At 43.9% G+C, this 72,089-nt stretch overlaps 1 protein-coding gene across 1 annotated transcript; it reads left to right on the plus strand.

Annotated features, from left to right (window-relative positions):
• The first annotated feature begins 30,038 nt into the window (after nt 1–30,038).
• On the plus strand, nt 30,039–54,350 carry LOC142212803 (transmembrane protein 151B). The gene is made up of 2 exons (XM_075280853.1): nt 30,039–30,137; nt 52,917–54,350. Exons 1-2 carry the CDS (start codon nt 30,039–30,041, stop codon nt 54,348–54,350), a joined length of 1,533 nt encoding a protein of 510 aa, XP_075136954.1.
• Nucleotides 54,351–72,089: the final 17,739 nt, after the last annotated feature.

The following is a 72,089-nucleotide window of genomic DNA, read 5'->3' on the forward strand; positions in this document are numbered from 1 at the left end:
GAGGTCAGAGCCAGAAGAAGTATGAGATGTCAGAGCCAGAAGCAGTCTGAAAGGTCAGAGCCAGAATCAGTATGAGAGGTCAGAGCCAGAATCTGACTGAGAGGTCAGAGCCGGAATCAGACTGAAAGATCAGAGCCAGAATCAGTCTGAGAGGTCAGAGCCAGAATCAGATTGAAAGATCAGAGCCAGAATCAGTCTGAGAGGTCAGAGCCAGAAGCAGTATGAGACGTCAGAGCCAGGATCAGTCTGAGAGGTCAGAGCCAGAATCAGTATGAGAAGTCAGAGCCAGAATCAGTCTGAGAGGTCAGAGCCAGAATCAGTATGAGAAGTAAGAGCCAGAATCAGTCTGAGAGGTCAGAGGCAGAATTAGTATGAGGTCAGAGCCAGAATCAGTCTGAGAGGTCAGAGCCAGAATCAGTATGAGAGGTCAGAGCCAGAAGCAGTATGAGAGATCAGAGCCAGAATCAGTATGAGAGGTCAGAGCCAGAATCAGTATGAGAGGTCAGAGCCAGAATCAGTATGAGAGGTCAGAGCCAGAATCAGTATGAGAGGTCTGAGCCAGAATCAGTATGAGAGGTCAAAGCCAGAATCAGTGAGAGAGTCAGAGCCAGAATCAGTAATAGAGGTCAGAGCCAGAATCAGTATGAGAGGTCAGAGCCAGAATCAGTCTGAGAGGTAAGAGCCAGAAGTAGTCTGAGAAGTCAGAGCCAAAATCAGTCTGAGAGGTCAGAGCCAGAAGAAGTATGAGATGTCAGAGCCAGAAGCAGTCTGAAAGGTCAGAGCCAGAATCAGTATGAGAGGTCAGAGCCAGAATCAGACTGAGAGGTCAGAGCCGGAATCAGACTGAGAGATCAGAGCCAGAATCAGTCTGAGAGGTCAGAGCCAGAAGCAGTATGAGATGTCAGAGCCAGAATCAGTCTGAGAGGTCAGAGCCAGAATTAGTATGGGAGGTTAGAGCCAGGATCAGTCTGAGAGGTCAGAGCCAGAATCAGTATGAGAAGTCAGAGCCAGAATCAGTCTGAGAGGTCAGAGCCAGAATCAGTATGAGAAGTCAGAGCCAGAATCAGTCTGAGAGGTCAGAGGCAGAATAAGTATGAGGTCAGAGCCAGAATCAGTCTGAGAGGTCAGAGCCAGAATCAGTATGAGAGGTCAGAGCCAGAATCAGTATGAGAGATCAGAGCAAGAATCAATCTGAGAGGTCAGAACCAGAATCTATATGAGAGATCAGAGCCAGAATCAATATCAGAGATCAGAGCCAGAATCAGTATGAGAGGTCAGAGCCGGAATCAATATGAGAGTTCAGAGCCGGAATCAGACTGAGAGGTCAGAGCCGGAATCAGACTGAGAGGTCAGAGCCAGAAGCAGTATGAGACGTCAGAGGCAGAATCAGTCTGAAAGGTCAGAGTCAGAATTAGTATGAGAGGTCAGAGCCAGGATCAGTCTGAGAGGTCAGAGCCAGAATCAGTATGAGAGGTAAGAGCCAGAATCAGTATGAGAGATCAGAGCAAGAATCAGTCTGAGAGGTCAGAGCCAGAATCAGTATGAGAGGTAAGAGCCAGAATCAGTATGAGAGATCAGAGCAAGAATCAGTATGAGAGGTCAGAGCCAGAATCAGTATGAGAGGTCAGAGCCAGAATCAGTCAGAGAGTCAGAGCCAGAATCAGTCTTAGAGGTCAGAGCTAGAATCAGTATGAGAGGTCAGAGCCAGAAGCAGTCTGAGAGGTCAGAGCCAAAATCAGTCTGAGAGGTCAGAGCCAGAAGAAGTATGAGATGTCAGAGCCAGAAGCAGTCTGAGAGGTCAGAGCCAGAATCAGTATGAGAGATCAGAGCAAGAATCAGTCTGAGAGGTCAGAGCCAGAATCAGTATGAGAGGTCAGAGCCAGGATCAGTCTGAGAGGTCAGAGCCAGAATCAGTCTGAGAGGTCAGAGCCAGAATCAGTCTGAGAGGTCAGAGCCAGAATCAGTATGAGAGGTCAGAGCCAGAATTAGTATGAGAGGTCAGAGCCAGAATCAGTATGAGAGGTCAGATCCAGAATCAGTCAGAGAGTCAGAGCCAGAAGAAGTATGAGACGTCAGAGCCAAAATCAGTCTGAGAGTTCAGAGCCAGAATTAGTATGGGAGGTTAGAGCCAGGATCAGTCTGAGAGGTCAGAGCCAGAATCAGTATGAGAAGTCAGAGCAAGAATCAGTCTGAGAGGTCAGAGGCAGAATTAGTATGAGGTCAGAGCCAGAATCTGTCTGAGAGGTCAGAGCCAGAATCAGTATGAGAGATCAGAGCAAGAATCAGTCTGAGAGGTCAGAACCAGAATCTATATGAGAGATCAGAGCCAGAATCAATATCAGAGATCAGAGCCAGAATCAGTATGAGAGGTCAGAGCCGGAATCAATATGAGAGTTCAGAGCCGGAATCAGACTGAGAGGTCAGAGCCGGAATCAGACTGAGAGGTCAGAGCCGGAATCAGACTGAGAGGTCAGAGCCAGAAGCAGTATGAGACGTCAGAGGCAGAATCAGTCTGAGAGGTCAGAGTCAGAATTAGTATGAGAGGTCAGAGCCAGGATCAGTCTGAGGAGGTCAGAGCCAGAATCAGTATGAGAGGTCAGAGCAAGAATCAGTCTGAGAGATCAGAGCCAGAATCAGTATGAGAGGTCAGAGCCAGAATCAGTATGAGAGATCAGAGCAAGAATCAGTCTGAGAGGTCAGAGCCAGAATCAATATGAGAGGTCAGAGCCAGAATCAGTCTGAGAGATCAGAGCCAGAATCAGTATGAGAGGTCAGAGCCAGAATCAGTCAGAGAGTCAGAGCCAGAATCAGTCTTAGAGGTCAGAACCAGAATCAGTATGAGAGGTCAGAGCCAGAATCAGTCTGAGAGGTCAGAGCCAGAAGCAGTCTGAGAGGTCAGAGCCAAAATCAGTCTGAGAGGTCAGAGCCAGAAGAAGTATGAGATGTCAGAGCCAGAAGCAGTCTGAGAGGTCAGAGCCAGAATCAGTATGAGAGATCAGAGCAAGAATCAGTCTGAGAGGTCAGAGCCAGAATCAGTATGAGAGATCAGAGCCAGGATCAGTCTGAGAGGTCAGAGCCACAATCAGTCTGAGAGGTCAGAGCCAGAATCAGTCTGAGAGGTCAGAGCCAGAATCAGTATGAGAGGTCAGAGCCAGAATCAGTATGAGAGGTCAGAGCCAGAATCAGTCAGAGAATCAGAGCCAGAAGAAGTATGAGATGTCAGAGCCAGAAGCAGTCTGAGAGGTCAGAGCCAGAATCAGTATGAGAGGTCAGAGCCAGAATCAGTCTGAGAGGTCAGAGCCAGAATCAGTCTGAGAGGTCGGAGCCAGAAGCAGTCTGAGAGGTCAGAGCCAGAATCAGTCTGAGAGGTCAGAGCCAGAAGCAGTATGAGACGTCAGAGCCAGAATCAGTATGAGAGGTCAGAGCCAGAAATAGTATGACAGGTTAGAGCCAGGATCAGTCTGAGAGGTCAGAGCCAGAATCAGTATGAGAGGTCAGAGCAAGAATCAGTCTGAGAAGTCAGAGCCAGAATTAGTATGAGAGGTCAGAGCCAGAATCTGAGAGGTCAGAGCCAGAATCTGTCTGAGAGGTCAGAGCCAGAATTAGTCTGAGAGGTCAGAGCCAGAATCAGTATGAGAGGTCAGAGCCTGGATCAGTCTGAGAGGTCAGAGCCAGAATCAGTATGAGAGGTCAGAGCAAGAATCAGTCTGAGAGATCAGAGCCAGAATCAGTATGAGAGGTCAGAGCCAGAATCAGTATGAGAGATCAGAGCAAGAATCAGTCTGAGAGGTCAGAGCCAGAATCAGTATGAGAGGTCAGAGCCAGAATCAGTCAGAGAGTCAGAGCCAGAATCAGTCTTAGAGGTCAGAACCAGAATCAGTATGAGAGGTCAGAGCCAGAATCAGTCTGAGAGGTCAGAGCCAGAAGCAGTCTGAGAGGTCAGAGCCAAAATCAGTCTGAGAGGTCAGAGCCAGAAGAAGTATGAGATGTCAGAGCCAGAAGCAGTCTGAGAGGTCAGAGCCAGAATCAGTATGAGAGATCAGAGCAAGAATCAGTCTGAGAGGTCAGAGCCAGAATCAGTATGAGAGGTCAGAGCCAGGATCAGTCTGAGAGGTCAGAGCCACAATCAGTCTGAGAGGTCAGAGCCAGAATCAGTCTGAGAGGTCAGAGCCAGAATCAGTATGAGAGGTCAGAGCCAGAATCAGTATGAGAGGTCAGAGCCAGAATCAGTCAGAGAGTCAGAGCCAGAAGAAGTATGAGATGTCAGAGCCAGAAGCAGTCTGAGAGGTCAGAGCCAGAATCAGTATGAGAGGTCAGAGCCAGAATCAGTCTGAGAGGTCAGAGCCAGAATCAGTCTGAGAGGTCGGAGCCAGAAGCAGTCTGAGAGGTCAGAGCCAGAATCAGTCTGAGAGGTCAGAGCCAGAAGCAGTATGAGACGTCAGAGCCAGAATCAGTATGAGAGGTCAGAGCCAGAAATAGTATGACAGGTTAGAGCCAGGATCAGTCTGAGAGGTCAGAGCCAGAATCAGTATGAGAGGTCAGAGCAAGAATCAGTCTGAGAAGTCAGAGCCAGAATTAGTATGAGAGGTCAGAGCCAGAATCTGTCTGAGAGGTCAGAGCCAGAATCTGTCTGAGAGGTCAGAGCCAGAATTAGTCTGAGAGGTCAGAGCCAGAATCAGTATGAGAGGTCAGAGCCTGGATCAGTCTGAGAGGTCAGAGCCAGAATCAGTATGAGAGGTCAGAGCAAGAATCAGTCTGAGAGATCAGAGCCAGAATCAGTATGAGAGGTCAGAGCCAGAATCAGTATGAGAGATCAGAGCAAGAATCAGTCTGAGAGGTCAGAGCCAGAATCAGTATGAGAGGTCAGAGCCAGAATCAGTATGAGAGGTCAGAGCCAGAATCAGTCAGAGAGTCAGAGCCAGAATCAGTCTTAGAGGTCAGAGCCAGAATCAGTCTGAGAGGTCAGAGCCAGAAGCAGTCTGAGAGGTTAGAGCCAAAATCAGTCTGAGAGGTCAGAGCCAGAAGAAGTATGAGATGTCAGAGCCAGAAGCAGTCTGAGAGGTCAGAGCTAGAATCAGTATGAGAGATCAGAGCAAGAATCAGTCTGAGAGGTCAGAGCCAGAATCAGTATGAGAGGTCAGAGCCAGAATCAGTCTGAGAGGTCAGAGCCACAATCAGTCTGAGAGGTCAGAGCCAGAATCAGTCTGAGAGGTCAGAGCCAGAATCAGTATGAGAGGTCAGAGCCAGAATCAGTATGAGAGGTCAGAGCCAGAATCAGTATGAGAGGTCAGAGCCAGAAGCAGTCTGAGAGGTCAGAGTCAGAATCAGTATGAGAGGTCAGAGCCTGAATCAGACTGAGAGGTCAGAGCCAGAATCAGTATGAGAGGTCAGAGCCAGAAGCAGTCTGAGTGGTCAGAGCCAGAAGAAGTATGAGATGTCAGAGCCAGAAGCAGTCTGAGTAATTTTTGGGAAACACTCTTAGGCTCAATATGATAATACAGGTAGTCCTCGATTTAAGACCTTGATCCGTTCTTATGCAGCGTAGGAACGGATCAACGTGATTTAGTGTGCAGCGGCTCGGAACCAAGGAAGACTGTATCATATACAGTACAGTACAGTCTTCCTCGGTTCCGAGCCGCTGCACACTAAATCACGTACTGTACAGGGAGAGCTGGCAGCTTGCCTTTATGCGGTAGCTTACTTTTTCTCATAGGAATGCATTGGCCAGCGTTGATTGGCCAGTGTACAGCATTCGGCCAATTAACGCTGGCCAGGAGCGCGGAGTCTAATATCGGACCACAATGGAGACTGCTGCTCCTCACAGACGAGTCTCCGGCAGAACCAGCGTTGATTGGCTGAATGCTGTACACTGGCCAATCAACGCTGGTCAATTCATTCCTATGAGAAAAAGTAAGCTCCCTTGTAACAGCAAGGTGCCAGCTCTCTTCCGACGAGCAAGGACGAGCCTTCTGCAGAACCAGTGTTGAGTTGCCGCAGGCTCGTCCTTGCTAGTCGGGAGTGCTGGCAGCTTTCTGTTACTAGGGAGCTTTACTTTTTAGCTCATCTCTACCGTTGTAACCCGAGACCGTCGTAACACGAGGACTACTTGTACTTTTTGAGAAATTCCTTGAGGGGTTGTGACAGGACCAAGGGGCAAAGTGGTAGTGATATTCATTTCTCCCAGGTTCCTTTCATATATGATCTAGATGCGGCTGAGAAAAGCTGTGTTCTTTGCTGGAGGGTTTTACCAAAACCCTGGTAAAAAGGTTTGGATGCTGGAGTAGGGGGAATTGGGTGTGTCTCTACACCATTCAGTCATTTCAGGTTTTGGGATGTGTTGGGTTAATTCCTGGTATCCTGAAATGTGTGTATATAAGATAAGATAATCCTTTAATAGTCCCACATTGGGGAATTTTCAGCATGTTACAGCAGCCTAGTAATACAGATACAGGATAATACAGAGTAATATATTACAGACGTAGACACACATAAGCTGAGAGGAGAAGATATACTAGGAGTCCATAGCAGCTAAGGAAAAACGGAAGAGAAAGAGGAAAACCTCATGGTCATCGTCATAATCATTAGTTCTCTGTGCAGAGAGATCTTCGCTTGGTCTGATGTAGATTATACAGCCTGGTCGCGGTTGGAAGGAAGGACCTGCGATAGCGCTCCTTCTCACACTTGGGGTGAAGCAGACGGTCACTTACAGTGCTGCCAAGTCCCATCAGGGTCCCATACATCGGGTGGGATTTGTTCTCCCGCATGGAGGTCACCACGGACAGTATCCTTCTGTCACCCACCACCTGTACTGGGTCCAGGGGGCTCCCAAGGACAGAGCTGGCCCTCCTGATCAGCCTTTCAAGTCTATTTCTGTCCCTGGTTGATATACTGCTCCCCCAGCAGGCCACACCAAAAAAGATGGCTGAGGCAACCACAGAGTTGAAGAAGGCCCTAAGAAGTGTCCCCTGGACTCCGAAGGCCCTCAGCCTCCTGAGCAGGTAGAGTCTGCTGTGGCCCTTTCTGTGCAGCGCCTCCAGGTGATCAGCCCAGTCTAGTTTATTGTTGAGGATCACGCCCAGGTACTTATAGGTCCTGACTATCTCAATACATGTTCCTTGGATTTTCACTGGGGTCGGAGCACCTCTCTGTTTATTAAGTCACCACCATCTCCTTGGTCTTCCCAGCATTAATCCTGAGCTGGTTCTGCTGGCACCATTCAACAGAATCCAGGTTTAAGTCTCTGTATTCCCTATCGTCGCCATCAGTGATGGGGCCTACTATAGCAGAGTCATCGGAATACTTCTGTAAGTAACAGCTGGATGAGTTGTGCTTAAAGTCAGCAGTGTACATTGTGAAGAGAAATGGGGCAAGAACTGTACCTTGTGGTGCCCCCGTACTACAGATCACAGTGTCAGACACACCGTCTTGGGCTCTCACATACTGAGGGCGGTTTGTCAGGTAGTCTAGTATCCAGTTGGACAGGTGATGGTCCACCAAGGTTTAGCTTGTCCCTCAGTAGTCCTGGCTGAATGGTGTTGAATGCACTGGAGAAATCAAAGAACATTATTCTCACAGTGTTCCCGGGTTTCTCTAGGTGAGAGAGAGCTCTATGAAGAAGGTGGATGATGGCATCATCTAGCCCAATGCCCGGCCGGTAGGCAAACTGGAGGGGGTCCAGAGTGGAGCTCACTAGGGGGCGTAGGTGTGTCAGGACCAGTCTCTCTAGGACCTTCATCAGGTGGGATGTCAGTGCTACAGGTCGGTAGTCATTGTAGCCCATTGGGTTGGGTTTCTTTGGGACTGGTACCACGCAAGATGTTTTCCACAGTCGAGGTACCACTCCCAGCTTTAGACTCATATTGTACATGTGCGTAATAATGCCACCTAGCTGGTCACTGTACATTTTAAGAACTCTTGCGCTTATATCATCAGGTCCTCCAGCTTTGTCTGCTTTGATCTATTTCATTTCCCGACACACCAGAGACTCCTTGAGGATCAGATAGTCAGATTGCAGACAGAACACCGATATATGGCTCTCTTTGCTCTTGGGAAACCATTTGCGAGTTGAACTGCTGTATATTGTGTCTGTGCAGTAAGCCCAGTTCTCTACAGTTATGTTCCTGTTGTTGTATATACTGGCTGGACGGCTAGGATTTTATTTTGTATTGTACTTGTTTTGTTTGACACTTAGCTGGACTGGACTTTCTATGCTGTGCCGAAAGTGCTTGTCTATCTGAGGAGACGACAATCCCTGAGCTAATCCCGATACAGGGTGTACTTTCTACAATGGGGTCACTTTTGAGGGGTTTCCATTCTACTGGTACTTTTGGGGATCTGCAAATGCAACATGGTACCTGAAAACTATTGTGGCAAAATTTCCAGCTCTTTCCATTCTGAGCCTCATCATGTACCCATACACCAGATTATGACCACATATGGGGTATTTCTGTGTTCAGAATAAATTGGGTTTAAACACAACAAAACAAATCTGATGTTTTTACTTCTTGAACCCCTTGTAAAAAAAAATTAAATATGGTGCTTTATGGCAATTTATTGGAAAAAAAACAAACAATTTCATTCAACAATTTATCATTTTTATTTCCCAATGCTAATAGAACCTGTGAAAATGCTGTAGTGTCAAAATGCTCACCTGTCAAAATACCCCTTCAGAAATTCCTTAAGGGGTGTAGTTTCCAAAATGGGGTCACTTTTTGGGGGTTTTCATTGTATTGGAATTTTGGGGACTCTGCAAATGCAACATGGCACCTGAAAAGTTTACCAGCAAATTCCACCCTCCAAAAGCCAAATACTACTCTTTCAATTCTGAGCCCCACCATGTACCCATACAGCAGTTAGTAACCACATGGGGGGTATTCCTGTGTTCAAGAGAAATTGTGTAACAAACCTAGGTGAAGTTTTTCACCTTTATCCTCTTGTGAAATTGAAAAAATTGAAGCTATTGTGATGGTTTATTGTGAAAAAAGTATTTTCATGTTAATTTCCCAATGTTAATAAAATCTGTGAAACAGCTGTAGGGTCAAAATGTTTACTATACCCCTTTATATGTTCTACGAGGAGTTTAGTTTCCAAAACGGAGTCACTTTTGGGGATTTACATTGTACTTTATTTTAGGTGCTCTGCAAATGCGACATGGCACCCGAAAGCTATTCCAGCAAATTCCACCCTCCAAAAGCAAAATAGGGCTCCTTCCATTCCAAGCCCTGCCATGTATCCATACAGCAGATTATCACTACATATGGGGTATTGCCGTGTTCAGGAGCAATTATTTAACAAACTTTTGGGGGCTTTTTCTCCTTTAACCATTTGTGAAAATGAAAATTTTGAGGATAAAGTGACATTATACTGGCTAGGCTGTTATTTTACTGCTCTGTAAACCTCAAACCAAACAATTTGCCTAAAAATATAAGAACACATAATGACACATGTGAATCACCTCAAAAGACATAGGACCACCTAGGGCTGAGCCATACCTGAAAGGGGATATTAACTTTTGGTCTTGCTCTTACCAGGCAAAGATGTTACATTCACCCAAAATAGTATTTAGAGAAACCATTCAGAAACTAGACCCAGTTCTGACAATTGAATATATACTTACAGCTGGAACTGTAAAATGATAAAATTCTTTAGCTACACTTTCATGTATCACTGGCTATAGTTGTAAATGTGAGGTTCTTAGCACACACTTTAATAAATTGTACAAGTCCATCTACCATGTCACAGCGACCTCACTCAGATAGGTCCCTACTAGAGATGAGCGAACACTAAAATGTTCGAGGTTCGAAATTCGATTCGAACAGCCGCTCAATGTTCGTGTGTTCGAACGGGTTTCGAACCCCATTATAGTCTATGGGGAACAGATACTCGTTAAGGGGGAAACCCAAATCCGTGTCTGGAGGGTCACCAAGTCCACTGTGACACCCCAGGAAATGATGCCAACACCTCTGGAATGACACTGGGACAGCAGGGGAAGCATGTCTGGGGGCATCTAACACACCAAAGACCCTCTATTACCCCAACATCACAGCCTAACAACTAAACACTTTCCACATTCCAAAAAAACTCTATCAAAGTGGGAAAATACCTGGAAACCTTCTTTACTCCCCAAATGGATGGACACAAACCCCAATTTAAGCTCAACAAACAGTAACAACCACCCCTTTAAATCACGTTCCCCATGACAACCACAAATGGAATAGGCAATGGGAATTCCAAAAGCCCTCGCTCTTAACTGTCATTTTGAGTGTGTGTGTGTGTGTGTGTGTGTGTGTGTGTGTGTGTGATGTGGTAAGACCTTCCTGTGATGAATGGCCCAGAGTTATGATTTTTTTCCCATGCCCATCTCAGATATATTCCCCATTTGCCTCAGATGGATTCCCTCTACCTGATTAGCAGGATGTGAGAGATAGTGTCCACGATTACCCCCTGGAAGTGGCTTTGATCATCCCTGTGTTTCACCCTGGGCATGGCATTAGCATGTCTGTGCGAACTTCGTTAATCCTAGCAGGGGGCCATCTTGGCTCAGTGCACTCAGGATTCTAGTAACACCTAGTGGTAGACTGTTTGACTCCGTTAAAACTTCAGTCAGTTATGGGATTTATGAAGTTATGGTCACAGGAAAAATGATACAGTCATGACAATAACTTCCTCCTGTGCACAGTACCAGGCCGCACGTTTCGAGCCCAAGCACGATCCAATCAGAGGCCTAGGAGGGGTTCCAGCACTGAACTCGTTACCCATAGGGAATTGGGAAATCGTCCTTGGTCTCTACCTGATGGGGATTTTGTGAGGAACCCCATCATGCCCCTAGCCAAACAGTGGGTTCACCTGGTAAAGAGTTATGGCCATTTATAGTTATTCTGGTATAAGGTGAAGGGGCTGAGTTGCCCACCTTGCTGACCTCATTGTGGGAGGGGGCTGAGGGGAGATATATTGTCACCCATGCCAGGACCCGGCGTCTTTTGTTCTTTGGCTGTGTTCTTCCTGGTCTGCTGGCATGTGTCACTAGGTGCTGCGGTGCTGTGGAACATGTTCCCTCGGACTATTGACTAACGCCTATGGAAATACCATGCACTCTGGACTATTCTGTTAATGGGGTCATCAACTCCTTTCCATCTGTGGACTACCTAAAAGGACTCTAAAGCTATGTGCCCTGGATTTCATGAGTGGAATTCCGGAGACCGAATCTGGTATTATATCCCTGTTTCTAATCTTTTATTCTTTTTATCTTACTGCACGTACCTTTCTGTAACCATATAAGCTTGTAACCGCCAGAGTATATCTTTATATATATCTCTGGCTGACTAGTGTCGACCATCTTGGGTTAATAAAACTTTAAAACTTTAGAAGGCTCTTCTCGTATTATCCTATAAGGCCCGGTCCTCTCTCTGGCTGTGAGAGTGGACGGTATAGATAAGAAGGTGATCGCGGTTTCTGCGCCAAAGTGGTTCTGGGCGAGACTGCGATTCATCACACTTCCAAAATTCACTTTTCTAGCCCTTAACATGAGCCCTTCCAAACAAAGTTACATGACCTTAAGCTGAGCTACCAGCAGAGATTGAGGCCCTTGGCATGAGTAGAGCCTTGCACCAGCAGTGTTTTTGGCACTTAGGGTGAGTTGAGCCTTGTACCAGCGTGTGTCCCTTAACATCAGGCGGGCCCTAAGTTCTGCACTTTGCACAAAAGTTCCACATTAACTAGGCTGAATGGTACAAAGATTAGTAGGCCCGAGAACCAGGAACAGGTCTTGCAATGGCTGTCGGATAACGCTTAAAGCACATTGTCCACCAGCCAGTCAGCCTCTACCTCCTCTTACCCAACAGTCTTGTCCTCCTTCCACCCAAAATTCCCAATCTTCCCAGAACAACAACCCCAACTGTCCCTGCTCCCCAGAGCTGTTCTCCCTTCCTTTGACTGTACCGCAACCTGCCCCTCCATTTCGCGATTCCACGGACCTAACAGACGAGTATCTGTGTCCAGATGCTCAAACACTAGAGTCTCCTCCATTCCATCTCCGGTCGATTTGGTGGCGGATGACCAGCAACCCACCCTCATCGACGACGATGAGACGCAGTTGCTGTCAGGGCAGCCAGTTGACATGCGCATTGTGCAGGAGGAGGAGGCGAGACAGGAGTTGGAAGAGGAGGTGGTGGACGACGAGGACACCGACCCCACCTGGACAAGGCGGATGTCAAGCTGGGAAAGTAGTGTGGATGTTGAGGCAGGTGCAGCACCAAAAAGGGTAGCTAGAGGCAGAGACATGTCCAGAGGCAGAGGTCAGCTGCTTTGCCGAAGCCAGGCCAGACCCGGAATGTCCGAAGATGTTCCCTTTTGTACCCAGCCCAGAAAAACTCCCCCATCGAGGGCACGTTTCTTGAAGGTGTAGAGTTTTTTCAAGGAATGCGCCGAGGACAGATATAGTGTCGTCTACACAATTTGCCTCTCGAAATCGAGTAGGGGCCCTGAGAAGAGCAACCTGTCCACCACTTCAATGCACCGTCATTTGGAATCCAAGCAATGGAATCAGTGGCAGGCAGCAACGGCAGGACAAACGTCGCCCGCCGTTCATGCCACTGCCTCTGCTCACAGTGCTGGCGATGCACTCCAGAGGACGAGCCAGGACATCACTTCATCTGCCTCCGCCACTTTGTTGACTTCTCCCTCATCCTCCCCTGTTTCTGTCTTATCTCCTTCTCCTGCACCATCAAAGGCACCATCAGGCGCTTCTTTACAACAACCCACCATCTCTCAGACATTGGAGCGCCGGCAGAAATACACCGCTAACCACCCACCCACGCAAGCCTAGAACGCCAACATCGCTAAACTGCTGGCCCAGGAGAGGTTGGCGTTCCGGCTTGTTGAAACTCCCGCCTTCCCGGACCTGATGGCAACTGTGGCACCTCACTATGCCGTCCCTAGCCGTCTCAACTTCTCCCGGTGTGGCGTCCCCGCCTTGCACCAGCACGTGTCACTCAACATCAGGTGGGCCCTTAGTTCCGCGCTTTGCTGCAAGGTCCACTTGACCACCGACACTTGGACAAGCGCCTGTGGTCAGGGATGCTGCTTATCTTTAAGGACAGGCAGGGTGAATGTGGTGGAGTCTGGTCCCGGGGTGCAAACTGAGGTACCCTATCTCCTCTCCCAGGCCAAAATTCATGGCAGGAGTAGACTGAAACCCTACGACGCTGCAACCTCCACCACAGCTACTAGCGGCAAACGCTAAAACACTGGTGTGGGGAGACGTCAGCAGGCGGTGCTGAAGCTCATCAGCTTGGGGGACAGACAGCACAGTGCCTCCGAGGTCAGGGATGCCATCCTGGCTGAGATGGCATTTTTTTTTCCCTGCTACACCTGGGGCCTGGCATTTTTATGCCTGTGATAATGGCTGGAACCTGGTAGCGGCTCTGGAGCTTGCCAGCCTCCAACACGTTCCATGTTTGGCCCACGTCTAACCTAGTGGTGCAAAGTTTTTTGAAAACATACCCAAATGTACCGAAGCTACTGTTGAAAATGCGGCGCTTGTGCGCCCACTTTTGCAAGTGCACAGGAGTCACTGCTAGCCTAAAAACACTCTAGCAAGGCCTACATCTGTCCAAACACAGGCTGTTGTCCGTCATTCACACACGCTGAAACCCTACAATACCATATCTTGAGCAGGGTGTGTGAGCTGCACAGACCTTTGATGGAGTTCCATCTACAAAACCCAAGGGTTCCTCAAAGTCAGCTCCCAAAGTTTCTGCACCATGAGTTTCCAGGGGTGGCAGAGTTATGGCTAGGGGCAGAGGCATGGATAGGGATGATGTCTAGGGGCAAAAGCAGTGTGGATGTGGAGGCAAGCTAAGCAGGAAAAACTGGGGGTACAAGCTAAGGCATGGACTGGGGTGATGTCTAGGGGCAAAAGCAGTGTGGATGTGGAGGCAAGCTAAGCAGGAAAAACTGGGGGTAGAAGCTAAGGCATGGACTAGGGTGATGTCTAGGGGCAAAAGCAGTGTGGATGTGGAGGCAAGCTAAGCAGGAAAAACTGGGGGTACAAGCTAAGGCATGGACTGGGGTGATGTCTAGGGGCAAAAGCAGTGTGGATGTGGAGGCAAGCTAAGCAGGAAAAACTGGGGGTACAAGCTAAGGCATGGACTGGGGTGATGTCTAGGGGCAAAAGCAGTGTGGATGTGGAGGGAAGCAAAGCAGGGAAAATGGTGGCTAGAGGCAAAGGGATGTCCATAGGCAGCAAGGGCAAAGATGCAAAACTCTCCCCTGTTTCAAGAATTTTCCTGACTTGTCTCCCCACAAAACATTCCTGGGAGGAGGGCTGAAACACCACCCTCCTCCTCCTCCGCTGTTAGATTGACCCCAGCTACGAGCTGAAAACGCTGCAACACTGGTGTGGGGAGACGTCAGCAGGCTGGGCTGAAGCTCATCAGCTTGGGAGACGGACAGCACACTGCCTCTGAGGTCAGGGATGCCATCCTGGATGAGATGGCAATTTGTTTATCCCCGCTGCCCCTGGGGCCAGGCTTTTTTGTCTTGTTGGAGGGCTCTGGAGCTTGCCAGCCTCCAACACGTTCCATGCCTGGCCCACGTGTTCAATGTAGTGGTGCAATGATTTTTAAAAACATACGCCAAATTAGCTGAGCTAAGGGTAAAAGTGCGGCACTTGGACACCCACTTTCCCAAGTCTACAGTACCTGGAGCTAGCCGCAATACACTCCAGCAAGGCCTACATCTGCCTGAAGCACCTACTGTTGTGCGAGGTCACCACACGCTCTAACCCTAGATACCGTATGTTCAGCAGGGTGTGTGAGCAGCAGAGACCTTTGATGGAGTACCAGCTACAAAACCCAAGGGTTCCTCAGAGTCAGCTCCCTCACTTTCTGCACCATGAGTTTCCATGGGTGGCAGACTTATGGCTAGAGGCACAGGCATGGATAGGGGTGATGTGTAGGGGCAAAAGCAGTGTGGATGTGGAGGCAAGCTAAGCAGCAAAAACTGGGAGTACAAGCAGCCGGTGGCATCATCACTGACAAGCACAGCTGTCTGTCAGCTGACAGGCTGACTTTCACCAAAATGAACAGACAATGGATAGACTCATCATATACATGTCAGTTACATGACAAATTTAGTGCAATTTGCAAGTCCAAGATGGGTTGGAGATCTGCGGAGAGGAATCTCACCACCTCTTGCGGGTGCCATCATTTGGAAGGCAAGCCCTGGGCTCAGTGGGTGAGAGCAAGCGCAGGATAATCGTCGTTTGGCCTGGCGGCCACTGCCTCTCCCACTGTTGACAGGGCTGGCGCTGCAGTCCAGACCAGCAGCCAGGACACCTCCACATCTGCCTCTGACACTTTGGGGAGTTCACCCTTATCCTCACCTTTTCCTGCCATTTCTCCTTTTGCCAGCGCCATCATGCGCCTCTTCCCAGCAACTCCCCATCTCCCAAGCCTTTCATTTCATGCTAAAGTACAGCGCAACCCACCCACATGCCCAAGGCTTCAACGGCCTCATCTCAAGAAATCTGGCCCAGGAGATGTTGGAATCCCGGCTGGGGGACACTCTGCCCTTTTTGGGCAGAGTGTCTACTGCGCCACCGCACTGTGCCGTCCACACCAGCACTTTCCCCCAAACATGAGGCGGTCCCTAAATTCAGCGCTTAGCCCTAAAGTTCCATGTGACCAGTTACGAATGGACAAGTGCATGCGGACATGGACGCTACCTTTCAATTTGGGCACAGTGGTTGAATGTAGTTGAGGCGTGGACCGGGTCGCAAAATGTGGTGGCCTGACTTGTCTCCCCACACAACATTCCTGGGAGGAGGGCTGAAACACCACCCTCCTCCGCTGTTAAATTGACCCCAGCTACGAGCTGGAAACGCTGCAACACTGGTGTGGGGAGACGTCAGCGGGCCGTGCTGAAGCTCATCAGCTTGGGGGCCAGACAGCACACTGCCTACAAAGTGAGTCATGCCATCCTCGATGAGACGGCAATGTGGTTTTTGCCACTGCACCTGGGCCCATGTTGTCATGTGTGATAATGGCCGTAACCTGGGATTGGCTCTGTAGCTTGGCAGCCTGCAACATATTCCATGCCTGGGCCACGTTTTTAACTCATTGCTGCTAATCTTTTGAAAAAGGTACCCCAATGTTCCTGAGCTACTGGTGAAAGTGTGGCGCTTGTGCGGATAGTTTTTAAAGTCTATAGTTGCCGCTGCTAGCCTCTATGCACTCCTACAACGCCTGTACCTGCTGGAACAACGGCTGTTGTGCGACGTCTCCACACTGCTGGCACTAAACATATCATGTGTTGAGCAGAGTGTGTGAGCAGCACAGACCTTTGATGTAGTTCCAACTCCAAAACCCTCGGGTTCGTCAAAGTCAACTCCCTCAGTTGCTCAACCATGAGTGGCCATGGGTTATGTGAAATCCCATCCCATCCATTGCACTGGACACGAAACATTAGCATGCGCTCAGCACAACTTCGGATATGGCAGCTGCGTTAAGCAGGGTGCAGGGTACAACACAGACCAGGCCCGAGCACCAGGAACAGGTGTTAGAAATACTGCAGCATCCGCCATTTCCTTCCAATTTTGGGGTTTTGGACCCGCCACCGACTTGTCTGGACCTAAGTGGGGATCATGAGACACAGTTGCCATCAGGGCAAGCTGTGGTCATGTGCGGTTTGCAGTAAGGGGCCAGTGCGCAATTGGAAGAGGAGTTGGTGGATGACGAGGCCACCGACCCCACATGGACAGGGGTGATGTCTAGGGGCTAAAGCAGTGTAGATGTAGAGGGAAGCTAAATCAACAAAAAACCTGGGTAGAAGCAAAGGCATAAACTGGGGTGATGTTTAGGGGCTAAAGCAGTGTAGATGTGGAGGGAAGCTAATTCAACAAAAAAAACAGGGTAGAAGCAAAGGCATAAACTGGGGTGATGTTTAGGGGCTAAAGCAGTGTAGATGTGGAGGGAAGCTAATTCAACAAAAAAAACAGGGTAGAAACAAAGGCATAAACTGGGGTGATGTTTAGGGGTGAAAGCAGAGTAGATGTGGAGGGAAGCTAAGCAGCAAAAACAGTGGGTAGAAGCAAAGGCATGCAAAACTCTACCCTGTTGGAAGACTTATTCCTAGGTCTGGAACACGTTAATGGCCCCCCTGGACAAATTACTGCCACTCAGGGGCCTAGTGTCACCAGGAGGGACAAGTATAGGCGCATGTTGTGGGAATACCTGGCCGACACCAGCTCTGTCCTCTCCGATCCCTCTGTGCTCTACAGCCTACACTTATTTTCTCATCTTTTTTTCTGCACTGCACATCTCTTGCCTGCTTCCTTTGGGATCTTACAAGTGGTGGTCCACTTCCAAAGATGGTAATTTCACTAGACAGTGTAACAGGAGTAGCTGAGGGATCGCTGTCTTAACCACTTTTTGGCACAAAATTAACTTCCAAAGCCAAATATGGTGCAAGTATATGATGCAAGGACACCTACACACCTATCTCTGACACATTGGGGAGTTCACCCTCATGCGCCCTTTTGGCCTGCACCATCATGCGCCTCTTCCCAGCCACTCCACATTTCCCAAGCTTTTCATTGCAGGCAGAAGTACAACACAACCCACCCCCATGCCCAAGCCTTTAACAGCCTCATCGATAAACTGCTGGCCCTGGAGATGTTGGTGTTTGTTTATGCTTCTGGAGACCCAGGCCTTCCGTCAGCAGATGGCAGCTGGGGCACCTCCCTATGCTGGGCCTAGCCGTTACTACTTCTCTTGGTGTGCTGTCCCTGCCTTGCGCCTGCATGTGTCCCATAACATCAGTCGGGCCCAGAGCTCTGCGCTTTGCTGCAAGGTCCACTTGACCACCGACACATGGACAAGCGCCTGTGGTCAGGGATGCTGCAGTGCTTATCTTTAATGACAGGCAGGGTGAATGTGGTGGAGTCTGTTCCACGGGTGCAAACTGGGGTGGCCTATCTCCTCTCCCAGGCCAAAATTCATGGCAGGAGTAGACTGAAACCCTACGATGCTGCAACCTCCACCCCAGCTACTAGCGGAAAACACTGTAACACTGGCATGGGGAGATGTCAGCAGGCCGTGCTGAAACTGATCAGCTTGGGGGACAGACAGCACAGTGCCTCCGAGGTCAGGGATGCCATCCTGGCTGAGATGGCATTTTTTTTTCCCTGCTACACCTGGGGCCTGGCATTTTTGCGCCTGTGATAATGGCTGGAACCTGGTAGCAGATCTGGAGCTTGCCAGACTCAAACACGGTCCACGCATGGCCCACGTTTCCCAACTTGTTGGTACCATGTTTCTTTGAAACCTACACCATTGTGCCTGATATACAGGTCAAAGTGGGGCCATTTTCGTAAGTGAGAACTAGCCTCTGCTAGGCAGAAAACATTCAGAGCACACTCCTCTCATCTTTGCACCGTTGGCTGGCGGAGGAAGACGAGGGGGTTGGAGTGGCATCTGATGTCCCTGTCCCACACGAGGCTAGAGGGTGCACTTCAGTGCATCCCATTGCTTCAGCACAAATGGTGTGAAGGGGAGTGGAAAATGGAGGAAATGGAGAGTGACCCTTACAGTTGGGGCCAGCAAAGGCATGCCAAGTAACACACTGGCACACATGGCTGACTTCATCTTGGGTTGCTTTTCAACACATATTTCACATCATGAAGAACAAATAATACTGGATTTTTACAAGCCTCGAACCCCGGTCTAGGTCTAATGTCTGTTCCTTTCTTATATTAGGGGAGAGGGAAAAAAAATTACTTCAGTGATACGTTTAGCGTACATAGACTGACTATTAATGTGTATCCCACTTAGTGTTGTTAGGGTTACACACCGTCACAACCTGGCTAAAGCTTCTATAGCTGTTAATAAAGTCAACATAACTTTACGGTATCCAAAAAGACAGCTGGTACCGACAGAGAGCAAGACAAATGTCAACCAAAGCTGTGAGCTCTGAACACCCACAGTGACTTTGGCGTCATCATCATTATAAGGGAGCGGGTGGTAATAAATAACTTGGCAGTGCCTAAAACCCAAAAAGCTTATACAACTATATTTACATTAAGATACACAAATGACACTTTTCAGTAGCATGTCATGAGACAAGCTGATAAGCTCTTCCTTTGTGCAGTGCTATTTGAAAGTTAAACGCTGCCTTTATTTTAATTCTGGAGAAGGTGCAGACATTAGATTTAGAACATGTTGTCTTCATTGTCCAAATCCTCTATATAGGTAATGTGTTTTTCGGGCCGAGCTGTCTGGGAACGAGCTGGTGCAGCACTGACAACCTGGGTGAATATGGCAAGAGCCTGAGATGTAGGGTGAATGAATCCCCAAATTATTTGTGGAATTCCCAGTGAGACAATGGCACTATCTACCAGTAGCAAAAATTGTGGGTGCACGTAACCCCAATATATTCTTTGAATTCCCAGTGAGACAATGGCACTGTATACCAGTAGCAAAAATTGTGGGTGCACGTAACCCCAATATATTCTTTGAATTACCAGCCAGAAACTGGCACTATATAGCAGTAGCAAAAATTGTGGGTGCACATAACCCCAATATATTCTTTGAATTACCAGTGAGACAATGGCACTGTATAGCAGTAGCAAAAATTGTGGGTGCACGTAACCCCCATATATTCTTTGAATTCCCAGTCAGACAATGGCACTATATACCAGTAGCAAAAATTGTGGGTGCACATAACCCCAATATATTCTTTGAATTCCCAGTGAGACAATGGCACTGTATAGCAGTAGCAAAAATTGTGGGTGCACGTAACCCCCATATATTCTTTGAATTCCCAGTCAGACAATGGCACTATATACCAGTAGCAAAAATTGTGGGTGCACGTAACCCCAATATATTCTTTGAATTACCAGTCAGAAACTGGCACTATATAGCAGTAGCAAAAATTGTGGGTGCATGTAACCCCCATATATTCTTTGAATTCCCAGTGAGACAATGGCACTGTATAGCAGTAGCAAAAATTGTGGGTGTATATAGCCCCAATTCTATTGCTAGGGGACTTGCAGGGTATTTCTGAGGTGAAGGTGGGGGGCACACCATTGGAACGGGGATTTGGGGTGTATATATGGGGTATACAGGAATACACTGTCAGTGTGTTCCATTCAGGATCCTGGGAAAGCTGGGTTGCGGCGATTGAGCCTGTCAGTGCCACGTTACACTGACAAGCTTCTCCCTGGAATTGAAGTTATATGTAAGCCCAATATATTCTTTGAATTCCCAGTGAGACAATGGCACTATATGGCAGTAGCAAAAATAGTGGGTGTATATAGCCCCAATTCTATTGCTAGGGGACTTGCAGGGTATTTCTGGGGTGAAGGTGGGGGGGCACACCGTTGGAACGGGTATCGGGGGTATATATCGGGTATACGGGAATACACTGTCAGTGTATTCCATTCAGGATCCGCGGAAAGCTGGGTTGCGGCGATTGAGCCCGTCAGTGCCACGTTACACTGACAAGCTTCTCCCTGGAATTTAGCTCTTATAAGAGCTGTTGGTTGTCTTCTCCTTCCTATCCTAGCCTGTCCCTGCCTACCCAGAATCTAAGCCCTAGCTAGCTGGACGGAAACCTCCGTCCCCGGTGAATTGCAAGCTCAGAATGACGCGAAGCTGGGCGTCGCTGTTCTTTTAAATTAGAGGTCACATGTTTTCGGCAGCCAATGGGTTTTGCCTACTTTTTTCAACGTCACCGGTGTCGTAGTTCCTGTCCCACCTACCCTGCGCTGTTATTGGAGCAAAAAAGGCGCCAGGGAAGGTGGGAGGGGAATCGAGTAATGGCGCACTTTACCACGCGGTGTTCGATTCGATTCGAACATGCCGAACAGCCTAATATCCGATCGAACATGAGTTCGATAGAACACTGTTCGCTCATCTCTAGTCCCTACACTAAGACCTTACTTATCTAAAAAATGCTGTACTCCCCATATGGACAAAACCCCCAGATATCAAGTTCTTAGAGACTGCACTGTAACAATGAGTATATAAGAAGGTAATCTCCCGATATATATTGTCAGGGTCTGGGGTTGCTAGGTGGGTGGCATAGACGCAAAAGTCCAGATTCTTTAGTCCAAAACAAAGGTAGAGTTTATTTTCACTCAAAAAGGTAGTGCAGCAACAAAAGGAAATAATACAAAAATAAATACCTGCCCGGCTAGGCTCTAACTAAACATAGAATAGGTTACCTCACCTAGAATAACAGAAATCAAAAGCCTGTTGAATCCTTCTGGACACAGCTCCAAAAATATGACCTCTCTGTTCACTCTCCAGCCAAGCTCTGCCCCCAGCCTGCTGCTGGAGCTTCTTAAGCCTCCCTTGATGAGCAGACTCTCTGCAGCTGAGTCGCTGCCGGAACATCCCAAAGTGTGGACTGGAGGGGGGTGGACTGACAGGTCCCACTACCAACCTGCGTGCCATTCCTAAAAATCCAGCCCAGTAACTGGAACTCTGAAATAACCCTCAGCAGACAATAGTTATCTCCTGAGAAATGTTCTTTCTGGAGTTTTCTCATCTCACCCACCTTAGTAGTCTGGGCGAGATGTACACCCCCTCCATTACCTGACCAGCCATCGGCTTACAATATATACAGTATATATATATATTTGTAAAGTGTTAGTTTTGGGACCCATTGATGGGCTCACAGATATCAGGTAAAATTTGTATTGTAACATCACTATGCTTAAAACAACACTGAGGCCTAGTTATACACAGAATATATGGGAACATTAACTGGTCAGAGCTGAAATGTTACAGTAAATGCATTAAATATTTTCATTCCACTATTTCTAACAGGGAGATCTAAAAAGGTTGTCTCATGAATACAACTCCTGTCCTTATATTGTTATAGAGAAATATGCATAACATAGTGGGTGCCTCTGCTTGATTCCATACTATGTGAGACAGAATGGGAAACGACTAAGTAGAAGCATTCATCCAGACATATGTGGCGCATCCATATATTACATGATCATTGTAGCATGTACAAAAATACTATGTACTTATTCCCTGCAAGCTAGCAGGTAGTAATCAAAGACATTTTTTAATCCTACTTCCTACTAATACAATCATGCAAAAACGGCTGAACAGATTTGAATGAAATTTGACACATAGATAGTTTGTAACCTCGATTAAAACATAGGCTACTTTTTATCCTGTTAAATGTCATGGCTTCATGACTGTTATGAATTTATGTTCATATACTATATTAACCAGCTCTTGCAGCAGCTTATCTTAGCTTCTGATAAAGCCAGGTCTGTTATCTCTCTGTGTAAGCAGTCAGCTAACCCTCAGTGGATTGTGTACATGCATTTGCATATTATCTGATCAGCTCCAGGCAACATGCTGACATACTGGATGGGAAAACACCTTTAATCCAAATTGCCAGTTTGCTACTTTTAAACATGCTGGGGAAAAGAAAATCCAATTTGTTGCAAAAGTTTAAAACAATGAGAGCTATGAAGGTAGTCAGAAGTCACAGAGTTCTCCTGGAGTCCCAGTGAGCTGCTGAGATGCCAGAACAATCACGGGCATAGCGTGAGGAATGAGTTCAGCGGCAGGCCAACTTCACAGCTCTCAAAACTCAGGAGCAGGCGTATCATCAACACCAACAACACGCTCATTATATGGTGTCTCAGCGAACTGCTGAGATGCCAGAACAATCACTAGCACGGCATGAGGAACAAGTTCAGCAGCAGGACAGCTTAAGAGCTGCTGAAACGCTGGAGCAGGCAAACTATCAACAGCAGCAATTTGCTGAATATAGGGGGATTATCAATGCCAACAACACGCAGACGAAATTGCGGGCAGAGGCTAGCCTTACATAAATCTTAATATCAATTATTTATTATTTGGTCAGATAATATTCAAGAACGGTGGTATACAACTTTTTCTGTTCCGAGGTCTAACTTGTTAAATTATGAAGTCTTCAAGGACCGCCATAAAACAGGGGTAGCTCCATCTTGAGCATTTAAGTGTCTTTCATAACAGTATCAGCCACATAGCTCTTCTGGGTTTCGGACAGAGCAGCATTGTGCCCCCCTTCTGAATAGAGCAGTGGTCAGGCAGCAGACACACTAGACACACTGCTCAATTTATTTTAATGGGAGTGCTGAATTATAGCACTCTGCTATCTATGAAGTGCTGTCTACTATTCAGAACAGGGGATAAAAATGCCTTGTTCTCCTAAATGAGGGTCTGAGCATTTGGAACTCAACCCATCTGCAAGTTATCTCCAATCCTTTATACTTCAGAATATATAAGTTTATTTTATTATTACTATTATTAGATTATTTTATTATTACTGCCACTAGTATGTAGAGAGATTTAATATTTAACATACTTTATTATATATATATATATATATATATATATATATATATATATATATATTTTTAAATTTAGATTGTGAGCTCTATGTAGGGATCACAATGTACTTTTCGGTATGTCTTTGTAGAATGGGAGGAAATCTACACAAACACAGGGAGAACATATAAACTCCTTGAAGATGTTGTTCCTGGCAGGATTCGAACCAAGGACTCAAGAGCTGTAAGGCTGCAGTGCTAACCACTGAGCCAATGTGTTGCTCCTATTATTATGTGTTTCTACACAGTCCAGTTACATTAATGTGACCACCTGTCAAAATCCAGAATAACCACTTTTCACAGAGCGGACCGCTGCGAGACATGCAGGAAGAGAGGGGATGTTGTGATGATGTTCACTGGGATGTTGAGCCATGCCGACTCCAGTGCCGTGGCCAGCTGCGCTAGGTTATGCGGTTAAGCATCCACGATTGAGGTGGTCCCGCAGATTCTCGATTGGGTTCAAGAATGGGGAATTTGCTGGCCAAGGGAGTACAGTAAACTCATTCTGGTGCTCCTCAAACCACACACGTACACTGCGAGCTTTATGACACGTCGCATTGTCCTGCTGGTACATGCCATCATCCTGAGGAAAAACAATTTGCATGTAGGGGTTAACCTGGTCCGCAAGGATAGATGCATACTTGTGTTGGTCCATCGTGACTTCCACTATGATGAGTGCACACAGATGGCTGATGACACGTGCCTTCTGCGATTGGTTATTTACCGTTGACGTCAAAAGTAGGCGGTGATCACATTAATATGACTGGACATTGTAACTGTTAATAAGATTTTTTTTAACCATGTTTCCACACATATGGTATATTACTAAGTGCCATGGCTCCTCTGACATTTTTTGGACATCATTGTTGCCAACCAGACACTGTACTGCACTGCAACACAGCCCTATTCAGGTGAATCAAGAAAGAGGTGCAGGACCATTATATCAGGATCTGAGATATATACAAAATGGTTGTGATTGTGGTTGTGTTTTTGGTGGTGTTCATCTGGGGATTTGAGCCGATGTCCTGTAGTCGATTCTCTTTGCCACTGAGCTGTTTATATAGTGGTTGGGTAGCTGCCTCAGTGTTTACTTGAGCTTGCTTTGTGTCTCAGTGGATGTGAGCTTCACGTGTGTAATTGTCGTCGACCTATCAGGTCTTTCCATGGCCTGTATTAGGCTGACTGCTGGCTTCAGTTTTTGCTGGGTTTTGTGGTTACCAGCTAGGATTCTTAGCCCACTCTAGAAGGAGAGTTTAGTTGGAGTTGTACGGTTTCAGGAGCTTAATTGGAAGTGGTGTGAGTTGTGTTCTGTGTGAGAGCCTGTTTTCCCTCAAACATTCCTACTCCACCCCTGTCCTACATTTCTTGTTTCTGTTCTGGGTTCCAGGTTTGTTTTGCCCCTGTCCTGTGATACCTTTCCTCACTACTCCACTCCTCCTCTCCTCAACTCTTGTTGTGTATTTAGTGGTTGTGCTGCACTTGTTAGTTCTCCAGAACATCCCATCCTAGCTTGTACTGTTTGCAGCTGCACTTATCCTTTCGCTAGGAGGTGACCGCCTTTAGTTTCCCAGTCCCTAGCCTCTTACAGCTGTCTGTACCCTGTCTGTAGGTCTTCGCGTTTAGAGAGACAGTAGTTGTCGGGGCCAAGCTTAGCTCGAGAGCAGCTGACCAACACCATCAGGTAAAACCTAGTTAGCCGTCGTAGCGCTAGGGACAGCTTACCTATTTCCCTAGTAGTGCTATCACCATTCAGTACCACGGTTGTTGGGCGTCTATATGAACATGACACATTGCTAGTGGTGATGTGCAAGCAGAAAATCTACAGCTGTACCTCACTACGGCTGCACCTTGCAGTTCTACCCTCACTGATCAGCAAGTTATGGTGATAAGATATACATATATATATATATATATATTAGCAGTACCCGCGACCTCGTCCGCGGCAGGGTTCCTGCTGTGCGTGACCCACCTTCAGCGCAGGCTCTGGCCCCCCCATTGTGTCCCTTTTCCAACCCCCCTCGCCCTTTTCCACCACCTTCCGCAACTGCGGGCCTCCTTTCCATCACCCCTCCTCCACGACCTCGGCCCTCTTTCCTCCCCTGCAACTCTGCCCCCCCTTTCCCCCCCTACCTGCGACCCCGGTCCCCTCTCCACCCCCCCCATACCCCGTCCCACTCGACAGTGACCCTTCCCCCTAGATCCCCAACTGACCTGCAGACTCTGTAGGCCACAGGAGGTGCAGGACAGCAGGCTTTCCAGAAATCGGTGCAGGTGAGCCTTTCCCTGGCTGCAGCAGAATAGGTTGATCCCACGGCGAGCCCTGCACGTGTCCCTGGTACACAGTACAGATACTTGTTCCGTCCGCTGCGGAGCACACAGCGACACCATGTTGATTTGTTTGCTATGCACCCGATAGCTCCGCTCACACAGAGAAGCGCCAGCCAACGGGGTGAGCGGCTGAAGGGCCTGGGATGACGTCATCTCAGGTCCTGCGGCTGAAGATATCTTTACCTTGACATTTACCACATGATATGGGGTATGTAAACCATTAACTGTCATGTTAACTTTTCCTACATCTGTACATATCTGTATGTATCTATATACAATGTACACTTTGTATATCGTGATAATACAGTGGAGACTATTTACAGACTTTATTGCTAGAGATGAGCAAACAGTAAAATGTTCGTGGTTCGATATTCATTTTGAGTAGCCCCTCAATATTCGACTACTCGAATCGAATATCGAACCCTAATATAGTCTGTGGTGGGAAAATGTTCGTTTCAGGGGTAGGCAACATTCGATCAAATTATACTTACCAAGTCCACGAGTGAGGGTCGGGCTGGATCCTCCATGCAGTCTTCTCCTTGCAGCGTCCCTGCAGCGTCTTCCAGCTCTTCATTGACTCTGCCAGACATTGGGCCTGGGCAGAGCCGACTGCGCATGTCCGCTTGCAGTGCGGGCATGCGCAGTCTGCTCTGCGCAGGCCTGATGCCTGGCAGAGTGAATGAAGAGCCGGAAGACGCCGCGGAGAAGACTTCTAAAGTTAGGTGAAGAACCAGCATTGATTGGCCGACTGTATAGCATTCGGCCAATTAATGCTGGTTCTGCATCAAACTTTTACATTCGAACAGCGAGTGGTACTCGATCGAGTATGAGTATTTTGAATACCGTAGTATTTGATCGAATACCTACTCGATCGAGTACTACTCACTCATCTCTATTTATTGCATATACACCCTATTGATTCAAATGGACACTATAAGGGTCCATTCACATGGAGTAAATGCGCTCTCATTTTGGCAAAATACACGAGTAAAGAATACACGTGTAAAAATAAGACTCCCATTGACTTCAATGACATTTTTTACACGTGTAAAAAAAAAAAACGCATCAAAAAACACGTCGCGTTTTTTACATGTGTAAAAAATGTCATTGAAGTCAATGGGAGTCTTATTTTTACACCTGTATTCTTTACACGTGTATTTTGCCAAAGTGAGTGCACATTTACTCCGTGTGAATGGACCCTAATGCTTAGCTTCTCATGTGGTAGTACTACAGCCAAATAGAACACTCACTGCCAGGGTTTCTTTCGGATTACAGGCAACTGTTGCCATATTAGCCTTTACTGATGTTGCCGCCATTAGAGTATGTTCTTGACATATAGTATGGTTCACAAGGCGCAGAAGCTACTCTGAAGACATGTTACATACTGGTATATAGGCAATAATAACATCCCACAAGATATTACATTCAGTTTTCTTATGTGTTAGTGGAATCTGGTACAACTTATTTCTAAAGGGCTTGTCGGAGATTCTGATTTCTGATTCCTGGAATTACCAGGGTCTATTGTTTTAAAAGGCATTTTCCCCCCTTAATAAGATTTTGTCTGATCTTGGGCTTTTGAGGTTACTTGTTGGAAGGGTCACCTTATAATATGCTGATCGCAGAATATCTGGCAGTTAGGATCCCAAATTATCTGCTGAAGGAGAAAATTGCCAGCAAGTATTTAATATCCTTGCAACACACCGCAGGGGAAATAAAATAGTGCAGAATTTCATTGAGGATGTCCATGAAATGTTCATACATGGTAAGTCCTACAGAAAAAGAGGGTCTCTTTGGTTTGGCTAATAGATACTGATCCCAAACTCAAAATTCGACAGTGGATTGTCTAAACTAGACAACCCCATAGAAATAACTGGTTTGCACCTACTTTAGTCACCCTGTACATCCCCTTTATATGCATACATGTCTTTTAGCCCACTCTTTGACCTGATTTATTTCAGATACTGGTGGAGTTTTTGCATGCGTTGCTTGCTTAAGGTTTTGTCCAGCATCTATTTTGGGTGTTTTTGTAATTTTTCTAACATTCTTGATTCATAACCCAATTTCACTTTAGCTTCAAGTTACAGACAGCTTACAAGACACTGTCTATAATAATCATGCTTGTATCAATAAGTAGTTGCATCTTATTGTCACATTTCCAGCAGTATTCTATTTCTTACTCTTGGAATTCTGACATGTTTGGACCTATTTTATATAAAGTTTTCCACATTTGCCCCATCTGTCTACAGACTCTCAGATTGCTAAAATAATTTAAGTGCACGTGTATTATTTTTTATTTTATATTTTCTTGCCTTGTTTATCTCTTTGGGTGTGTGTCATGAAGCCCATTTTTACCCAATCTCATATTATTGTGTAGTCCTGAACAATGAATATAGATAAAAGGGTATTCCCATCTCAGAAATGTATGGTATATACACAGTATATGCCATAAATGTCAGAAAGACATATCTCATATCTCGAATACCCTATTGCATGAACAGGTGTTATCGACCCCCACCCAGTTTAATAATGTGCCCACCATATCCAAACAAAGCGAATGCACTATTGTGATGGTTACAAGCCTAGATAGAACACAATCATTAGAAAGGTCTCTGTACTGTCCATTGAGATGTATGGATTCTGTAATTAGCGAGTCACAAATCTCAAGTCTGACAACCTTTTGCGATACTGCAAACCAGCCATTCACTAAATTACCTTGGTTGTCATCCTCTCTAGTTCTGCTATGTGCACAGTAGATACATATGCACGTATAGTAGACAGCTGGATCAATAGCAATTCCATAGTATAGTGTTATTTTCAGAATGCTCTCTTTTGTAGTCGGTAATAACCCAGGACGGCTGGATGAGTTTCACATTTCGTATGGATGCCCTGACAATGACAGCAAGTAATATGAATTTCCAAGATGATTTTTTTTTTTTATAACATTCAGGGAATTGCCATGTATGCAGCTATATAAATATTCTTTACATGCAATAATATAATCTTCCTGTAGGTGACCCTACACCTAAAGGCACCTACTGGAAGACTTACTATGATAACCAGCGCAAGCCTGAGTAACATGAACATAGTTGTAGGGGTTCACGTATCACCGGTATCGGATTTATAAAAATCCTGTAGTGCACATATTACAGGCTTGTTAACCCTTTAAATGCATTACATGATAATAATCTCTCCTGTTCAGAATATCTCCTTGCGTCTATAATTATATGCAGTGGTTCTCTATTCCCAAAAGATCTGTACCAAGGTTTGTTCTTCATCTCACCTTCAAAGCCTGACACCTCTCTCTATCTCCTGATATCACTGTGTGATCTCCAATTATGCCATTGCTTGATTTTACCAATATAGCAAGGTTTGCTATCCCCCTCCTTCCCCATTATCTCCACTGATTTTACATGAAACATCTCTCCCAGGCTATGACCTGCTGCTAGGAAGCACAACCCTTCAGCGCCAGCCCTTAATTCCCACCTGCAACTCCCAACAGGATTTTCTCATTGCTGGTGTATCATCAGAGCCAGAAATAGAACTGTCTATACAAGATAGGAATAATTGGTCAGGACTAATGCAGAGTAGGAAAGTTTCAGCTTCCAAAGAGAGCAGAAAAACAGGCATCTTCTGGAAGAATAATGAGGGTGATTTAGAAGGAGCAACAGATCTGGGCCCCCACTAATGTGTTTGGCAGGAGTCCACAGACCTCACAGTGCAGCACAAGGGGATGTGCAAGTGTAGAGTCTTTTCTTAAGCAGGTAAACACCAGTGTCTAAGGCAAGCAGTGGATGTAGTGTGGCTCTGTGTGTATGTGATGATACCTCCTGCTCTCTCATTTTTTGCTGTAGAGCAAAGGGGGTGTGCACAAAACTGAGACATCACAAGAAGAAAAAGAAAGCTTGACTCTACACTGTCATATCTCCAGTGGTCTACTATCATTTAGCCGCCTGCTGCATTCACTTGAAGTTACCTTCTTCCCTGCAGTACACAGCAGGTTGCCAGCTACTTTGTCCAAGGTGCCATTTCTGGTCCTGCAGATAAGGTGACCCTTGGAGGGGTAGTGATGGGAGCTTTAGTCCTTCTCCCTCCTTTCTTCTACATATTGGCTGCTGAAGAGGGTGAATAGGGAGGGGAGAGAATGTGTAAATCCTTCTTCATGTATGGGACTGAAGAACTGTGGTAGAGATGGGGTGCAGTCTGCAGCATTGGCTGAGTGCTCTCTACTCCAAGTGATGCTGGCATCTTCTCCTGGGCAACAGGATTTCCTTACACTGCATCAGGGTGACCTGGAGAAATAGAATGGCAAAGGATGTCTACTGAAGTAGAAAGTGAAGCAGCTGCTGAAACCCCAGCAGATACCCCAGGTGCAAATAATGTAACTACACCAGAGGTGGATATAAGAGAGGAGGTGAGCAATGAAGGTCATTTATACTATTGTTATATATAACTATATAATGTCATAATTCACACCTACAAAACAAGCACAGCAGTTCATATCACACACACAAATGCATACATGTGTGTATATATATGTAAATGTGTGTTTATGTATTTATGTGTATATGTTTACAGGCATACTTGTATTCTTATTATAGATTTATATCGTGCACAGCATGGCACATATTAGAACGATTACAGGTAGCACTCTGTAACCATTGTCAGATTATGATGTTACAATATATTATTATACGCTTTGGTTTTATTCGATACTATTATTCATTCAGGGTTCTGCAAAAAAATCCCCAAATCTCTGAATGACAAGTCTGTGGCAACCAAGGGGTTACATTGCTGGTAGTAAGGCACTCAGGCTGCAGTGCTAAGCATTCTTCTTGTTACTGCTGTGCACACTGCCCCACTGATGAGAGATGTGAAGCACCAATGTGCTGCTATGAGATAAGGCAGACATCCAGGGAATACTACAGACAGCACATAAAACAGAGGCTACCAGCACACAATCCAAAGGACATGTTCAATGCAGAACCTTGCAGGTCGTATTATTTTCCTGCAGGCTTCCCGCCCCTATGTGCCAAACACAATGCGCCGGGGAAAAGCTATGCTAAGTCCAATGACAACAATACTTATCTCTTTGTCAATGCTGCATTGAACGCTTTGCAGGCTTGAGGCTAAAAAACACTGCAGTTCTTCCCTTCACTTGTTTTTTTCACTTATTGTCAGTGAGTTGCAGGGATTCAGACCTTTGCTGCTTTTTACATTAAAAACCTGCAGTTTTCCTTGACCTTATCTCTGCCAGGCTGCGTAACTTCAGTATCTAGCAACCTGTTAAAAGCAGATATGAGTGATGGGAGTTTTAGGCTTGTGGCGAATAAAGTAAAAAGTTAGTATGGGTTAAGCGTGCGTGATATGATCTATATATAGGGTCTTCTTTGAAGCCTGATAATAATGCTAATGATGATGATGCAAGTCTTATCTATTTGCATAGGCATGTGTGACATAATGCTGCTGGTGCAGTCAGCAAATAGACTAGGTTGCAGTTTAAAGAAAGAATCAATGCTCCAAGACTATATAGGGGCAATGTGTTTTATAGATAGTACAATGGTACATTAGTTTATGCCTTAAAAAGGATCAAATCTTAAAATATTAGGAATAGTTTCAATGCCAAGCAAAGTTACTAGTACCTGCAGTCCTTTACTGCCAACATACTGTAGATCTGACATTTAGTTAATACAGTAGGACCTTATCATTATACAGACATGCTCCATAAGGACATATGAAAAATGCTTAAATTATGGAATATTGGGGATAGCATTAATGTCTAGCTAAGTTAGAAGCCCTTGCAGTTCTTTATTGCCAACGTAAATCTGGCATTTAGCTAATGAAAGAGGATCACGCCAATAAATAAGCATGTTCCAAATAGACGTATGAAAAATTGTTAGAATAACGAAACCCCTTTTTAAAAAAAAAAAAAAATCTGATTTTTATCCAGTCATGTTGGTCACCGGCTATGACAACAGTTAATAAGGGTTTTCCTATGAAAGGCATGTCTGACATACTGTATCTATGTGATTTGTCATCATTGGAAATCCAGCTGCTGCATGGCTAATTGTCCTTGTTTTTAGAGGAAAACTGTCACTCACATGTGTTCCCTCATGTGAATAGGACATTTTACTTGTTCTGTATCTCATTTGTATTATATTGGTGAAAACCTACTGTAGATGTACCAGTATCTTTTTGCCTGGTAGAAGGATTAGGTAACCCTATTCTCAGGATCAGTAGGGTTCCCAGCAGTCAGAGCCCCACCGTTTATTCATTTAGAGCACACTAAATTGATAGAAGCTAGGATTCTGCATCAGAAACAAGGCATAATGATATGTAATCCAGTAATGATTGATTTTCCATTTAATCTACCACATAGATATTATGACATATTAGGGGGCATGTTTGTGCAGGGAAAGACTATAAAGTAAAATTGAATTTACAAGTTAAAGCAAGTAATCGATTGCCATTTTCTTAACTCCAAGATTTTGAAATAGTCTAAAAACCTAAAGTGTTTAAAAGATATGATTCACACACAGGGTTGTATCTATAGCCATGTAAAGGTAGCAGTAGCATCAAAGCTCTCTTCTGTATAAGACACCAGTATTAGAAATGGCACAAAGTAGGTGGAGGACTTTTACAGATTTAGCACTAAGACCCAGGAACTTAGAAATCAATTGGACAAGGCTGTAGTTACATTGCATGGCCACTATGAAACAGTGAAGGGGTCACAGCGATCACACAAACAGTGAAGGGTTCATGGCACTCATACAAACAGTGCAAGCTCTAGAAACAGCTGATCAGTGGACATCACAAGTGTCAGATCCCCACTGATCGTAAGGATAGGTCATCAATAAAAAAAAAAGACCAGGACAACCCTTTTAAAGCTAGGAGCCCCACATTGCAAAAATGCCACAATTTGGTCACGGTAGAAGCTCTGCGGCAAAAACGGTGGCCTTTTATAGTACCTGCAAAATGGATGGGATTCTTGCTAATCCTGTCTACACCTTGTAGAAAACTATCCACAGATGAAATGCTGCAATTTCAAAAACTGTTACTGTGTAACTACAAAAAGGCCAATATTTTCCAATAGAGACAGAAGGTCCAAAGAGGAAAACTTTGCAGACTTTCTGTGAAAAGGGCTGCAGAAAAAAACGTGATGCGTTTCTGCTGCGTTCTTTCTCAGTTTTTCAGCTGAGGCTGGCTACGTGGTGCTTTAGTCTAAGATAGGTTTTAAGTTGTGTGTTTCTTTCCAGGAGATATATAGATGATTTTTTTTTTATCTTGGCACTAAAGGCATAAATACTCCTGAGGGCCCCAATTGAATGGATTAGTAGATGTACATGTGGATTGCAGATCCATTAACAGACCCATAGCGAAGAATAAAGTGACAGCACACATCCACATAAATTACTATCCAAACAGGAGGACCATGTTTTTCATTATCAGTGAGAGTCCCATCAACTATACACATTAGATTCATGTTGGCTGATACTGATCATTTTAGGGGGATCCTCTGAAACTCTAATGTATAGGGACCCTTGATGTTTTCTAAAATCAGATATAGGTAAACAGTGATCAAGCATGTGGATTCTCAGCATGCCCATTCCTTTGTGGTTTCAGTAGATAGGCTGCTGTCTAAAGATAACATTAAAATAAACAGGAGAACAAGGCTGTCAAATGTCACATGCAGGGAATGAAAGTGAGCGTTAGGAATATAAAAAAAAACAACAAAGGCAAAAAATAAAAAAATGAGGCATATCAATGTATAGTCATGTTTACTGGGTTGGCAATTCTCAGTTTAGGCTTCGGAGTTGTTCTTGGTGCTGAATCACTAATTGTTAGCTTATTTACAGTACCAGGCAGGATTGGCAGCCAGTTTTGCACATTTAACGTTAAATCATAACTTAAACTTTTGGACAACTTTTGTTTTTCTATCACTATTTGTGTCATTAATACATTTTGTAATATAACTTAACAAATTTGTCCTCCTTTTTGTGAAATCCTGCATTTCTTTATTCTTTCCTGGCTTCTTTAATAAGGGCTATTCCTGCCTCTCATTGTGAACAGAGTACAAGCTTGTGAAAAATGTAGAGAAAATTAGGGTAAAGGACGGGAACTTCTAATAGTTATTTCTTGGGCATTATAAAACATAGAAACTTGCTTTTGGTGTGCTATGAAATAGGATAGTCTAATGAGTATGTATCTATACTATGGAGCAGTGCTGAGCGAAGTGATGAGCAAATGATCACTCATTCAATCCATAACATACTGTTAGGTGGAGTACTAGTAAGGGTCCTTGGCACTGATAAACTGCTAAATCGGCTGCCTACGGACACCAGAAGCTGGAATGATTGATGGAGCCAGAAGCATCTTGGCTCCTATTCAAGAATTTGATCGTTTATCATTTAAAACACCCAGGGGGGAGTGTTTGAGTGATGTCAATAACTTCTGGAATACCTGTTGACCATGTAAGCTTCACATTTTGGACTGAAGATGAACACAATGGAGTTGACTTCCACTTCCAATAATATAATAGAGAGTGCGCAGATTGCAGTGGTATCCATGTCTTTATGCTAAACGTGGTTCAAAAGCCCTTTGATCATGTGAAAGGGCAGCATTACTATAAATAGCATGTCAGGGCCCTTGAGCTGTAAGCTCTGCCATCACCTAGAACAATCCTTAAAAACTTGTCCAACATTTGGAGAGATTTAGATAACAAAAATTTAAAAAGAGTTTTAAAAACTAGTTATAAATTCATTGCTGTTGCAGCACCACTGCTCTGGGGGTGCCATACATCCATGTCACACCCGCAGCCAACCACTGGTATCAGCAATCTTGTGCTGTCCATATTGGCATCACCACTGATACCAGTGGACGTACAGGTCACCGCTGTAGGGAAGCAGGTACTGACAGTGACTACTAGAGCAGCAATGATGGCAGGTGAATAATATTTTATTCTTTCCCTAGCTTCACTTCTTTGAATGCCCTTAGCCATATGTTGGATAGTCCATTCATAAACACTCTTTTACTGAACAATTTTCCTATATTACAGTGTGGCCAAGCAACAGCAGAATGATCAATGACCAAAATAAAGTGGTCTATAAAAGCACTTCAAAATCAATAAAGTTTTATTTGTTCTACACTGCAGGGTAATACTTGAGATGGAGTCCACTGCTAGGCCTTAATATCAGATGAAAATCAATGTGAGAATACACAGGGCAGCTGTGTCCTTTTACACTATAAACACTACGCTCAGAGCCTCTTATGACGTGCTGGATTCTCTGTCTACTAGTCTCAAGGCTACAATCTACAAAGTACTTCGCTCAGCAAAGTAGATCTAGAGGTCAATGAACTTTTTATGATGTCTTCATCGCCACGGACGGCTGAGCATCTCACTCAGGCTGACCTATCGATCACAGGCCGAGCACTCATCTGCCGCACATTACATAGACCAGAATAATTTGCTGAATATTATTTATCAAATACCATCATATACTTAGTACTATAAACTGTATACATACTGTACACTAGCAGTAGATTGTGACATATTGTGCAATGAATTTCAAAATAAACATGAATGGCGCTTATCTTATGCATGTAGATGACGAGTCTGAATTATGGAGAAGTTCTCTATACAGTGCGCGGGGGTGGAAGTGGCCATCTAGGGGCAATGGAAGTGCACAGAGTTTGTTCTCCCACAGGTATAGGGATAAAAACACTGGGGAAGATTTTTAACCCCTTAAGGACCAGGCCATTTTTTGGTTTCGCATTTTCGTTTTTCCCTCCTCACATTTCAAGAGCCATAACTTTTTCATTTTTCAGTTCACAGAGTCACATGATAGCTTATTGTTTGCGGGACAAATTGTACTTTGTAATGGCACCATTCAATATGCTGTGCAATGTACTGGGAAGCTGGAAAAAAATTCAGAATGAGGCGCAATTGGAGAAAAAATGCATTTGCGCCATTTTCTTATGGGTTTAATTTTTACAGCATTCACTGTTTGGTACAAATGACATGTTACCTGTGTTCTACGTGTCAGTACAAACGCGGTGATACCAAATTTATATAGTATTTGAAATTTTTTGATACTTTTAAAAAAATGATAAACTTTGCAAAATAGAAAAAAAAATTTGTGTCATCATGTTCTAACACCTGTAACTTTTTCATATTTCCATGTATGGAGCTGGTTGTGGTGTCTTTTTATGCGGGACAAGATGACGTTTCTATTGATACCATTTGGGGAAAGATCCGATGGTTTGATCACTTTTTATTCAATTTTTTATAGGAGGCAAAGTGTTGAAAAAAACGCTTTTTGGCTGTTTTTATTTTTTTTGCCGCTACGCCGTTCGCAGTACGGGATAAATGTTTTAATATTCTAATAGTTCAGGCATTTTGGAGCGCAGGGATACCTAATATGTTTATGTTTAATGTTCTTTAATTACTTTTATAGCTGATCTAGGGAAAGGGGGGTGATTTGAACTTTTATATTTTTTTTATTTTTTTAATACTTTTAAAAACTTTTTTTTTTCTTCTGTTACATTTATGATCAGACCCCTTAGGTACCTTGAAACCTAGGGGGTCTGATCGCTCATACTATTCACTGCAATACTACAGTACTGCAGTGAATAGCAGAATCCCAGCACTTCTATTAGACGATGCCTCTGGCATCGTCTAATAGATCTAGTGCAGAGACAAGCCTGGAAGCCTTCAATAGGCTTCCGGCTGTCATAGCAACCGATCACCGCCCTCATGTGACGTTCAGGAGGGCGGCGATCGGCAAAACATGGCGGCGCCCATGCCGCCGGCGCCGTTTACACACTGCGGTCACGTTTGACCGCAGTGTGTAAAGGGTTAACAGCAGCGATCGGCTCGGGCACCGACCGCTGCTGTTAGTGGCAGGTCCTGGCTGTATTATACAGCCGGCATCTGCCGTGTATGGAGCGAGCTCAGCGTGTGAGCTCGCTCCATACATCCCCATGCGACCCATGACGTACAGTTACGTCAAGGGTCGCTAAGGGGTTAAAGGTGCACCATATTAGTGTGTCTCTGCCAAATTCATCAACAGGTCTGACATGACATTGTGTTTGAACACTAGCTAGAAAATTGTCACACTAGCAAAAGGGTATTAAAACAATGGCAGACTGCCTGATCTCCACATTGTTTGATATATATTTGCTACACAAGAATATTGGCAAAAATACATTGAAAATGTGACTATTATGTTAAGAAATTGCTATTCATGTAAATTCCTAACCATAAGCATAGGTGGGACTTCAAGGCCTATCTTAAAGAGGACCTTTCATCAGATTGGGCACAGGCAGTTCTATATACTGCTGGAAAGCCGACAGTGCGCTGAATTCAGGCACCATCAGCTTTACCGATCTGTGCCCCGGGTAAAGAGTTATCGGTACCGTAGCTCTTTACAGTCAGAAGGGCATTCCTGACAGTCAGTCAGGAACGTCCTTCTCCACAGCAGCGCCTATCGCGCTGTACTAAGTGAGCGGTGAGGAACACCCCCTCCCTCTGCTCACAGCGCTCGTCTATAGACAAGTATTATCAGGAGGGGAGGAGGCGTTCCTCCCCGCTCACACTGTACAGCGCGATAGGCGCTGCTGTGAAGAAGGACGTACCTGACTGACTGTCAGAAACGCCCTTCTGACTGTAAAGAGCTATGCTACTGGGAACAATAGAGCTTTACCTTTCGGAAAGCCGAAATTCAGCGCACTGTCAGCTTTTCAGCAGTATATAGAACTGCCTGTGCCCAATCTGATGAAAGGTCCTCTTTAAGAACTCATCCCCTTCTCAACAAGTAGCATCCAGAAGATCAGCAGATCACTGCAAGCACAACTGGAGCTCACCAGTGAGTAGCTGTTATTACTAGGGAATCATTTAAGAGGACCTGTCACCAAATCTGAAAACCCTAATGACATATCTCTTATGACACATTGGTTTTTAATTTATCCAAATCCTGTCTGCCATTCCAAAGATATAAGCCACTTTTAGTGTTGATGCAGATTAAGGTCTACTAGCCAAGTGGGCAGTAACACTGTGGTTATGTCATGCAGTGTTACCACCCCCTTGGCTAGTATATTCTAATTTGCATCAACACTTAAAGGGCTTATATCTTTGGAATGGCTGTACAGATATGGATAACCAAAACAACAAAATTCTCAGGGTGACCGGATCTATCAGATGATATATATGATTAGGTTTTTCAGAGTTGGTGACAGGTCCTCTTTATCTGACCAATTATTTCCCCTGCAGCAACTTCTGGGAGAATATAATGTTATGCGCCAGCCTTATACACTGTGTTCCAAATTATTTACACAAATGATATTTTTCTCTGATTTTCCTAAATGGTCAATGCAAATGACAGTCAGTATCATGTTAGAGTATAAATCAAATTTTATGTGTCAAACTTCCCAATTATAACATTTTTTCACAAATTTAAAAAAATCTAAATTCACTTTTCCAAATTATTATGCACAACAGAGGTCCTAAACATTTTATAGGCTGTAAAGAACTGGAAATGGCCATTTGTTGAATTTGCAGCATTAAGAGGTCACATTTACTGAAATTAAAAGCTATTTCAAACAGAAACATGTTAATATTCTTTGATATCACCTTCACAATTCTTGTATCCATTGAACGTGTGGGTTTTTGGATAGCTTCTCTTTGAATGTCTATGTGGGATGTCAAAATGGCCTCCCAGAGCTGCTGTTTTGATGTGACCTGCCTCCCACCCTTATAGATCTTTTGCTTGAGGATACTCCAAAGGTGGTCAGGGGAGGAGTTTCTCTCCTTTTATGCCCATAGCATCCAATGACTAAGAGGTATTTCTTTTCTGTATGAGTCTTACATGATTTTGTTAAGGAAGGCACGTTCTTTTTGTACCATGGAAGAAAGTAGTCAGTTAGAAACTCTACACTCTGTAGAGGTCACTGACATTGCAGCCTTGTTGGAACATAGTGACCATCCACCAACCATCCACTACTCCATCCATCTGGACCACAGCACTTATCAGTAAACAAGACTGATTCAATATTATTCAGGGTTCAGGGTGCTTCCCATAGAGGGCGGCATAACAGAGGCACTGTCTCCCTGTTTACATCTTGGGAGACAGATTTGCATATTCTTCCCATGTTCCCTTGCAGTGGAGCAACTATGGCTGTATAAGTCTCCACACACCTGAGAAGGTGGTCTCTCCTTAAGGAGTGACATTATCCCCATAATCAATATTATTCTTCATGTAGGTCTGTGTCCACTGCACTTTTCTGCTTGTGAGTTTAGGGTTGCCAAACAGTATGTTTATGCACAACTGGAGGAGGATCCTACACCTTGAGGTTCTTGAAAATCCAGATGTACTAGCAGATTCAAATACCTGTTTGCTGTTTTGTTATGGTATTTTAACACCTGCTAATCCAATGAACTTGTCTGGCAGAAACCTTCCTCATTATGCCTTTATCTGCACTATCTGTGCTCTAAATCAGAAACACATCTCTTCACAGTACAACGATCACACTTACTTTTTTGGGAAATACCTTGTCCAAGGCATTGCACTATTTGACATTTTTTCAGCAGCAGATAGATTCTCTCTCTTTCCTATATTGCTTGAAACCTGTGGCCTTCTTAGTAATGTAGAACGTCCTTCTTATGTAGGTTCCCTTAAATTGGGCTCATCTGACAAACTAATAATCACAGGTGTTTGAGATTGATTTCGGTGATCTAAAGACCATCCATGACTTTAAGTGAAAAAAAAATAAAAATGTTATGATACTTAAATATGATTTGCATAATAATTTGGAACACAGTGTAAATGAGTGGCTGACCATGGTATTTAGGAAAGGGATGGGTGCAACAGAGGAATAACTACTCTTACATAGTGCCTCCCACTTTGGCATATCAAATGGGTCCAAAGAGTGACTCCCTGCTCTATGATCTTCATTTACCCTAAGTCTTTATGTTTGCGTAAAAAATATTCACAAGCTGACATGTGAGGAGTATGGCCAGGATACATCTTGATTAATAAATGCGCATATGAAGTGAATGCATAGATACAACTCATCCATTTTTCTGCCTATTTAGGGAAATAAAGCATCCGTAAATGACCTAACGTTGCTCTTTAGTATGTGTCATTATAATGAACACGAAAATTATTCTACAAGGTAATGCCTGCTTCTCATTATATATGACACATAACACCATAAATTGGTGTAAAATGCAAGAAATTGTGCTCATGATGGATGTAATTGCTGTAAGAATTACATGATATCTTAATGTTCAGTGTGCCGTTCTCATGATTCATAGTGATCTCACATGTAGATGAGGGGTCAGCTTGTATATAATGGTTTTTCCCATTATTGTCAGTCATGAATAAATTTACATGAACATTTTCTGGAGAATAAATAGTAGGCATTTGTTTTTAAAAAGGATCTTTCACATCCTCATAGATATGCGATTGAAGGGGGAGGATATTCCGGCCATAGGACTGAAAGCTATTGGCCACAATCTGTACACTTACCGTATATACTCGAGTATAAGACAACTTTTTCAGCACAGTTTTTATGCTGAAAAAGCCCCCCTCGGCTTATACTCGAGTCAGGGTCCACGGAGCACAGAGACATGTAAGGACCTACATAAATTAAATGAAGGGGGAGGTCCTTTAGTGCTACTGCTCTGTGATTGGCTTGTCATATAGGCCACGTGACTGTGATGTCTTCAAAGGTCCTGTAGCCACTAGAATGTAACATCTGCAGATAAGTCAGTGACCATTATGTGCAGGATTCATTGTGTCTTATAGAAGATGTCTGTCGTATGGAGGAGAGGAAGCTGCAGTAAAGTGATAGTAAAACACAGGTACCTGCTGGAGTTATTATCCCTAGTAATGTCAGGCATTTGAGGTTATTAACTTAGTTTCAGTAACACCATGTGCCTCACATTAATAGCAGTTAACCCCATCATGTCCCTCATATTAATTATATTATTATATGTGCCCCATATAAGGGTTACTAATATGTGAGACATATGGGGGTGCTAATAAAGGACCTTAATTATGAAGATACCTCATTATTACCTCCATATTTCCCACATATCAGTAATTCTTATGTGAGGCACACAGGGGGTTAATGTGAGGGACATGATGGGGTTAACTGCTATTACTATTATCCCCATGGAGTTACTAAGCTGTAATGCACATGACCAGACTTTTTATCTACAATGGTGGAATTCCCCCCTAGGCTTATACTTGAGTCAATAAGTTTTCCCAGTTTTTTGTGGTAAAATTAGGGGCCTCGGCTTATATTCAGGTCGGATTATATTCAGGTATATACTCGAGTATATACAGTAACTTTTTAACTTGTTGGACAACTTGTAAACCACAGTACTACTCCTTCCTTAAAAGGATCCTATCATTGGATACCTTTTTTTCCTCCCTAACACGTAGGAATAGCCTTAAGAAAGGCTATTCTTCTCCGACCTTTAGATGTCTTCTCCACGCTGCTGTTCGGTAGAAATCCCGTTTTTCTTCCATATGCAAATGAGTTCTTTCGCAGCGTCCCCAATGCTGCGAGAGAACTCTCCAGCAACACCTCTATCTTCTTCTGGAACACCCTCTCCCTGTGTCTTCTTCCATCCTTGGTTTCAATCTTCTAGGCCTAGGGCAGGGCTGACTGCACATGCCCAGGCCACAAAAAAATGACCGCTGTTATCTGTTATATTGGACAGCAGATGGCTTGCAAAAAGTCCTCCAGGTAGGATTTGTGTCCGGGGTAAAAAAAATGGACACCAGGCGGAGAGGCTGAAAATGCTCATGGGCGGTCACCTTTGAAAACCCATTCAAATTAATGGGTTTTAAAGGCAACCACTCACAAGCCGTCTGCTGTCCAGGTTCCCCAGGGTTTACCACAGACACCCGGGCAGACAACAGCAGCAGTGTGAACGCCGCTTAAGATGCAGAAGCACAAGCACAGATTTTTTTTATTGTAGACTTTTGATGTTTTTTTTTTGTTTTGTTTTGTTTTTAGCAAAATCCAAGAGTGGTCACAAAGGGAATGGGAAATATACTTATACCTTATGCTCAATCCACTCCAGGCTTTAGCTAAAAAAAAAAGAACAAAACCTCAAAATCCGCAACAAAAATAGCTGTGTTTATGCAATGTGGGGCCTCAGACTATATTTGTTTTCCCTTTAGCAGTGGACATCAAGGTCCTGAGCAGCATTTCCCCTTAGCTGAACAGTAGCGTTGAGCTGATCTTGAGATTTCAGGATCGATTTTAAAATCCGATTTCCGATCATTTTCCAGCCAATGCTGATCGCGATTGTGACATTTGCTTGATCGCCCATTGGAATCCAATCGTTCCCGATCGCTCAACCCTAATTGTATATTATATATACAGTAAGGTTGAGCCGATCTTGAGATTTCAAAATCTGATTTTCGATCATTTTCCAGCCAATCCTGATCGCGTTCGTGAAATTTTCTCGATCGCCGATCGGGATCCGATCTTTTCCCATCCCGATCACTCAACCCTACTGAACAGTCCTAATAGAGTGTTAAAGGGATTTTCCCATCTCCCTGTTTCAGCAGTCTGCCTGCAGTCTCTTTTCACTTCCTGTATTTCTCCCCCCTTCCCTCTTGCTAAACAGGCCTAAGAAGTATTACAATACTTACGCAGATCAGATAATATGCATGTTTGTCGAGAACAGACTCAGTGTTATTTGTGCATTTACTTACAGAGATAACAAACAAGGCTTTATCAGAAGACTGCAATTATCTGAACGATTGTCCTGCCAGCAAGAGCAGTGATTGACGTCACTTGTCCTATAGGTCCATGGTTATAGCAACGCTGTGTAGACAATGTAAGGAATAAGTTCAAATAGCAGGCAAACAAAGCGGCATTTCTAAAGCAATATAGTTAGGAAAAGTCTTCAATTTACATAAGCTACCATTATAGATAGGATCCTTGAGATAGGACAACCCCTTTTAAAAAAAAAAAAAAAGTGGTTCACTTTTAATTTTGTCAATTGGCAAAAATAAACTATTAGAACTTCTATTTTGAAAGCATTTTATTGGCAGTATTTTCCACACCTGCCTAAAACTACTGCACTGTACTATATTATATGTGACATGGTGAATCCTGTATTTTACCCATAGAGACTGAAACGTCAGCAATAACCAGTGTGTGCCAGCTGCTCATCACCAGCAAGCATTGTCCACTGTATGTATTCTGTCAGCACTAGCTGATGCCCTGTCAGCATTCGCTATGCCACTTTGACAAAATTAATGCTGTCCGCTAGCTGTTAGCTGTATGCCATGTCACTTTAGTTTACAAACAGATCTCAAGAAATCAGGTTGCAATGCCCAAAATTTGCTCAAACAAGACTTTTTGTACTGGGTACAGTATGTCAATTCTTCATCTTCTCAATTACAGATAAAGAAGAACTCTAGTAAAAACTATAGATTGCCATGTGAATTTTCACCAATATTTGTGGTGGCTGATGCCATTGGTTCTGTCTCTTGTACGTTTCTAACTGAGAATCTGCAGAACCTGCCTGACACTACCTAAAAGATGGAAACCCTATCTGCTTAAAAAGGGGTTACAGGTGGAAACCCCATAGACTATAATGGGATCTGTTGGGTTTCCACCCAGTTTCCACCGATTTTTTTTTTTTTTTTACTGAAATCAGTGTAGAGAAAAGTCTTGCAAGTTGGACTTTCCTCTCTGTCGATTTTAAGTGGAATCGAGGACCAAGTACCCAAATGCTAGTGTGGACCTAACGTAAGTTGTTCTTTAGCATCTATTCAGGATTGTACAGGGTGACAAGTACAGATCTTCAGAATCTTCTATATCATGTCACTGAATATCCGACAGGTTGCTTGCTATTTCCTGTAGGATGTCATTATGCTGCTGGGTTTAAGTGCTGCAAACTGGTGACCCCATTCCAATCCTTTGTCATTTTCAGCAGAAACTGATAGTATTAAGTTGGCGTCACACTGCCATTTTATATAATGTTTATTAATAGACACTAAGGCTAATTCTGAATGCAGCAAATCACAGCTAAAAAAAATGTGCTATATCCCCCCATGTCCCTCCTATGTTGGTTTTGGGTATAGGTATGTTTTTAACCCTCTTCCTTATTTTATGTTTCTGCTGACTTCATCTGTTTAGCAGTATTCTTGTTCTATACGTTTGTCACGTTACATTTTTGTATTTAACATTCTGCATTTTTCAAAAAACGTGTGCGTTTTTCAAAATGTAACTTTTCCGCTTCTGCAACATTTTTTTCTGCATTTGCCAAACCGGCTGTGTTTCTGCAATTTGGAGTCTTAGCCTAAAGACAGATGCCGACATCCGTCTGTATTCACCCCCATATAAAAAAATAAATGACAGAAGCTTTCAGTACGTTGCAGAATTTTTTTCTTCCATCACAAAAGTAAACAAACATGGAAGAAAGTGTGTGTCATGTTTACAGACGGAAGGGGAGCCATCCATGTCCATTACTCTGCTACAGTTAATGACAATTGCTGTCAATCTATGATGGATGACAGCAACTGACTATAATAAAGATAGTGTGAACATACCTTTATTCTGCCAGAGATGAGACATGACTCTTTTCCGGCAATTCCCAGCACTTTTCAAGTGTTGAAGGAGAATAAAGATGATATGTTCACTTATAATGGATATACTGCAGATTTTCCATCCAGATTTATAGGCAAGAAGTCTGCAGTGCAAAATGGATGAGTTGTTAAGAAATCTCATCATTACACTGTAAAAAATATTCTGTATGGAAATTGACATTTGGTTTGGACTGAAAACCTGCAGTCTATCGTTTCTTTCTGTATATCGGCAGCAAATCTGTAACAAAATAAGGATGTAATATTACATATATTGCCCAGAATATTCAGAAAAAAGTAAGACTAATATAAGATAAAATAGCTTATTAGTAAGTACATTCCTATAGCACACAAATAAAATAGACATACTTACCTTGTTTGAATCTTCTAAGGGCTTCCTGTGATATAGAGTGGGAAAGTGGGAGAAGAGCTCTGGGACAGCTACAGAAGTGGTAAAGGGCCAGTAATGGAGGAACTGGGGAAGAATGAAGGGAGTAGTGGTCCTCTGACTATACAAGATGGCCAGCAGAGGAGGAAGGAAGTGGAGGGATAACAAGGAAGAGGAAAAGAAGGTGGAGAGAAGTGAAGGGAGAGAGTAAGAAAGAGGCAATGACTCAAAGGGGTTGTCCCATCACAAGGATCCTATCTATACTGCTGGTTAATGTGGATTTAAGATTTGTCCTAAATACATTGCTTCAGCAAAACTGCTTTGTTTGTCCACTATCTTACTTTATTCAATTCGTTGACACAGCCCTTGACTTATCTGCTCAAAAGTCAAGTGATGTATCTGCTGCTCTCAGGGGGAGGGAGGAGGTGCTAAGTGCACGGAGCGAGCCTGTGTTTCTAGCTATTCCTGTGTCTACACCACATGACCTAGCTTCCTGCTTTCAGATAGGGGAGAGGAGCTGCTTTCATTTCTTCTGTTATCCCAGTTATCAGGCTAGCTAATTCAATTGTGTTCATTATGGCAGAGACAGGCAGTCTCTGTATGTAACACAGAATGGAGTTGCTCCTGCCTGTACTTCATAGTCTAATATTGTGCATATAGTGTTTAAGGACCTTTGATGACATCACAGGCCCTTCAGCCGCCCCATAGGATCACGCTATGTGTTGGGCGGAGCTACACTCTAATTTGGGGGTTGGTCTAAACAGCAGGTTGCATGTGAAACCCTGCCCACCAAATGATGCAAGAAACCAGGAAGAAAGAAGATTTTACAGCAGTGAAGACTGGTGAGTATGCAACATGGGAATACCCCTTTAACAACGGAGTGCCCACCAATGAACAAAACAAGCAGCAGAAGCTAACTAATTAATATGCATAAGCGCATGCGCAGGGTTCAGTACAAAAAAATACCGAACATTAATGGGGCTATTAAAGATAAAACACTAGCACCAGCTAGATGAGTAGTTTACCAACCATGTGGATTCCCTAATAGAGTCTGTGCCATGCTATTTCACTTCAGCTCACATCAGTATTCAATAGACAACTCAATAGATTATATTTACTGGTGATTTTTTTTATTTTACTTTGTGGGAAATACATTGTAAGCGTGATATTAATTATCGCCTAAATGTATGTATTTCTGTGTGTTTCGTTTTTTGTTCTCTGTAATTCCATTTTTTCCAACGCTAAGAGAATGTGACATAAGCTGTCATGTAACCCTTCTCTGCGTGATTCTGAGATGTGTTGAGGACAAGCTTCACAGGTTCAGCTGTTCATGCTGTGCCACTGACCAGGGCACATAACTGTTTCACAAGTGTATTCGCAGATTTCAGCCGCCAAGGAGTCAGTTTATGCCACCAATTCCTATACCACTTAACAAGTTCATCTTAGTAAAAGATTTACTGAACACTTTATACCAACAACTACATGTGCAATGTGGAATATCCTGCAAAATGCACTAAGACAACCCCTTTCCATTATGGCCTATTTGGTCATATGGACATCATATAGGGCACATCCTAACAATATTCAGTAACACTGTAGCATAGGAATACCCCAAAAAGTACTTAGCAGTTTCTCTGTATTTTTGAACAAGACGATGTAACTTCTTTGCCCGTTTAGGCCTCTGCGCCATCCTCCGGTCGCACGCTTTAGCTTCAGTCATTCAGGTTCATTTTTGATGCTTTGCACTTGTAGCTCAGCTGAGGATTTGTTGCTGTGTGTCAGTCTAGCCAGTGCTCCAGTTTCTTTGGTCATTTTGGAGTTAACGTAGTAGATTTTGATTGACATTCCTCCTGGCCAATCAAGTCTAGGGTGGAGTTCTTTATATACTTTATCAGCCCTAATGTTTTCTATTGCCTTTCTGTGTGTGCTAGCTCTATCCTGTATGCTGCTTATATTAATATCTCTGTCCCTTGGCTTTTTCTTGTGAATACTCTCTTGGATTCTGATTCTGTACTTTGCTACTCAACCGGATCTGACCCCCTTGGCTAGCCTGACCACCCAATTGTTGTAGTTTGTCTTGTCTGTGTTCTGTGTTCTCACTCACATCATAGGAAGGGACTGTCGCCCAATTGTCCTCTACCGTCTAGGGCAGTTTAGACAAATAGGCAGGGACTGGGTTGGGTTCAGTATTAGGACTCACTGTCCCTGTCATCCCCCTTCCTTCTAGGCTCCAGGCAATCTTAAAAAAAAAAGCTGCCATCTACAATTCCTTAAAGTGGTTGTCTGGCGGAAATTTATTTTTTCCAAATGATAGCTTATTTTCAATATTAATAACTGTGTAATATACTGTCATTAAAAATTCCAACACTATACATGACTATTTTGCACCTTTCTAGCAAGGAACCATCTCTCTCATCACAGGACTGTAACCTTCCAACACTTCTACACTACTACTAAGATGCCTCTAAATATTTCAGACAATTTTATAATATGTCTCTGTTGGGTCTTGAGCCCAGAATCTCTGGTTTGCAAAGCAATAACATTGTAAGGACCTTACTAGAGGGAGGATTTTCCCAGACTAAAGTCTTGGTAGTAATGTTCTTCTTTACAGGTACAAAATACTGGTATGAAGAGATGTACCTCGGAGTACTGGTACCTTACAAAAATATGGGTTACTTTCTGTTGTTTCTTGTATGCAGCAGAGCTGACTATAACTTATTATGTAGTACAGATGAGTTTGTCACATATTGTACAGCTGAGTTTAGCAGATGCATTAGAACGGTGTGTATCTGATGATGTCATAGACCTCTGTTTCTAATATATTCTGAAAGAAGTAAGAAAGAATAAAGCTACCTTACATTCTTCCAATGATCAAGCATTTTCAAATTGAAAGAGATCCAAATTCAGGTGTATGGCTCCAGAGGCCTGAAATATAATCCCTTCTAGCTCTTATCTGCTGCTAGATGTAATCTTCCATTTCACCTCCATGTTTCAATGCAAGGGAATAAAACCATAATGCAGACCAGCTTTTAACTTTAGAAGAAGTAAAGGCTGAGGTTTATCATTCTCATGAACAAGCGTAAATCATAGGCCTATAGGATAAAGTAAAAAAATCCCTTAAAAGTTCATGTGGGGAACATGCGGTTTGGTACCACTTGAGTTTCCCCTGGGACCCAGAAGAAGCCAGGCCAGGCAAAATCTAGTCAAGCCGAGTATCACATGCTGCAGAGCTAACTATGTCTGATGATATAGTGGATATGGTACCACTGCATTTCAGATATTGTATAGCTATGTGTATCTGCATAATTTGCAGCTTTCTCATTTTTCTTTTTTTCTGGCATTTCTAAGATATTGGCATACAGAGATACACTATTATATGGACAACATTATGCCTTCTAGCTACATGATACACCTACAAGAGATTTTATGATATCTCATTCTAAATCCATAGGTATTCTATGGTTGGTTCTCCTTTTGCAGCTAAAACAGTGTCCACACTTTTGGAGAAGGGCCCTCCGCAAACTGTCCCCACAAAGTTGGAAGCATAAAACTGTCCAAAATGTTTTGGTATGTGGAAGCATAAAGATTTCCTATCACTGGAAGTAAATGCCTTAGTACAACTACAAAAAATCTGATTCATAGCATTATAGCATTATTCTTGGTACTGATGTTAAATGTCAGGTGAGATTTGGAGCTCTGCAGTCATTGAGTCAGCAAAACGTTGGCAACTTGTACTCACTATGCCTCTCAGTACCCAGTGCCCCTGTTCTGTAACTTTGTGATTTGCCACTTTGTGGCTGAGTTGCTGCAGTTCCACAACACGCTTTTCCTCAACAACTCTCTTTTAAATGATGGTGAGATTTTTATAGTGAATAATAATAATAAAATATTTTATTTATATAGCACCAACATATTCCGCAGCACTGTACAATTTGTAGGGTTCAAATACAGACAAGAAGATACAATACAAAGAAATAGTCACTTGACACATTGGGATTGTGAGCACTGTTCACAAGAGCTTTCAATCTATGACGTAGCAGGTATGGCATCGGAGGTAGCATTACTTATACAATGGTTAGACAATTTTGTAATAGAGGTTACTGTCATTACACAAACATAAAACTGTATGAGCCATACCAGCCATATCCTTTAACATGCAGATGGTGCCTGGACATATAAAGTTAGCCTGAAACAGCATCATATCGTATGGGGTAATGGGGGAGCATGAGCAAAGAAGGGTTCATTTTAGGGATTCTAGTTACAGTACAGAAGGGTTTACATTAGGAATTGCAATAGGCCTGTCTTAAAAGATGTGTCTTTAGTTTGTGCTTGAAGCTGTAGAAATTGGGAGTTAATCTGATTGTCCGGGATAGAGCATTCCAGAGAAGTGGTGCAACTCGGGAAGAGCCTTGTATATGAGCGTGGGAGGTTCTGATAATAGAGGATGTAAGTGTTAGGTCATTATGTGAACGGAGAGCACGGGTTGGGCGAAAATGTATGGAGGTGCAGAATTATGGAGAGCCTTGTGGATGAGAGTGATAAGTTTATATTGTATTCTGTAATGAATATGCAGCCGATGTAGTGACTGGCACAGACCAGATGTATTGATGTAACATCTAGACAGATAGATAAGATGATAATAGATTGTAGAGGGCAGAGTTTAGTAAGGGGAAGACCGATTAGTAAGGAGTTACAGTAGTCAAGGAGAAAGTGAATCAGAGCAACAATAAGTGTCTTTAATGTATCTCTGACAGGGAAAAGGGTGTATTCTGGAGATGGAGATGGAGATGACACGAGCATACAAGTGATTGGATGTGGGGGGTGAAGGAAAGATCTGAGTCAAACACAACCTCGAGGCAGTGGGCATGCTGCCTAGGAGTTATAGCAAGGCCGGAGACTGCAATGGATATATCAGGGACAGATCTATTAGGTGGTGGAAATAGCAGTAGTTCAGTCTTAGAGAGATTTAGTTTCAGATAGAGCAAAGACATGATATTTGAAACAGCAGAGAAACAGTCACTGATGTTCTGTATTTTTGCAGGCGTGATGTCACGGGAAGATGTGTACAATTGGGTGTCATCAGCATAAAGATGGTACTGGAAGACAGATCTGGTGATGATTTGTCCAATGGGGTCTGTGTAGAGAGACAAGAGCAGGGGGCCTAGGACCGAGCCCTGAGGAATCCCAACAGCAAGGGAATGAGGGGAAGAAACAGAGCCCACAAATGATACACTGAAAGTGCGGTCTGAGAGATAAGAGGAGAACCAAGAGAGCGCAGTGTCCTTGATACCAACTGAGCGGAGCATAGTGAGGAAGAGTTAATTGTCAACAGTGTAAAATGCTGTGGAGAGGTCCAGAAGAATAAGAAGAGAGAAGTCACCATTGGATTTAGCCCTCAGGAGATCATTGGAGATTTTTGTGAGGGCCATTTCAGTGGAGTGCCGAGTGCGGAAGCCAGATTTTAAGGGGTCAAGAAAAGAGTTAGCAGAGAGAGAGCAGATGAAACAAGAATAGACCAGGCGTTCCAAGATTTTGGAGATGAAGGGGAGGTTAGAGATGGGTAGCAGTTAGCAGACAGTTAGCAGCACAGGATGTGTCAAGGGAGGGTTTTTTCAATAGCGAGATTATGACAGCATGTTTGAAAGAGGATGGTAAAATTCCAGAAGAGAGAGAGAGGTTAAATATTTTAGTAAGGTAAGTTGTGACAGCAGGAGTCAGAGATTGGAGAAGGTGTGAGGGGAAGGGGTCACTACTGCAGGTTGTAGGGCGAGATGAAGAAAGTATCTGAGATACTTCCTTTTCAGTAATAGGGTCAAAAGATGAGAATGGACAGTCTGAAGTGTGGTTGGTGAGGGGATAAGTGCCACCTGAGGATTGTGCAGTTATTTCCTGACTGATCTTATCAATTTTTTCATGGAAATAAGTGGCCAGGTCATCTGCACTAAGGTCTGTCAATGGCGCCTGCACCTTGGGTGTGAGTAAGGAGTGAAAATTTTCAAAAAGCCTTTTAGGGTTACAGGAGAGAAAAGAGATGAGGGCAGTGAAATAGGCTTGTTTGGCGAGGTAAAGGGCAGAACTATATGTTTTAAGCATAAATTTGAAGTGGAAGAAATCTGCAGATGTACGTGATTTTCTCCAGAGACGTTCAGCACACCTAGAGCATCATTGAAGAAAACATGTCTGTGGCGTGTGCCAAGGTTGCTGCTGTTGAAAAAGAAGCATGCTGCCAAGAAAGATGGAGCAAAAATGTCATGTTAGGTGTTGAATTTTGTTATTTATTTTTTTTAAATCAGATAATTTTTATTGTCACCAAAACTGATTTTCCATTTTCGTACAAGAAAAAAAAAAGTATGAACTGTACGACAACAAAACAAACAAGAAAAACAAATACAATGTGTAGGTGAAGAAAGTCGACTCTAGAGTGCATATTATTCCAGCATGACATCTGACCCCTGTATCAAAAGGAATCAATACAATAAACAATGTAAAAGAAAAGAGGAAATAAGTACATGGTCCAGTAGTATGGTACATAACAAAGGCAGGCAGTAGAATGCAGTATGCACCCGGGGTGGATCAATGGTCCAGCACATCAAGGTCTCCCAGAGGGCAAAGCTGAGGGCACTCAAGTAGAACATCCTGTAGGTCAAGAGGGCTCAAGAGCACAGCACAGACTCATTATTGTAGAAGACATACTGGGGGTACTCAGCCAAGGACCCCAAATCCTCTAAACTGTAGTAGTAGCATTATGCTTGATGTATACTGCTTTTTTATAATCTAATGATGGAGTTCAGTATGTTAGAAAAATGTTTACATTGCAAAGAACTATCATTTGGAAACAATCTTTTACATGGGATAACCTGTTTAAAGTCATTTTTCTACAAATTGTTCTTAGACATAAGACCCATTTGGTGGCCAATCATGTAAGACATTTCACTTAGCAAAGCGATATTCTTCAAATCATGAGAAACAATCAGCAATATAAAAAAATTAGAAACATAAAACAGTGATTTTCAACCAGTGTGCCGCGGCACACTAGTGTGCCGCGACACATGGTCGGGTGTGCCGCGGGGAAAGTTCCCCAAACTATGGTGCCCCTTGTGTTTTGTTCCCCGGCAATGTGCAGCGATGCGCAGTCACAACTTCTTACAGTGTAGGTCCTACACTGTAGGAAGTTGTGACTGCGCATGCGGCCCTTTACGGGCATATCTGCGGCCCGCACAAGTCTCCAACTTTGACAGGGTTCCCGGCACCTTCCGTGTCGTTTCACACTGTCAGCTACACTGCAGCTGACAGTGCGAAACAACGTCCTGCGCTGCCCGCGGCTTCCCTACAGGGTGTGACGGCGGAGTCTCCACTCACAGTGCTAACCCCGAGCGGCATCCCTGGGAGATAGACAGGAAAAGCCGCCCGCCTATCGGCTGGAGGGGGTGGGACCACAGACGCGTAGACGCGGGAAAGGATTTCAGAGACACCACTGTCCTAGAGATAGCTGCGGGTATGGCTGTGACTCTGTGAGAACATTTACACAGAGAGATAGAATGAGTGTGACATTACACTGTGGGGGTCACAATGATGGGATTTTATATTTTGGGGGCACAGCAAGGGTGAAATTATATTGTAGGGACCACAATGAGGGGATATTATACTGGGGGGGGGCACAATGAGAAGAACATTATACTGTGTGGGGACAACAAGGGGGACATGATAGTGTATTGTCACTAAAGGGGTATTATACAATTCCACCATTCCACTAAAGGGGTATTATACAATTCCACCATTCCTGCCAGGATATCCCTTTTGTGTTCATCGAAACAGGCCCAGGTTTCACACTGAGTGAGTATAAATACATTTTGAATCTATATTATTAACTATATGTATAATATGTACTGTTTTAGTGTCATTTTGTGCCATTTTGGTTGGTGGTGTGTCCTGGGATTTTTTAAGTGTAAAAAGTGTGCCGCGGCTCAAAAAAGGTTGAAAATCACTGACCTAAAAGAATGAATATAAAAAACAATTACCGAAAGTCATATGAAAGAGGTAAGTATATAATAATTTCTTAAGCGCAACTATCTATTCTTTCATCTGAAATGTTGTAGACTATTGTATACTTTTATAAATGTTTTGTACTTTTTTATACTTTTCTATTGATGCTTCAATGTTCTATTCTCACTTGTCCTTCTCTGTTTTCCAGCAACGTCCTGAGAAGCAGTCATTGAGTGCCTCTATGTGTCGGGATTCTCACTGGAAATGTCTCCTTCTCTCCATCCTTATGTTTGTTTGCCTTTGTGCCGTCACCTGGTGCCAGGTTACAAGCGTTACCAAGCTCAGTTTTGACAGCTCACTGAAAGGAAGGTCCATGATATACCATGGTAGTCCTTGCTCAGATGGCTATGTCTATATTCCCCTGGCTTTCCTAGCAATGTTATATGTAGTGTACCTGGTGGAATGCTGGCATTGTCACACCAAAAGTGAACTTCAACATAAAGCTGATATTAGTAGTGTTTATGATCAGATACAGCGGATGCGCCAAGCTACGCCTTGCATTTGGTGGAAGGCTATTAGTTATCACTTTGTTAGACGCACTAGACAGGTCACTCGCTACCGTCATGGTGATGCCTATACAACTACTCAGGTCTACCATGAGCGGGTTAACACTCATGTGGCTGAAGCAGAGTTTGAATACTCACACTGTGGAATAAAGGACATTTCCAAAGAGTTGTTAGATCTGGATCGCCATCCAGCCACCAGATTAAAGTTCACCAAGTGCTTCAGCTTTGCCAACCTGGAATCAGAAAACTCATATCTCACGCAACGTGCCAGGTTCTTCACAGAGATTGAAGGCCTAGATGACTACATGGAAGCAAGGGAAGGGATGCAATTAAAAAATGTGGATTTTAAAGAATTGGTAATTGCCTATGTAAACCTAGAACGCTTACCATGGTATGTATCACACTATGCTTTCTGGGCGGCTGCTGTGCTCATGTTGTCCTGGCCATTAAGGGTTTTTATTGAATATAGGACTGCCCATGTTCATTATCATATCGAGAAACTCTTAGGGATGGACTACACACCTGAAGCAGTGGCAGAGGAGCCCATATACAGATTTAGAATGCCACGTGTCAGCACCCTGGACAGTACAGAACTGGAATGGCATATTTGTACCAACCGCCAATTGATTCCTAGCTATTCTGAGGCAGTGCTGATGGACCTAACAGATGCGTCACTATGCAATGGCTACTCTGCTTGTGGTTACAATGGTGTCTTGCGTGGGTGTGAAGGTTGCAACAGGGCATCCAGTAGTTCATCAATCTTTTCACGCCATGCTATGCACAGCTGCAGTGGAGGGCGATCTCACCTCTCTCTTAGTACCAGCCGTTTCTCCCTATGCCAGCTACATGGATCTCACAGGACAGGCCTTTGGAGGAGCCGCAGCAGTAGCTTAGCGGAGCGTGTTTGTCAGGAAGACCGATGCTGCTCCTATTCTAGCCAACTAGCAATCAATGAAAATCCACCCACATACCACGACGCCCGTTTTTTCCCTGTGCTCATAGTACATCGCCAGGAAGGATGCAGAACCAGAAACTTCTGTATACACCGCTCTTCCTGCATGGAAACCTCCTTGTGAATAGATCTTCAAGGGTCTTAGTGGTTACATTTGACCTAGCTAAAGGGACCTTTGAATGTATGGTAAAAAAAAAAGGTTCACAATTATATGTACAAAAAAGTATTTGGAAACAACTGAAGACCTAAACTAAGTAGGATGTGCACTTCACCAAAGTTGTTGCGTGTGGGCAGATGAATGTCTTGGATATCATTACATTTCTATAGGAAGAACATACTGCACTGTGTAACATTATTTATCATACATGTTTGGCCTCTAATATAACAAAATGCAATAATTATTAGTTGGTGTTAGAGAACCAACAAACCATAAATCTTATTAAGAAATATTCTCGGGAGTAGTAGATATCTGGTACAGTATCTCAAGTCATATGGACAGAATAAGCCAGGATGTCTCTTAATAAAAATTGCCGGTTACTTATTTTGCTGATCTAAATTATAGAGAAATGTAAATTCTATCAATAAAACATCAACAATGTAAAAAAAAAAATTCCAAAAAGTGAGAAAAAACTGTTTAGTGAAGCGTGTCTTAAAATATTTTTTCTCATCCATGGCATTGAGCGACATGGTGGTGCCCACCACTCAGAAAGTTTGTGGCTTTAACCCATTTATGCTGGAGGTTATATATTTTTCAGTTCCAATAATGGAACTCTAGGCATAAATGGGTTAATTAAAAAAGTGGAGGTCACAGTGAAAGGCCAAAAAACAGACTTTTGCAAAACATTACAATGTAGTCGCATATATAAAAGTTCCCTCAATGTTTTTGGACCTGAATGTTCCCTCAGTGAGTGTTCCTTCAAGTTCCCTCAATGTTTTTGCACCTGACCTCTACATGTGGGCCATTTGGGGGATCTGGGTAGCTTGACTATATGTTAGTTGAGTTTTTTTCTCTCCCTTATTTACTTACATTTCCGCTGTAAGCCAACAGATCAAATAATTTAAAAAATGGAAGAAAATTATAAAACGACAAAATATTACTATTCTAATACATACATATAATTGTACTGCTATGTGCACATTCTATGTACTATGGCACCAGAGCTAAACACAATCGTGAGGAGGACGTCTGACATACTTCATATACAAGGCCTCTCACATAATGTGTCTTAAAGAAACTGCCTCAATGCAAGCTGTTCCTGATACGGTGAAAGCTTTGAAGGGACAATATCATACCTCTGTTGTATAACATGACAAATCACTAATGCATATGAATAGGTGCTAAGTTCTAACATTATTCATTAGTTTATGCAAATTTCATGTCAACTCCATTTTACAACTATGACCTCATTTTATATATAATTTACCATATAGTGTAGTAATAGTTATGGTGACGGTGGCCTTTTTATTCGTTACAGACATAGATCTCTAAAGCCAATGTATGTATGAACCATAGCGAATATAACAAATATATTGAAATACATAAAATTTCATGTATTTGTTACTTCTTTTAGTGGTTTGGTGATATTCCAGATTTGTGGACCTTTTTTGCCGAAGGAGACTGCTATACAGTAATTGTTTAGTTTACTATTGCTATTTACATATAATATAGTAAATTATTTAAAAAAATAAATAAAATTCACTGATATACAAGTGCTGCTAATATCAGTCACCATATGTAAAGAATCTATCCTATGTCTTCATGACTTAAAACTCGTCATGCAGCCCATCACTGACCCATATCCCATAATGCCAATGATATTCTCTAATGCCCTGCATGTAACTTGGAACAGGAAATCAGAATGAAAGTGACAACCAGAGACTTTTCTATGACAATATACAACTGCCACTAATAAGAAGCCACTTCATGTACAAGTAGATGGTCTGTAGATGACAAGTGGAAGCAGGTATGGACTTCCTCTTGTACATGAGAATACTGTTAGTAGCTCCTTTAGGGTATAATCACACAGAGTTTTTTGCAGGTGGATTTTGAAGCGGAATCTGCCTTAAAATTCGCCTGCAAAAACGCCTCCCATTCATTTCAGTGGGAGTCACTCGCAGTTTTTTTCCGATAGCGATTTTTTTCAGCTATCAGAAAAGAAATGCTACATGCCCTATCTTCATGCGGATTGTGTAGCTGAGTGAGTAGTGGCGTCTGCGGCTCGAAACTCCCTCCTGATTAGGACCATTCATCCTGGCCCAATCAGGAGCGGGATGCCGCGATGAGATGCCAATGCACTGCATCAGCATCCCATCGCAGCTAGCCACGTGAAAAAGCCACACAGCGGAAAAGGTTTCCGCTGTGTAAACTACAGATGGGTCCTTTCCTACCTTTCCTCTAGCTTGATATATCCTGAGATGTGTTGCACAAGATAACCAATGCTACTGTGCCAAGTGTTATGAATAATGCACTACTGTTTTTCAAGATGCTGATCTGGAGCCAAGAGGAAAGGTAAGGAAGGACACATCTGTATGTAGATTTTGGTTTGTAGGAAAAGGTATTCAAGTTAGTTATACTTGGTGGAAAAAAGAAAACTGTGCCTCTATCACCACACAGGGGTATACCGATAATTTTTTAGGGGTAGGGGTGTCCCCGTCACTGCATGACCAGCTCTTCTACTTAGTTTCCTAACTTGCAGCATAACCAGCTCCTCCACCATCCCCCTCCTCCAGCACAGTTGTTGTAAATTCCCTGTGTGCTGGCACTGCCACTGGGGACTCAAGACAATTTAGAAGAACCAGGTTACCTCTGCGCCACTAAGCTCCACATCCTTATTCAAACTATCCAGGATCCAGCTGGTGATAATCCAACGGTGACTAGCAGCTGAAGGCAGAAGAGCTTTCTGATCTCCTCTGCTGTTCTCCTGCTGCCCCACTGCAGACCACCAGGACAATTGACATTGATGAACCAACGTTCTCATCATCATCAGGACTCAGCATAGCGGACTGCATGGGGGTGATTTACGTTGTGTGACCACCGCTATACATATGCCTCTGGCTCCACAGGGTTCTTGTCCCTCACAAGTGCAGAGCAGAGAACCAAAACAGATGTCTGTGGATCTTTATCTTTTAAAGTCATTTTCTATTTTGTCTTGTATCTGAAGTCATGTTGCAAGTCTTCTTTGTAAGATCTGGTTCACATCTGCATTCAGTATTCCGTTCGGGGAGTCCGCTTAGGGACCCCCGAACGGAATACCAAACGCATTAAAAAGCAGTTAGCCTTAGAAACCACACAGAGCCCATAGACTATAGTGGGTCCATGTGTTTTTCACGTGGTGTCCGCACGAATCATGAGGAGAGAAAAGTGCCCCTTGCAGCACTTTCCTCTCTGCATGATTCGTGCGGAAAATGCACAGACCCCATTATAGTCTATGGAGTCCGTGTGGTTTCTTAGCTAGCCACTTTTTAATGCGTTCGGTGTTCCCCAAGCGGACTCCCCGAACGTAATACTGAACGCAGATGTGAACCAGGCCTCAGTTGTACGTGTACATATAGAGATAATACTTTCCAATAGGTGGCACTAGAGGTCCCATTTTCTTTTTTCCATCAAGGAATCCTAATTTTATATCTTAGGTCAGTAGGCATGGCAATAACATCTAAGTCTCCTGACACTAATATGGCAGACAAAATATCCCTTCTGACTCCTTTAATATGCACAAATCAATGACCAATAATGATGATAATGATATTTTAAATACGTTCACCCAATAAATGCAGATCAATTCTATGTATTATGATGTATATGAATATATGATTTGAAAACTTGCTTCCATTAAATCCAAGGACACCTTCATAAAATGATGATCATCTCTGACTTACGGACATAAGTATGTAAGACTACAAAGATATACACTATAAAGTGATTTGTATATAATATACTGTACACAATAGCTATGCAGAAGACAGCACTGACTTGTTTGTCAGAAACCTTGTTATATCATCTGGTCCAGTTGTAGCTCCTTGTGACTGTATCGAGATTGATTGTGAACAATAATACTTTATTTTTCTATAGCAATGTTAGAAGTATATGGTGCTGTTGTTACATGTTAGAATATACTGATTCACTGCTATACTGGCAAAATAATGTCACACAATTGCATGTTTTTTGCCTTTGGATTTCTAAATGCCCTTATCTGATTTTGAGGTTTCCTAACATATACATGGTCTTCAAGGAAATGAGGAGATATCTCATCAATGCCATAATGAATGATGGTCTTGAGTTATATGAGCATGGAATATTACAGTACACAAGAAAATTCGATTATAGATGAATGAAAAAGCGCGAGGGGCAAACAGAACTGGATTTACTTAGGCACAAACATATGAAGAGCAAATGTAAGCATTCTAGACAATGCCTATTAGTAAATCTGGATCTGTGTACAATTCTGTGTGGAGTTAGCATGTCAGTGATCGTATGTAAAATATTGTATGTTACAGAATAGTTTCTTATGGCTTTGACTGTTGCACCATAAAGTACATTTTTTAAAATTATTTGCTTTGTGTGCTTTTATAATCTATCTACCTATCTATTCACCTATCTATCTATCTATCTATCTATCTATCTATCGATCGATCGATCTATCTACAGAAGGATTCCCATCCTAAAATAAAAATTATTGTGGTTTTACTCAGCTACACCTGGAGACTGATGGAACAAACTTCTGTACCCAGTGGCGTAACTACCGCCATAGCAGCAGAGGCAGCTGCCACAGGGCCCGGGACATTAGGGGCCTGGTGACAGCCGCTACCGCTGCTATCATTATACTCGGGGGTCTTTTCGGACCCCCGAGCAGGGGCGTAACTATCATGGTAGCAGGGGTAGCGCCTGCCACAGGACCTGGGACATTAGGCGCCCGGTGACAGCTGCTACCAGGGCCGCCGATAGGCCAGTATTACTGCTACTGGCGTCAGAGGCCCGGCCAAATTGAAAAATGGGGGGGGGGGGGGCGGTTTTGGACCGCCACCGTGTGCTGACCCCTGGCACCCGCAGCATTGATTATACGGTATATAGCTGAAGCGAGGAGCTGACACAGGTGAGCTCCTCGCTTCGCCGCTGAGCGCCTCTCTCGCTGACACATATGCGGCTGAAGTGAGGAGCTGACACAGGTGAGCTCCTCACTTCGCCGCTGAGCGCCTCTCTCGCTGACACATATGCGGCTGAAGCGAGGAGCTGACCTGTGTCAGCTCCTCACTTCAGCCGCATATGTGTCAGCGAGAGAGGCGCGCAGCGGCGAAAAGAGGAGCTGACCTGCAGCTCCTTTCTTCACTGCTGAACGCCGCCTACTGGCTGTGTAGATGCGATGTGATGACGTCACATCGCGTCTACAACTGTGCGCCAGTGAGGGAGAGAGGCGCGCAGAGAGCAGCGTGGGAACGTGGAAGAAGGTAAGAGTAAAGTGTACTGAGGTGGAACGTGAAACTGGGGGCAGATGAAGGAGAAGACGGCATGACACTGGGGGCAGAGATGGAGAGGACGGCATGACACTGGGGGCAGAGATGGAGAGGACGGCATGACACTGGGGGCAGAGATGGAGAGGACGGCATGACACTGGGGGCAGAGATGGAGAGGACGGCATGACACTGGGGGCAGAGATGGAGAGGACGGCATGACACTGGGGGCAGAGATGGAGAGGACGGCATGACACTGGGGGCAGAGATGGGGGACATGAATCTGGGGGCAGAGATGGAGGGGAGATGAATCTGGGGGCAGAGATGGAGGGGAGATGAATCTGGGGGCAGAGATGAAGGGGAGATGAATCTGGGGGCAGAGATGGAGGGGAGATTAATCTGGGGGCAGAGATGGAGGGGAGATGAATCTGGGGCAGAGATGGAGGGGAGATGAATCTGGGGGCAGAGATGGAGAGGATGGCATGACACTGGGGGCAGAGATGGGGGACATGAATCTGGGGGTAGAGATGTGGAGACATGAATCTGGGGGCAGAGATGGGGGATATGAATCTGGGGGCAGAGATGGAGGGGAGATGAATCTGGGGGCAGAGATGGGGGAGATGAATCTGGGGGCAGAGATGGAGGGGAGATGAATCTGGGGGCAGAGATGGGGGGACATGAATCTGGGGAGATGGAGTGGACATGAATCTGGGGGCAGAGATGTGGGGACATTAATCTGGGGGCAGAGATGGGGGGACATGAATCTGGGGGCAGAGATGGGGGGACATGAATCTGGGGGCAGAGATGGAGGGGGGGACATGAAACTGGGGGCAGATTAAGGGTGTATATGAAGCTGGGGGAGAGATAGAGGGGGGACATATAATTTACGGGTGACTGTAGGAGGATTATACTGTGTGCGGGCACATGAAAAATGAATGAGAATGGGCAGAGTCAACATAAAAGTGGGTGGGGCTAAATTTGCCACACATTTTGTCCCTCTTTCGGTTCTTCAAAAGTTGGGAGGTATGGGTACAGGGGGCAATGGAAAGATGTTAGAAGGTGGACGGGGGGGGTATTGCTGGGGCATCGGGTGTGCGGCACTGTGGAGAGGGAACTGGGGCAATAATATAAAATATATAAGTTCTTAGCTGGAGAACTACAAGGCACGCAATACCTCCAAAGGTATGTGTGCTTTGTATTAATAATGATGTAGGCTGCTATGCTACTAGCATAGCAGCCTGTTTGGGGGTGGGACTTTCACTTTAAAGGAGTATTCACGTTGCGTTTTTGGCCTCCCTTGCCGGGATACGTTGGTAACCAGTCACAATCAGCTACCCACTTATCCCTGCACAGAGAACTGCAGGGCCCCCGTTTTTTTTTAATGGCCAGTTCTTCGTGCAGGGATAAGTTGACAGCTGATTCTGACTGGTTACCAACGTATCCCGGCAAGGGAGGCCAAAAACACAACGTGAAAAAGCCCTGAGGATTTATTAAGAGGGCTCTTACAGATGGTGTTGGCTCTCTATAGGCGCTGTCACACGTAGCAGATTTTACCTGCAAATAGAATCTGATTAAGCCTTGTAATGCTACTAAATAAAGGGAAATGTAATACATAATGGGTATGTCGCAAAATAAAGTAGTTTTAAAATGGGGGGGGCAGACACTTAGGCTGTATGGGGCCCCAGAATTCCTGATGGCGGCCCTGGCTGCTACCCCCGCTTTTATAACAGATGAACTGTTGTAACTGCGATAAGAGCAGGGAAAGCTTGTGCTGAAGGACCGTGTGTGACGTCAACCATCACATGACTAGGTGGGCGTGTCTTTATAGCCCGTGCAGTTCTGGATGAGATGAAGAGAAAGAGAGATGTGGTGCTAGGTACTGAAGGGGAGGGGGGGATGTGAGATGCTGGATGGAGAGTGTGTGTGTGTCTGTGTGTGAGTGTGTATGTATGTGTGGTGTGGAGAAGGGGAGAGGACAGTGTCCTGATATCTGTGTATGAGGAGGAGGGGAGAGGACAGTGTCCTGATATCTGTGTATTAGGAGGAGGGGGAGGTCAGTGTCAGTAGATGGATCAGTACTCTACACATTGTTTGTATTCAGACTTGCCTGCAATTGCTGTTACTAATGACTGTCTAATAGTAGTTAGGGGGCGCTCTGTGTATTGTATTGTATTGTATTGTGCTGAAGGGGAGGGGAATGTGAGATGCAAGATGGAGAATGTGTGTCTGTGTGTGAGTGTGTATGTATGTGTGGTGTGGAGCAATTGAGGAGCAACAGTAACCTAGGGGCAGAGATGGAGGGGAGGGCATGAAAATGGGGGTAGAGATGAGGGGTGCATGAAACTGAGGGCATATGGAAAGAGGACATGAAATGTCATGTGACATCCGTGCGTTATTAAAGATGGCCAACACCACTAAAGACTGCAGCGGAGCCAGAGACAGGTAAAAGGTAACTTTTTTTTATGCCTGTATCTCCCCTCGGTCTCCGATTATTATACTCTGGGGTCTGAAAATACCCCAGAGTATAATAATTGTTCATGGGTGTTCATTATGGGGCATAATCCCGTGTGCAGGGGCCACAATGGGGCATAATCCTGTGTGCAGGGGCCACAATGGGGTATAATACTGTGTGCAGGGGCCACTGAGGGATATAATAGAGCGCGCAGGAATGCGTCGGGGGGTGCCTGCTATGAAGCTGCTGACTTCTTCAAGAGGAAAGTGTTTTCGCAGCTATTAAAAGGGTAACTTTCTGACACTAGGTTCACACCTGCGCTTAGGTTTCTGTCAAGTGGATGCAAAAAACAGAAATCCAATCTGCTTAAAAAGTGGTAACCTGCAATAACCGGCGGACCCTCTAGACTATAAAGGGATCGGCCAAATTTCTGTCCAAAAAATGTGGAGAGAAACGTTCTGCTCGCAGGACTTTTCTCTACGTATTTTTCAAGTGAAATGGGGGACAGAATCCCCAAACAGTGTTCAAGGAGGAGGAGTTGAGAATCTGTACACAATCCAAGCTGCTTGAGGTCTAGTGTGAAGTTTCCACAATCAGTGATGGTTTGGGGAGGCATGTCATCTGCTGGTGTAGGTCCACTGTGTTTTATCAAGAGGAAAGTCAGCGCAGCCTACCAGGATATTTTAGAGCACTTCACACTTCCCTCTGCCCACAAGCTTTTTGGAGATGGAATTTTCATTTTCCAACAAGACTTGGTACATGTCCACACCTGAACAGCCAGCTTATTTAACAATGACTTTTTGTGGCTTACCCTCCTCATGGAGTGTGGATAATTTTATTTGCATAATTGTTTTAATTCAGCCACATTGGAAGGTTTTCAAGCATGAATGGCCAGTTTAAGGTCATGTCACAGCATCTCAATTGGATTTAAGACTTTAACTAGACTTTACTGTGTAAACGGCCATTTTCTTGTGGCCTGTGGGCATGCGCAGTCTGCTCTGCCCGAGGCCTAGAAGTCTGAATCCTGCGCTGGAAGAAGAGAATGAAGAGGACGTTGCTGACGAAGATGGAGGCGGCACTGGAAAGAGTTCTCTCACAGCATTGAGGACACCCCCAGTGCTGTTTGAGCGTTGGGGCCCACCCCCAGTGCTGCGAGAGAACTCATTTGCATACCGACAAAAAACGGGAATCCTACGGAATGGCGGAGCAGAGAAGACAACGAAAGGAAGGAGAAAGATAGCCTTTCTCAAGGCTATTCTGACGTGTTAATGAGAAAAAAAGCGTTCGTATGATAGGATCCCTTTAAGGTCACAAACTGATGCCATACATTCTCCTTCAGGATCTTCTGGTAGAGAGCAGAATTTATGGCTCTATCTATTACAACAAGTCATCCAGGTTCTGAATCAGCAAAGCAGCTCCAGACCATCACACTACCACCACGTTTGTAAGAATTATGTTCTTTTCTGAAATGTTGTGTTATAGGACAAACACATTCCAAAAAGTTCCACTTTTATCTCGTCAGTACTCAGAATATTTTGCCAAAAGTCTTGGGGATTATCAAGATTTTTGACAAATGTCCTTTTTAGTCAGTGGTGTTTTTCTCCTTGGAACTTTCCCATTGATACCATTTTTTGCCCAGTCTCTTTCTGATTATTGAATCATGAACACTGAACTTAACTGAGCCCTGCAGTGTTTTAGATGTTGTTGTGGGTTCTTTGTGACCTCCTGGATGTGCTCTTGGAGTAACTTTGGTAGGTTGGCCACTCCTGAGAAGGTTCACCAGTTCTATGTTTTATCCATAGCTCTCACTGTGGTCCGCTGGAATAGCTAAGCCTGAAAAATAGCTTTGTAACATTTTCCGGACTGATGGATGTCAATGACTTTTGAATGTCTTCAGCTCGGGGCATATTGCATTGCTTTTTGAGATCTTTTAGCCTTCTTCATGCTGTCAGACTGGTTTGGCCTGGCCTCGGTGTGTGGCTAGTGAAAATGAATTCAACTTCTTTAAAAATATAGCTATTTACAGTTAATTTTTGAGGGTGGGCAATTATTTTTTTCACGTATGGCCAAGTGAAACAAAATAATTTATTTAAATAATAACAATATATTTAAATGAAACCAATTAAAAACTTTTTTTTACTCAATGTTACGTCTTCACCTGTTCGAATTCTTGCGCCGTCCTCTGGCCTCATTGTATGGCGCAGGAGGTGTGTCCGCTCATAATTATCTCCTACTGGACTCTTGTCATTCTGTGTTGGCACTGTTAGGGTTAACTTTTGTGTACTTGAGATTAACAGCTTATCTGACTTATCAAGCCTGGGTGCGGGTTCTGGACTTCCTTACACTTTCCATCAGCCCACACATGGTCACTGGCTATTGTGTCTCTGACCTTGGTAAGCCTTTCCCTTGCCCCAGTCTCAGTGAAGGGCACATAATGTTATTGCCTGTGAAATCCCCCAGTCTCTTCCTGAGGTCGCTGATTGACCTTAGTGGTCAGCAGAAGGGATCCAGGACATCATAGCTGGCAATCAGTTTCAATTTGAGAAGATGCCGTAGCACCGGGAATAGGTATGATTTTTAATTTTTTTTATATTTTCACTTCCCCCGACCCATTTTAAAATTTTTTTTTTTTTTGAACGAACAACGTCTTTAAGCTATGAGTCCAGAGTATTCTTTGAGGACTGCTAAGAACAATTTTTGCAGAATTACATACGGTAGGACATCATGTTAAGCTGACACATCTGCTTCAATGTTAACCTTATAAATTGACTTTCTTTCTTAGTTTGACACTGTTCCAGAAGTCTAAATCAAGGTATTGCTTCCATAGACATTTTCTTATTTTGCTTTAAGCAAAAGCTGTAAAATTCACAATGATGTGGTAACTGTAATGATTAACTCTATGCCAAATGATCAGTAAATGGGACTATTCTTTATGACATATTTCTGGCATGCTTGGAAAGCAAACATATCTGATTTGCTTGTAACGCATATACAAGAGAATAGATACAGTACGATAGATACAATGTAACACACTTGACTTGGCCATATGCACAGACCCTATAGAGTGGCACACAAAGTCCCTACAGGTCTGTGTTACAGATCTGCAGGCATTCCATCTACTGCTGTATTGGGGCTCCATGAGTAATGCTTATTGACGGAGAATACCTTAGTTATACAGCATGCATTCGCACATTCTACAATTTTGTTCCTCATAAATTCCTTACATTTTGAAAGGAAAAAAATATATGAAATTAAAGGCACACAGAGGGCAATATGGTCAACACCGAGTTATAAGGCATTTTGCATATACTACTGGTGATATGGTCACCAAATTATTAATCACACTTGGGATAACAATGGAAGTTAACACCTCTATAAATTATATTATATAACACTCATTATTGCATCTGCTCCTGTCAATAGATAATGTCTCAGTAGGGGCAACACGGAAACTCAGTGGTTAACACTGCAGCCTTGCAGTGCTGGAGTCCTGGGTTCAAATCCCGAAAGGAACAGCATCTGCAAGGAGTTTGTATATTCTCCCCGTGTTCGCGTGGATTTCCTCCCATTCTACAAAGACATACTGATAGGAAAAAATGTACATTGTGATCCCTATATGGGGCTCACAATCTACATAAAAATAAAAAAAATAGATGATGTCTCAGCTTATCTACTACCCCTCCTCGCACAGGATGCCTAGAAAACTCTCCGATAGACCTCAATGAGTCCATTTTAGTCTATTGCTGCCTATGGCCATGATAATGCCGTAAAGCAAGTCACTAAATGCTAATAACAGAGCAGAGGGAAAGCTCGGGCAAGATGGCAGCCACCATAATCTTGTACAGAAAATAGAATAAAAACTCTACAACCAGAAAATAAATACATATGGCACAAACATGGTTTATTTCACATTTGTATCTGGTTTTAATAAATACATTTTTAAAATTGTTGATACATTCCCTTTAAGGGTCTTTTACACAAAGCAATGATCGGCTAAACAAACATTTCCATCAGAGGAATTCTTATTAAAATGATAGGGTCTAGGAAGAAGACTATAACAATTGGTATTAACAAGGTCCTTGTCCAATTTGCAAACACAACAAGAACAGATCAAACAAACTTTCCTCCTAATCTAAATGAACAGATTTCATCTTAATGAGCTTTACCCAATGAGCCGAGAAAGATAAAGAAGTTCTCTTCATTATAATAACACAAATCTTAAGAAACAAGGAATTGGCAAAGAGTGTTTAAAAATTTTTGCCTGCAGCTTTCTCAATTCCACACTTGATCTGCTAATATGTACATTGATGGTACAATAGGAAAAGCTGGAGATGGAAATCATTCTACTGCCTAAATAAGGACAAGTTACAAACACCTAAGGCAACTTGACTGAACGTCTTATTACATAATGACTTTTAACTAGATACAAAGACTTTATCTACTATAGATCGAGCTTCAACTGATCCAGGGGCTGAGCTGGCACAGTACAACCCTATAAAACTGGGGTAAAGGACTCTAACTACATAGAATGAAAGTATCAGAAGCCTATTTGATGTCGGTGGATGGACAACAATAAGACATAAAAATGGAGAGAATACACAGCGCGATCTCTGATCACTTTTCTAACTGGCCTTAAATCCGTCATCCTCAGGAGCGTAACTACCCCGAGTATAAAGGTCGGAGGGCTAGGAGAAGTGAGGGAACATAAAAAACACTGTTGCTTACCTCTCCTATGCTCCGGAAGGCTTCAGGCCTACTTGGTGACATCCTAGACCTCATGTGGGCCAGGGCTTGTGTCCTTATGCGTCATGACGCAAGCCTGGCTCAAGTGACATCTCTTCCATCATTGAACATGGTTGACATCAGTGGGGAGTTAGTTGGAGTCCAGAAGAGGTAAGTAATTGTGTTTTTTATGTTTGTATCCTCCCCTGGGTCTCTGATCGTTATACTCTGGGGTCTGAAAAGTATAATAATTTTACAATGGGTCATAATACTGTGTGCAAGGGCCAGTATTTGGTATCATACTGTGTGCAGGGGCCACTATGTGTCATAATACTGTGTGCAGAGGCCACTATGGGGCATAATAGTATGTGCAGGGGCCACTATGATGTATAATACTGTGTGAAGGGGCCACTATGCGGTATAAAACTGTGTGCAGGGGCCACTATGGGGCATAATAGTGTGTGCAGGAATGCGGGGGGGAGCCGTTGGTCGGGGTCTTCAGGAAGAGGGGTTTTGGTCGGGGGGGGCCCCCATGTCAAATGTTCATCCCACATACTGTGTTGGGGCCAAAAAAAAGGTGGGGCTTAGACTGTGTGGGGGCCAAAAATAAGGGGATCATAAACTAAGTGGAGGGCCATAAAAAAATTTAAAAACCAGGAGTCGTATACTGTAGCAGCCAAAAAAGGTGGACATATACTGTGGAGGCCAAATGCAGGAAATCATATATTGTGTGAGCCAAAAATAGGGGTCATATACTGTGGGGAAGGGAAGGTCAAATAAGGGGTCATATACTCGGGGACAGAAAAAGGGAGCATGTATTTTGGGAGAGCCATATAAAGAGGGTCATATGCTGTGGGGAGGATAGCGAAAGAAGGGCATCATATATTGTGTGGGTGCCAAAAAAGGGAGTCATGTAGTGGGGGAACAAAAGGGGGGTCATATACTGTGTGAGGGCCAAAAGAAGTGGTCATATACTTTATGGTGGGCTAGAAAAGGAGATTATATACTGGGGGGGGCGGCAAAAAAGTCATATATTATGGGAACCATAAAAAGGGGGGCTTATACAGCGTGGGGGCCAAAAATAAAGGGGCATCAGATACTGTGGGGGACTAAAAAAGCGGGTCAAATACTGAGTGGGAAGGGAATCATATACTGGGAAGGTGTCAAAAAGGGGGTCATATACTGTGGAGGAAGGGACATAAAAAAGGGGTCAACAACTGTTAGAGGAGCCATAAAAAATGGGGGTCATATGCTGTGGGGACCTATAAATAATGGAGACATACTGTGGGCGAGTCTAAAAAGGAGTTCATATACTGTAGGGGCCATACAAAGGGGTTACTTATATCATGTTGGGGCCAACAATGGGGGGGGGGGTCATATACTGTGGGGGGGCATAAAATAGGGAGTCGTATACTATGGGGGAGCCAAAAAAGGAGTAAAGCCTTATACTGAGTGGGCCAAAAAAAGGGTTGAGTATCACGTGGGGGCCAAATAAATGGATTTTTTGATCTGTAAATGATGGGGTATATTGTACAAATTTAATTAGGGAGGCCCCAACACACAACCAAAGATAGCTGTGTTGGGTATCTTTTTATGGAGGGTGGGAGCCTTATGCCTCAGCTGATTCTGGATGATAAATCTGAGTTTACAATTTTGGCACTTTGTGGTGGGTGCATTTAATCCATCTTTAAAGGGATTCTACCACCAAAAAAACATTTTTTTCTAGTTAACACGTCGGAATAGCCTTTAGAAAGGCTATTCGTCTCTTACCTTTGGATGGGCTCTCCGCCGCGCCGTTCGTTCAAAATACCGGTTTGTACCGGTATGCTAATGAGTTCTCTCGCAGCGATGGGGGCGTCCCCATCGCAGGAGCAGCGATGGGGGCATCCTCATTGCAGCTCGAAAACCAACCGCAGCGCCGCCTCTATGGTCTTCTGTATCCTCCCCTTGCTTCTTCAGCGTCTCTGTCGGATGCCTGTGCAGTACGCTCTGTTCGGCGAAGATTGCCGAACGTACTGCGCATGCGCAAAATTGCGGTCCCAGCCATAGTGCGGGCACTGCAATTTCGCGCATGCGCAGTACATTCGGCAATCTTCGCCGAACAGAGCGTACTGCGCAGGCCTCCGACAGGACGCTGAAGAAGCAAGGGGAGGATACAGAAGACCATAGAGGCGGCGCTGCGGTCGGTTTTCGAGCTGCAATGGGGACGCCCCCATCGCTGCTCCTGCGATGGGGACGCCCCCATTGCTGCGAGAGAACTCATTAGCATACCGGTACAAACCGGTATTTTGAACGAACGGCACGGCGGAGAGCCCATCCAAAGGTAAGAGACGAATAGCCTTTCTAAAGGCTATTCCGACGTGTTAACTAGAAAAAAATGTGTTTTAGTGGTAGAATCCCTTTAATGCATTTAATTCCTATTTTGAGAATGCATTCCCACATGTCACAAGTTGAAATATTTTAACCCAATGTGCACTAAAGATGCGCCACTTTTACGTCAGTGTCTAGTTATAACCACAATAGTAAATCTGGGCCATTATCCATTATTTTTTTGGATGCAGAAAAAGAATACATGATAAATGGAGGTTCATGTGAATACAGCCTTTAACCACACAATTGTGGAAACTTCATTGCAGCAATCTATCACGCAGGTCATGGGTGCCGTTCAATACCTGGATTTTTCACAATACAACACCTGTTGCAGATTTAACAGACTGAAAAACTTCTGAATGGCAACTTACTGCCATCTGCTGGAAACCACCCAAAATACTAGAAATGTTGCGTTAACTACAGATTTATTTCAGGATGGTTATGAGTTTTTTTTCTTAATAGTTTGGGGTTCATTCAGACCATGTTGTTTTGCATCTGTCTAGTGGGCTAAAAACAGATGTTTTTTTTAACCTGAACCCTGGGCAAATCGATGTTCTTCAGTTGGGTTCCATTTGCATTTGGGGTTCATTAAATAAACCCACTAAACGGATATAATAAAGTAATATGAATGCAGCCTTACACATATATGATGGCTGGCACTAATGGAATAGGCCTTCTTTATTGCCACCAAGACTACTGTATAGTACTGAGAAACTCAAGGGGCCTGGGCTGGTAGGAAAACCTAGAATGTGCAGATGTGTACAGTCCTATGAAAAAGTTTAGGCACCCCTATTAATCTTAATCATTTTTAGTTCTAAATATTTTGGTGTTTGCAACAGCCATTTCAGTTTGATATATCTAATAACTGATGGACACAGTAATATTTTAGGATTGAAATGAGGTTTATTGTACTAACAGAAAATGTGCAATATGCATTAAACCAAAATTTGACCGGTGCAAAAGTATGGGCACCCTTATCATTTTATTGATTTGAATTCCCCTAACTACTTTTTACTGACTTACTGAAGCACAAAATTGGTTTTGTAACCTCAGTGAGCTTTGAACTTCATAGCCAGATGTATCCAATCATAATAAAAGGTATTTAAGGTGGCCAATTGCAAGTTGATCTCCTATTTGAATCTCCTCTGAAGAGTGGCATCCTGGGCTACTCAAAACAACTCTCAAATGATCTGAAAACAAAGATTGTTCAACATAGTTGTTCAGGGGAAGGATACAAAAAGTTGTCTCAGAGATTTAACCTGTCAGTTTCCACTGTGAGGAACATAGTAAGGAAATGGAAGACCACAGGGACAGTTCTTGTTAAGCCCAGAAGTGGCAGGCCAAGAAAAATATCAGAAAGGCAGAGAAGAAGAATGGTGAGAACAGTCAAGGACAATCCACAGACCACCTCCAAAGAGCTGCAGCATCATCTTGCTGCAGATGGTGTCACTGTGCATCGGTAACAATACAGCGCACTTTGCACAAATAGAAGCTGTATGGGAGAGTGATGAGAAAGAAGCCGTTTCTGCACGTACGCCACAAATAGAGTTGCCTGAGGTATGAAAAAGCACATTTGGACAAGGCAGCTTCATTTTGGAAACAAAAATTGAGTTGTTTGGTTATAAAAAAAAGGCGTTATGCATGGCGTCCAAAAAGAAACAGCATTCCAAGAAAAACACATGCTACCAACTGTAAAATTTGGTGGAGGTTCCATCATGCTTTGGGGCTGTGTGGCCAATGCCGGCATCGGGAATCTTGTTAAAGTTGAGAGTCGCATGGATTCCACTCAGTATCAGCAGATTCTTGAGAATAATGTTCAAGAATCAGTGACGAAGTTGAAGTTACGCCGGGGATGGATATTTCAGCAAGACAATGATCCAAAACACCGCTCCAAATCCTCAGGCATTCATGCAGAGGAACAATTACAATGTTCTGGAATGGCCATCCCAGTCCCCAGACCTGAATATCATTGAACATCTGTGGGATGATTTGAAGCGGGCTGTCCATGCTCGGCGACCATCTAACTTAACTGAACTTGAATTGTTTGTCCAAAAACCTTTATCCAGGATCCAGGAACTGATTAAAAGCTACAGGAAGCGACTAGAGGCTGTTATCTTTGCAAAAGGAGGATCTACTAAATATTAATGTCACTTTTCTGTTGAGGTGCCCATACTTTTGCACCGGTCAAATTTTGGTTTAATGCATATTGCACATTTTCTGTTAGTACAATAAACCTCATTTCAATCCTGAAATATTACTGTGTCCATCAGTTATTAGATATATCAAACTGAAATGGCTGTTATAAACACCAAAATATTTAGAACTAAAAATGATTAAGATTAATAGGGGTGCCCAAACTTTTTCATAGGACTGTATATGCAATGTATATGATACGCTGGGTTCACACCTGCGTTCATGTCTCCGTACTATGGTTTCCGTCTTCTGCATGGCAGAAGACGGAAACCATAGACCGGGTCCGGCCGTGCGCGGCAGTGAGCGTTTTGCGCTCTCCGCCGCGAAACCGGGTTTTATAATCCGGACACAGAGTCGGACATGCACTACTCTGTGTCCGGATAAAAAAATCCGGTTTCGCGGCGGAGAGCCTAAAACGCTCACCGCCGCGAAACCGGATTTTTTTATCCGGACACAGAGTAGTGCATGTCCGACTCTGTGTCCGGATTATAAAACCCGGTTTCGCGGCGGAGAGCGCAAAACGCTCACTGCCGCGCACGGCCGGACAGCTTTCTCATCCATTCAAATGAATGGGTGAGAAAGTCTCCTGCAGGCTTCCGTCTCCTACATCTGTTTTATGCAGGAAACGGAAACCTGCAATAAGGACCGAACAACGCAGATGTGAACGAGCCCTAAGTCTGT

The sequence above is a fragment of the Leptodactylus fuscus genome, chromosome 7 (genome assembly GCF_031893055.1).
Source record: "Leptodactylus fuscus isolate aLepFus1 chromosome 7, aLepFus1.hap2, whole genome shotgun sequence".
NCBI lineage: Eukaryota > Metazoa > Chordata > Amphibia > Anura > Leptodactylidae > Leptodactylus > Leptodactylus fuscus.

What these genes read in the sequence shown, in the direction of transcription:
- LOC142212803 (XM_075280853.1), top strand. Translation starts at nt 30,039, where the DNA reads ATGTCTACTGAAGTAGAAAGTGAAGCAGCTGCTGAAACCCCAGCAGAT. An exon ending in AGGTGGATATAAGAGAGGAG is followed by an intron (nt 30,138 to 52,916) that starts GTGAGCAATGAA and finishes TCTGTTTTCCAG; the next exon opens with CAACGTCCTGAGAAGCAGTC.